The 64141-nt window shown below is 43.1% G+C and overlaps 2 protein-coding genes and 1 pseudogene across 3 annotated transcripts; all 3 read right to left on the bottom strand.

The window, feature by feature from the left end:
• Positions 1 to 13582: 13582 nt before the first annotated feature.
• Positions 13583 to 14940, bottom strand: LOC308299872 (WD repeat-containing protein 44-like; annotated as a pseudogene). Its single transcript has 2 exons — positions 13843 to 14940; positions 13583 to 13665 (listed from the first exon to the last, which is right to left on the bottom strand). The product of its transcript is annotated as a WD repeat-containing protein 44-like (transcript).
• Positions 14941 to 19115: 4175 nt separating this feature from the next.
• LOC308299871 (WD repeat-containing protein 44-like) lies at positions 19116 to 31641 on the bottom strand (the record flags this gene model as incomplete). The annotated part of the gene is made up of 4 exons (XM_080743653.1): positions 19116 to 19313; positions 28999 to 29060; positions 29289 to 30696; positions 31033 to 31641. The coding sequence occupies 4 exons, from the start codon at positions 31639 to 31641 to the stop codon at positions 19116 to 19118; spliced, it is 2277 nt and encodes a 758-aa protein (XP_080599779.1).
• An 11298-nt stretch (positions 31642 to 42939) lies between these two features.
• Positions 42940 to 46590, bottom strand: LOC308299870 (glucosamine 6-phosphate N-acetyltransferase-like; the record flags this gene model as incomplete). The annotated part of the gene is made up of 3 exons (XM_080743652.1): positions 42940 to 43027; positions 44645 to 44723; positions 46026 to 46590. 3 exons carry the CDS (start codon positions 46588 to 46590, stop codon positions 42940 to 42942), a joined length of 732 nt encoding a protein of 243 aa, XP_080599778.1.
• Between the last annotated feature and the right edge of the window lie 17551 nt (positions 46591 to 64141).

Raw genomic sequence — 64141 nt, 5'->3', positions numbered from 1 at the left:
CCTAGTGCAAGAGTCATGACGTTAAAAACAAAACTGAAAAGACTAACTCGAAAGATGAATTCACTAAAAAGCCTGACGTCTGTCTCTGTCTCTTTCTCTCCCCATGGTGGCTGTTGTGTCCAGTCCTTCGTGGAGGTGTACAACCTGACATCTGTCTCTTTCTCTCCCCATGGTGGCTGTTGTGTCCAGTCCTTCGTGGAGGTGTACAACCTGACATCTGTCTCTTTCTCTCCCCATGGTGGCTGTTGTGTCCAGTCCTTCGTGGAGGTGTACAACCTGACGTCTGTCTCTTTCTCTCCCCATGGTGGCTGTTGTGTCCAGTCGTTTGTGGAGGTGTAATGGTGGCTGTTGTGTCCAGTCCTTCGTGGAGGTGTACAACCTGACCTCTGTCTCTTTCTCTCCCCATGGTGGCTGTTGTGTCCAGTCCTTCGTGGAGGTGTACAACCTGACGTCGGACCCTCACCAGCTGGAGAACATCGTGAAGAAGGTGGACCCGGCGCTGCTGCAGGCCATGAACCAACGGCTCATCAAGCTCCAGTCCTGTGTGGGCGACAGCTGCCGAAACGCCACCAAATAAACAGCCCAAAGCGACAACCTTTTTTAAAGGTTTTTAAGCTGTCGGCTGGAGGATTTCCACCTGACGTAAACTATGTCAGCGTGTGCGTGTAGATCAGTGGTTCCCAAACTGGGGGGGTCCCAGATGATTCGCTTAATGTGCAATGTTGTTTTCTCACTCATCGTCAAACAAACCTACATACATGTACATACAGGGAAACTGCACATTTCTAAAGTTACCTTTTTTTAACACCTTTTAATAATACCAAATTGGCCAAATTGTCAAATATGACATAAGAAATTGGCAAACATTATGAAAATAGCCGATCTACAAGCCCACAAGGCCTTGCAGTGCGAGGCCTTGTGAGCTTGTAGTTTGGCTATTTTCACAATGTATATCTGTGGAAACGAGTTAAACTAAATGTAAATGCCTACAATTCCAAGTGATTGTATGATTATTATAGGGGTGAGGATCGCGACTTGAAATGTTTCGAGAAGCCTCTTAAGGCGTCGTTTTAGTTTTTTCCAGAGACACTCCTGACCTTATTCATAAAGTTACGGAGTGTTTCCATCTGCCTCCCAAGCCAATCAATCCATGTGCTGTAGTTCTGAATGCTGATATATTTTGCACTTTTGTGCACATTTTCAGCAATATCTTTTACAAAGTACAGGGAATTACAAAAATAATAAATACTATAATATAGGATTGTAAAGAGGAATTGACAATGGAGGTGTTAAAATGGCTAAACACCATAGAGTTCATGACCAAAGATGTGTTAGTTGGCTGGCCAGTTTTGGGATAAAGCTGTTGGTTTAAAGCAAAAAAAAAAAAAAAAAAGGTTTGATAGAGGTTTGGGTTGTGTAGTTAACCTGTATAAGTTGACGAAGCACGAAGCACGCACACACGCCCTAACAATACAATCCCAGGTGTTGGACAGAAATAGAAGAGTCTGAAATAGAAAAACGTTAAGTCGGCACACTGGATCCCGTAGTGACTTTTCAAGATGAAACTCGAAATAATAGCAAGGTATCTTCAGTAGTCGCTCCCCCTTGATTAGAAACTGATATAAAAAAATTGTCTCCCTATTGACTTACGGTACATTGCACGGTGAAACTGGGCACATCATAGTACACTAAATGTATAAACACAGTGGATTCTGACAATTTATAACGTTACAGCCCAACATACAAATGTCAACTTCCGTTTGATTTTACTATTTTAATTAGGAAGAAGACCGAGACTGGGTCAAATTGTAAAATAAACAAGAAGTTGATACCACATTTTTGTTTTAACCCATTCAGAACGGGTACACTATATTATTTTATGCTTTAAAGTGATCCCTGACTAATACGACAAATATGCCTTAATACATTATAATTGTCCTCTATAACTACAATGTAAAATTAAAAACACCTTCAATATTTTATTTCTTCAAGAAATAGCTAATCTTTCACTCAATAGGGGAAATGCATGTCGCAAGTTGATGATGTCATAAATGTCATGTGTGATCTATCCCTATGGAATTTATGGAATGCATGTGCAAAAACACATTTGAAATATTGAGTTGATGCTCATATTAACCATATGAAGTATTAAGTTTGTTTTTATTTGCACATGCATGCCATAAATTCCATAGGGATAGATCACACATGACATTTATGACATCATCAACTTGCGACGGGCATTTCCCCTGTTGAGTGAAAGATTAGCTATTTCTAGAAGAAATAAAATAATTAAGGTGTTTTTAATTTTACATTGTAGTTATAGAGGACAATTATAATGTATTAAGGCATATTTGTCGTATTAGTCAGGGATCACTTTAACTATTGAAAAATACAAGCTCACAGCGCGGCACCGAGTGCCGCACTGCGAGCTTGTAGATCTGCTATTTTTTTTTAATCGTGAAAATTAGAATTTTGACCCGATTCTATAAGTGTCTTTTGAATCCTTCTAAGATTTAAAAAAAAAAACTGTTTCTATGTCAGCAATCTGGCCAGCCATCGTCCAAGAAAAGGTCCTTTTCACTTAAATGGAGCTCAGTTAGTCTGTTCTTGAGAGACTACTATGTCAGTGGGTTCTCAAACCTTTTCATGTGAAGGACCCCCAAAATAATATTTATTTGGCCACAGACCCCCATCTCAAAATATCTAGTTCCAGGGACCCCCCAGAAGCAAAATTTGAGTTACAAACGTTCGCTTTAAAAATACATATATTCAAAGATTTGCACACATTTTCACGACTTTTTTCAAAAATAACAGATCTACAAGCTCGCAGCGCGGCACCATGAGCTTGTATATCTGCTATTTTTCACGGGTTAAAGCATTCAATAATTTTAGGCATAAATGGGTAACAATATCGCAGCAATATTTGGAGTTGCATCAAAGCAAGGCAACAACACAACCCAGACCTCTAGCAAAACCAAAGTGTCATTTTCCTTGAGTGGAGCGTCTTAGAAGTGGACCTTCTCTGAATGTTTCTCTGCACAGCTCAAGTGGGGTTAGTTAAGGAAGTAAAGACCGCACACAGGTCTGTCTTGATTGTGAAGGTGTGCCTTCAACTTAAAGAGAATGGATGTCGCTGTAATTCTTAATTATTTTCTTTATTTTCTATCAAGATTTTTACATGAGTATTAATGTTTGCAGTTGCAATTGGCTTTCACAGAGGGAAATGTGATGTTTTTTTTTTCTGATTTCAATGTTTACTGTTCAATGTTTCCTGTTTTGTCAAATTAAGATTGTTACTTTTTTTTTTTATTCAAGGGGAGTTTACTTTAATAACTTTGTTTTGAATGAATGAATCAATCGTTGTGCCTTCTATCTTTGCACTGAAACGTACCTACCATGAATGTGAATGGGTCTTCACTGTGACTAAATCAATAATTATTAAATAAATGCATTCCAGTTCATTTGAGTACTCTTTTTCTTTTTAAAGGAATTTAAGCAACAAACGTGCCTCCTACAAAACATTGCTCTAGTGCTTTGACATTTTCAAGGTTAAAATGCAACAGAATACTCAACAAGAGATAGGGTCTAAAGATCAGACTCTCAGTGCAGAGGTTCCATGTTCAAATCTCAGTGCTCCTACATTGCTATAGAACTTTGATATTTTCAAGGTTAAAGGTGATACACCATGAAATTTCACTTTTCCTATTTTAAAACCTTTTTTTGGGGTCTCACTAGCACCTTCTATCCTCACAAAGTCCCATTTCTGACCGTTGTGTCTTTCTCTAGTTTTGAGAAGGCGAAGGTTAAAAGTATCCCACGGGTTCTCAAAACAGGCTATCCAGATTTGCTGCCGATTGTGACGTCATCATCGGCCGTTTTTGAAGAAAAAAAATATTTTTTTCCAAAAACAATTTTTTTTTTCAAAAATGATTTTCTTAAAAAAAAAAAAAAAAAAAATTCAAAAAGATTTTGGGGGGGGTGGCGCAGTTCAGGCCAAAGGTGGTACTGCAGCTGAAATGCTCTGAGAGCCATTCAAAAATGAGAGAGGCTCTCTATTCAGGAGTGGTAATTTAGCCTCAAACCTTTTGAAAAACGTTTTTGGGACATAAACAATATGACATAAATACTTTTTAAATGCATGGTGTATCACCTTTAAAATACAAATGAATTACATAAAAGCACCAGAAGACACTTGCAGTGAGAAATGTTGTATTGGTCTAAAGCTCAGACTCAGCGCAGTTTCCATGTTCAAATCTCAGTCCTTCAACGTTGTTCTAGTACTTTGACATTTTCAAGTTTAAAATACAAAAGAATTACTCGTCTATAGGGGCAGGACTTCCGTCGTATATGTGTTTCCCCCACTATATATATATATATATATATATATATATATTGTCAAATGGCAACAGGCATTTCATTCACAGAGCACATACATAGATTTGTAAAGCGTCAATGTAATTTATTTCCTCGGGCAGGACTTCCACCAAATTCCAGTCACTCACTTATTCCAGACACTAAACCAGCTAGGTCTTGCCCAGCTTATATACTGTAGATTTCATATGATTATGAATTCATTCTTTCTTTGTTCCCCTGCCAGACACTCCCGGTTTGGACGATCATATGTTGTTCAGGATCTCAAGTCCATCGGAGACAATGATGTCATCTACCACAGGGGTCTCCACAATGTGAGTAGTAGAAATTATCATATCGTTGTCGTGCCAAAACTTCTTATCTCCATATCTAACTCTTTTTTTCCCCTACTCATTGTTATCACATCATTTTGTAACGACGGGCGACGTTGAGTTGTATATTATTAGTGTGGTTTCCCAACAGGGCAACACACTGTAGACCTGGGGAATGTGTATTCTAGATAAACTTTATTTGTGAGTATTAAGTCCATTGAGTCAGAGGGGGAGAGGTGCTAGCTTGAGGATTGGTCAAGCTGCACATGACAATTTGGCTACTCAGACAATAAATAGGCAACACACTATAGGTCTGGGGAAACTTTATTCTGAATAAACGTTTCCGCTGCCATTGGAAATTGATGGAAACCATATTTTTTACAGTTGCAATTGGAATTCAGATTGAATTCGATTGGTATATAGAGATCTTTGTGATTCTGCGTCCATTTTATGCCCATATATGCCCATATATGGAGCTATCTGTCTATCTGTGTCCATTTTCTCTATGCCCATATATGGAGATATCTGTCTAATAAACCCCATTATACCTGTTGTCATAGGACCTGTTTTGACCATCTGTTTGCCTGTGTCCATTTATGGCCATATATGGAGATATGCCCATATATGGAGATATCTGTATCTGTCTGTGTCCCTTTTATGCCCCTATATGGAGATCTTTGTGATTCTGCGTCCATTTTATGCCCATATATGTCCATATACACTACAGTATGGAGGTATATGTCTATCTGTGCCCATTTGCTCTATGCCCATATATGGAGATATCTGTCTAAAGAAAACCCCATTATACCCGTTGTCATAGGACCCGTTTTGACCAACTGTTTGCCTGTGTCCATTTATGCCCATATATGGAGATATGCCCATATATGCCCATATATGGAGATATCTGTATATGTCTGTGTCCCTTTTATGCCCGTATATGGAGATCTTTGTGATTCTGTGTCCATTTTATGCCCATATACAGTATGGAGGTATATGTCTATCTGTGCCCATTTTCTCTATGCCCATATATGGAGATATCTGTCTAAAGCAAACCCAATTATACCTGTTGTCATAGGACCCGTTTTGACCATCTGTTTGCCTGTGTCCATTTATGCCCATATATGGAGATATGCACTTATATGCCTATATATGGAGATATCTGTATCTGTGTCCATTTTATGCCCCTATGTGGAGATCTCTGTATCTGTCTGTATGTGTCCCTTTTATGCACGTATGAGATATTTCTGATTCCTGTGTCCATTTATGCCCATGGAGATATCTGTATCTGTCTGTCTGTGTCCCTTTTATGCCCATATATGGAGATCCATAATACACACTCACTCATACATACATACATACATACATACATACATATGGGTCAGTGACGTGACGCCCCAAAAAATGTGTTTTTAAAAAAACTTTAAAATGCAGGCATAAAAGTGATTTACTTTTGTTCTACTCACTCTCAACCTTATGGAAATACATTTTGTTTTTAGATATTTTATTGGAATCAGACTTTATTCAGCAGTTTGTTGTACTTGTGCCTAAAATCGTCATATGGTGTGACATGAAAATAATTGTTTATAAAATGAAAATGGAGTACATCTTTCTTAAGTTACTCACTTTATCAAAGTCCTTTATCATAACTAACCAGTGATCCACTATAGTTTTTTGAAAATGAATTATATCTGTATATTTTTTTCATAATCGACACTCTGTGTGAGGCCCATGTTCATGATCTTACAACATATTTTAAATGTATTCTGTCAAAACTTTCTCTAAAATTACACAAATATTTGTGACTCTTCCTGATAATATTCTCTATGTAATCCATAAACATTTTTTTGGTTTAATCATTAATAAAGGTATGATTTTTCACTATTTGGAATGTCACACCAAATTATTTAGTGTCACACCGTATGATCATATCTTCATGTGTCAAAGCAAACTGTGTTTTAACCTACCTATTAGTGAGTACTGAACTTTACTGATTGATTAAACAATTACCCAGGATAACATGGCCTTAATATTTCTGAACAGGATATTATTGTAGGGCTTTAACATGGGATAAGAAAGAATTGTAGTAGTAGATGGATGATGAGGATGTGCACAGGAATGCTACGCACATAGTCTTCTGCCGGCCCACGGCAGAAGGATCCTAAAGAGACAATAAGGCGCATAGCCACACTTGGAGCCAAGGCAACATTTTATTAACACCAATTAGTGGAAACAGAACTCAGCATTCAGGTAAATTGCTTTTTTCCGAAGTCTCCTGAACTTGAACACAGCATTTTGTGTTGAACAAATGTAATTAGGAATCATGACATTACACCACATCTCCACTAGCTAAAGAGTGCTGGGTTGCGCAACTCCAAAAATAGCTGATCTACAAGCTCTCGCAGCACAACGTGTTGAGAGCTTGTAGATCAGCTATTTTCGCTAGTTTTGTCTCGGGTCCTACCTTAACACTGTCCACTGTCCAGTCCAGTGAGTGAAAGTACAAAAGTATTAGATCAGATTAGATTATACATTTAGACTGTATTGTACATCAGCCAGTCGTATTTGGTGAGGGTAGCAAACCGGCTGCCTTGTTGCGGTTCTGCTATGCCACAGACAACCTCCTGCTCTTCGTAGAAAATGCAGTCTCGCCCCTTTGGCTCCTCTCTCCTTGCTGGGTCATTGTTTAGTTTCTCCCTGTACTTTCTCGTTCTCTCAGCACTTGTCATTTTCCAGCTGACAAAAGAAAATGGAATGTATAGTTTAAGACAAAGAGAAAATATTGTTTAGATTGAAACAATATGTTAAGGTTTCTGTGAAGGGGTTTCTGCTCTGTCTGATGAATTTGAAGTATCACTGAATGAAGCTAAATTACATTTTATGTAGAAATGTTTAAAACAAATGTTTAAATGTACAAAAGAAACATGGAACTTTGTTATTTATTGTTATATCTGTAGTTAAATACAGTATAAATCATATGGTGTGACAATCAAGTCATATGGCGTGACAAGCAGATGTCACACCATTATGATTAAGTGTCACACCATATTACGTTTTTCTGCATTTAGGTTTACCTTGAGGCTACTATGTACACATTAGCATGCTAACAGCATGCTAGCTATAACAAAGCAACCTAGATCTACATGGAAATATGACCAAAACTTCAAATAACTTAAGCTTTTTTTAATGAAAAGGTGTCACACCAACAGACATCCAAAGTGGTGAGTTTGTCAAAGTTTCAACAAGATGGCATTTCATGAAAATGTTAAAATCATAACTCACCTCAGACACCTGTCTTGCAGTTGTGCTGGGAGTGCTGAATAGCCTTACAGAAGAAGGACCTCTCTAGCCAATAGGTGTCCAAATAATTGCCTGTTTAATTTGTTTACTAGTGTCACACCAAATGATTTTGGTTTGGGGGACAAAATGTTTTTGATCAGAAATGACTGAAAACATTATGCTTTGACTTTGAAAAGATATAGGCTCACAAATAGACATTTTTTTAGCCTAAATTCATTTTCAAATGATTTTTAGCAATTCTTTTTCTTAGTTTTATTCAAGTTCCCACTTTGAGAAACAAGGTCAGGACAGTCACACCATATGAGTTTTGCCATGTTTGGTTGAACATTCTGAAGAAATGAGGAATGAAATGCTTTAATCTTGAGTAAGTTCACATAAAGCTTAATGTCCTGCACAATATTCAGAAGGTTTTTGACAAATATATTGTTTATTTATACATGTTTGACACCGAGGACAGCGAAAACGTTACGTCACGTCACCCACCCATATATACATACATACATACATACATACATACATACATACATACATACATACATACATACATACATACATACTCACAGAGATTTGTCGCATTTATTGTAAGATGACATACTGTATGGATGCACTTTGACCTCTTGAGTAACCATGGCGATGTAATGTCCACAAACCTCACTTCATCTATTGTTTACATTAGATCACCATGGTTACTTGTGATGTCAGAGTGAGTCCAGACGTCATAGACACTATATTTGGACATGGTTGACCCAGGACTCCATATTTGGACATGCATGACTCACCGTGACATCATCACTATGTCAGAAGCAGACAGGGCCTATAAAGTCAAACGCATTCCTCTTCACTGTTACAGAGCGACTTCTCTTGTCAGGCAAACGCCACTGGTTAAGTCAAGCCCTTGTACTTCCGCCACTTCATACTTTTGTCTCCTGGTTCGTGTGCTTTCTTTTAGGATCATGGCAAACTGGGACTTTCTGTCCAACTTACTCGACAAGGTTGGGTCTCACGCCACTCCCATCGGGCAGATCTGGATGGCTGTCCTCCTCCTGTTCCGCATCATGGTGCTCTGTGGTCCAGCTGAGAGCATCTGGAGTGACGACAAGTCGAATTTCATGTGTAACATGCACGACGGTGCACGACAGTGTTCACTACTGTGTCACAACCACTTCTTCCCCATCTCGTACATCAACTACTGGACGATGCAGCTCATCTTAGTGGCGACGCCCACTCTGTTGTACCTGGGTCATGTGATGCTTGTCACCCACAATGAGAACAAGCTGCGAGAGAAGCTGGCCAACCCGCAGCTGGCCAACCCGCGCAAACGGCCCAGGTACACCGATGAGCAAGGCCACGTGAAGAAGATCAAAGGTAAACTATTGTGCTCATACATGATTCACCTCCTCGCGAAGATCCTCATCGAAGTGGCGTCAATCTGGGGACAGTACAAGCTGTTCCCTCACTTCCTTTCCATAGAGGAAGTGTACAGATGTCCGGCAAGGCGTCAATGCCACATGGATTCTGTGACTTGCACAATGTCCAGTGCCACAGAGAAAACCTACGCCATCCGCTACATGGCAGGAATCGCATGTCTCTCCGTGCTCCTCAACCTTCTTGAGATGGTGTACCTTCTGTGCAAGTGCTGCTTCAGAAACTGCAAGCAACGCAACCGCAGCAGAGTGGTGGTGGTGGACCTGGACAGGGTGCAGATTCACAGCCTCCCCACGGAAGACCCAGACAGCGTGCAGATTCACAGCCTCCCCACGGAAGACCCAGACAGCGTGCAGATTCACAGCCTCCCCACGGAAGACCCAGACAGTGTGCAGATTCACAGCCTCCCAATGGAAGACCCAGACAGCGTGCAGATTCACAGCCTCCCCAGCTACAACTCTCAAATGTTGCAGAACCTACCGAGCCAGCAGCTGCAGGAGAACAGACAGGCTGGGAGCCTCTCTGGGAGTCTGGATGGAGACCAGGGCGGAGAAGCAACAACAACAAGAGCTCTGGTTCATCATCAGGAGAGGACGCGCTCTAACCTGTTCCCCTAGTCCAGCTCCTCTCAACGTTCTACCACCAGCCTCCATCCGGAATCAAGAGCATGCAGATTGTCAGGCCACAAAGCTTGCCAGACCTCCAATCCACAGAGTGGATGGAAAGTCATGAGATCAGCTGATCTCCCCCCCAAAAAAGAAGAAATCTGAAAATCCCCATATATGGGCATAAAAGGGAACTTGTGGTCTCCGAGTAGACCTCTGCTCAGAGAGCATAAAACATTCTTTAAATGTTAAAAACTAAAATCAAATCAAAAACTGAGAAAAGAAAATCTAAGTTTAGAAAATTACAAAAATACAAACTTAAAATATTGCAAACTTAGAAAAAAAGTCACACGCAGCAATGTTATCTATTCTATAGCTATTGTATGTATTTTTGCACTGTTTATTTTATTTTTATCTACTTTTTTTTTTACTATATCTACTGCATAGTATGTGTTCTATCTGTCTGTCATATAATGTTATATGAGATACTTCAATGGTTTCCTATGGAAATAAGCTTGGTCTTTTTTAGTTGACCTTGTACCATTGAACTGTACCGTCATGAAACTGTACCTTTTTCTATGCAAACTTCTAATAAAGTCTTCAATCAATCAATCAATCAATCAATCTATGGGTTAATTTCATTAATAGTCCAGAGAAGCTTGGCCAATGTGAACCTGGGCATACAAACAGACACCAATTGACCAATTAGTTTAATGTTCCGTTCATGTCCATATATGGAGATATCTGGATCTATCAGTCCTTGTCCCTTGTATGCCCATATATGGAGATATCTGTATCTATCAGTCCTTGTCCCTTGTATGCCCATATATGGAGATCTCTGTATCTATCAGTCCTTGTCCCTTTTATGCCCATATATGGAGATCTCTGTACATATCAGTCCTTGTCCCTTGTATGCCCATATACTGTATGGAGATATCTGTATCTATCAGTCCTTGTCCCTTTTATGCCCATATATGGCGATATATGAAGAATGAAAAAGTCCTGTTATTTGCACCAAGAATTGTGTATACTTAATGTGATATATTCAAGTTATGAGTAAAGGGGAATATTGTAGACCTACACCAAAATGTTATTCAAATCATCATAACATTGTGAAAAGTGGACCAGCAGCCGAGCAATGGCCAACATACCATGTTGTTACGCTCATGTCACTATGACTCAGACATAAGACATAACCATATAAGGAGTAACTAAAGTAGGTACGCCTAAATATGTAATGTCTGGTCTGACCTCAATGTGTCATCTTGTCATGGCGTCAGACGTGAAGAAATCAGTCAGTCCCATATATGGCCATACAAGGGCATATGTATAATCTCCAAATATGGATGTAGGCCTATATGTTGTCTAACCTCAAAGTTTCTTCATGGCATCAGGCGCCAAATTAGTGACTTATATTCCACAAAAGGACATGGCCATATATGGAGATATGGGCATATGCTGATGACATCAGAGATCTCCATATATGGACGTAAAAAGTCAGAATTCAAGAAGGGAACTTTCTATTAAACCCACTTATTACAAGTGTGCAAATGGAGTGTATAATGTGCTTGGACATCCTCAGAGGCTCCCTCGAGACACCTACATCAGGGGTTCCCAAACTTTTTTGTCTCAGGGCACCCCATGAATATTATTGCAACCGTCAGGGAGCAGTTTACTATGAAAACCTCCACCGGCCGTCCGTCCGTCCGTCCGTCACACCTTTGTGACCATCAACAAACGTCACACCTTTGTTGATGTTTAAATCGAAGAGTCTTGGTCAAATACTTCTGTTGGTTTCTGCACTGATCATTTATACAATTCAGCTGTGTTTGCTCGTGTCATCATGATGAGGTCATAAATCAGCCATGCCCAAATATAGATTTTACGGGTTTACATGCTTACTCAGTTATTCGTTATGTGAAAGTCCTATGACGTCTATGATATCTGACATCATCATACATACATTCCCTTTTATGCCCATAAATGGAGATCCCCTCTGTAGAACCAGCCACTGACATCACTGTAATGTCAGGGGAACCCAATCCCTTTTATGCCCATATATGGAGATCCCTGTGATGCCAGGGGAACCAAATCCCTTTTATGCCCATATATGGAGATATGGAGATCCCCGTGTTGCCAGGGTAACCAAATCCATTTTATGCCCATATATGGAGATCCCTGTGATGCCAGGGGAACCAAATCCCTTTTACGCCCATATATGGAGATCCCTTATGTCATCAATATTAAGCCCATATCTGTGAATATCTTTGGGTACCAGATGTCTCCATATACTGTATGGTTAAATGGTCCGATATACATCACTGGCCAGAAGACCAAGAAATGGTGCAACCTCGCCCTTTGCTTTTCTCCCTATAGGCATCTTACTGGTAGGTAGTTTAATGAGGAATGCAGTATGGTGGTAGGTAGGTAGTTATGGCCTTTGATGTAAGATTTTCACTTTCTAGGATAACTATATTTGCTATTCCCAGATGATGCCCTTTTAGGGTACCCCTCATGCCCATATATGGAGATCCCCAGGCTTAACTAATTAACATAAGTTTTATGCCCATATATGGAGATCAGTGTCCCAATGTCATCAGATATATGGGCATAAATGGACACAGGCAAACTAGATGGGCTGTATGGATATCCAGATGTGTGATGTAAGTGTTTTATTCCAAATGTGGCACCCCACAGACATATTTCCAGAAACAAAATCCCTTTCATGCCCATATATGGAGATTTCATCAATCCCAGGCCCTGTAAAAAACATGGTTGCTATGGTATGAGCAATTTATGTCTCCATATATGGAGATTCAACTTCAATGAGTAACCATGGCAAACTGTCAACTGCCCGTATGTCTTGATAATTGGTAAAACAAACTTTTGGCCTATTTGTGGAGATAAGCGACCAACGGTCGCTTATCTCCCGATTAGGGAGTCTTACTGGTTTATTTTTCATCTGAGGCACCCCTACATTAAATCGTTGTTGTCGGGTGGAAACCCATATGTCCAAAACCTTCTCTTTTTGTTATTTTAACAACTATTTAAAATAGTGAAAACAGCCGATCTACAAGCACACAACGCCTCGCATCACGAGGCGTTGTGTGCTTGTAGATCTGCTATTTTCACTACTTGTGTGACACTTTTGTATGATGAAGTATCACGACTAGTGTTCGAACACTTTGAAGATATATTTTGCAATGTGACACTAAAAGGGCTCTGTATGTTCTCGTTGAGATTTAAATGCAATTTAGTCATTGCCAATTCCCCCTTGTGTACTACTGTATAGTGAGTGTCACTGCACTGTAAGGGTTGTAGATGACATGTGATCAATACTATGAGTTGCTAGTGCCGTGACAATGACACGACTGAACCGGTATAGGCCAGCCAGCCCAATTGTGCACTGACAACATGCTCTGGGATCTGGGTTTGAATCGAATCCCGGTCATATCACATGTCTGTCCTATAGGTTTACTGTTTTCCTATACCTTCTAAATAAAGATATATATATGTATTAAAAAAGACACCTGCAGTATCAGCTCAACAAATGCAGAAGATGGAGAGAGCCGATTAATCTAAAGCCCTGTGGTCTTTACGAAGGGTAAAGATGTCTCCACTCAGTGTTTGCAGCTCGTGAGCGCGTCGCTTTAACGCTGACCACAGAAAACATAAACCCCAAGGCACATCATTAGGAGCACTCCTCCTAGTACATCTTCGCCACCATAGAAATGCAAGGAAGAAAAGCGCTGGTAGCTCAAAAAATGCATTCTCTGGACACCACAGATAAGTTAGGAAGGTAGGTAGGTCCCCATACTCTACCTGGGAACTACCTTCCTGTGCTTCCATTTGACCACTTGAAGAGTCCTCCCCTCTTGTTCTGGCGCCTCTGTGTCTCTGCAGACCTGTGTCCGTTTTCAGTGCCATCTCCCTCCCCTTTACATTGATAAAAACCTTGATGGCGCCAGTGAAGTCGGCAGAGAGTAGAACCTCTGTGTGGTCCGCCTTTATGACCCCCGAGGGAATGGTTTCAGAGTTTTCGGAACCCATGCTCCTAGACTCATCTTCTGACTTCTCCGACTTGGTTTCCTGTGGAACAATGAGGCCAGGGTGTGGCGCAAAGATGGCCGACGTGACCACTGCATTGTGTGCTTTAAAACTTTCCCAGAAGTCATTGCGATCCCATCGCACGTAGGGGAATTTTCTTGAGTCATAATAAGTGTTCCAGACGTAAACAAATTTGTCCTCGGATCCGCTGACAATGAACGAGTAGTCGTGGCTAAAGCTGGCCTTGATTTGGCTCCTGCTGTTGGCGTAGCCCTTGTACTTCATCAACAGAGAGAGGTCCCGCAGGTCGTACAGGCGAATGCGCGAGTCATTGGACGTCACCAAAATCTTATTCTCTCCGGGGAGCGGCTCAATGCCAGTGATCTTATGGCCAACTGTATTTCTCCCCTTGGAAGACCTAACGAGAATCTGAGTGTGGTACTTGAGGTGCTCCGTGTCATAAAAGATACAGCGGCCATCGTAGGTGCCGACGATGGCGTATTTCCCGGTTTCACAGAAGCTGGCGGCGGTGATGAGCTGTGGCTTCGGGCCGTCCACCTCATTCCAGAGCACCAGCTTCTTGTCTATAATGTTCCAGAGGTGCAGCTTCCCGTCCAGAGAACCGCTCGGAAGGTGATGGCTGTGACAAAGTCAAAGTGCTGGAAGCAGCACAGACATTTGCTCCTGGATATGTGCCACAATCGAACCGTCTTATCCATGGAGGAGGAGAGCAGGAAAAAGTTCTCTGACCAGGACGGGTCCAGGAAGTCAGACATGTGGCCTTTGTACTTTGACCAGGACAGGTCCAAGAGTTCAGACGTGTGGCCTGAACTTGCAGAAGGGGACCTGGCAGAAGGGGGCGTTGGTGTCCTCTGCTTCGGCATGCTCTGGTGTACAGGCCGCAGTGTCCGAGTCAGATTTGGAGCAGCATGCGCTTTTAGGAGAGGGCAAAGGTGACACATAACCTTCTGCATTGTTTTGATTGATTGATTGAAGAATTTATTAGAAGTTTGCAATAGAAAAAAGTACAGTTTCATGACAGTACAAATCACTGGTACAAGGTCAACTAAAAGGAGATCCTAGAAAGCCGAGGCTTATTTCCACAGGAACCACACTTTAAGTATCTCATATAACATTGAAAGACAGACGGATAGAACATAGTACTTTATCTAGGATAATATCAGTTTCAAAAGCATAACATCAAATACAAAGGCAGAAAAAAGAAAAAAAGGGGGAGGGGGGGAGCATGGGGGCTTAATCTATTTACAAGTCACGGGTAGCAGCTGTCTGAAGGTGACTTTTCATACCGATTTTGAAGGAGGCTAGGGATTTGCTCTCCTTTAGGGCTTGAGGAAGGGCGTTCCACATGTTGATGGTGTAGCAGGAGAACGAGTTAGAGCCTTGTTTAGTGTTAAATCTACGTTGATGATGATTAGTGGAGCTGCCTCTGGTGTTGTGATCGTGAACATCCTTGACCTTTAAGAAGTAGTTTGTCAGGTACATGGGAATCTTGGAGGTGTAGTGTATCTTGTACACCAGGCCCATTGCAAGATGCTGTACTCTGTCAGCTACTTTGAGCCATCCCACGCTTTCGTTGTGATGATCGGTAAGGTGGGTCAGAGGAGGGAGACCAAGCACAACCCTAATTAGTTTGTTTTGGGCTGTTTGGAGCTTTAACTTTAAGGCAGCTGGGGCGTCGCGATACCAGACAAGGACTCCGTAATCAATGAGGGGCCCAATAAGAGCACCTCCTAGTGTCTTTCGGGATTTAATATTGATCAGCGGGGCAACCCTTTGCAAGAAGCGAATTCGTTGGTTGACTTTATTGATTACCTTGGTGGTCATTTTTTCACTGGATAGGTTAGCCTCCAGGATGCAACCCAGGTAGCAGATGTAGTTTTTTCTTTCTATCACAGTGTCACCTACTTTAATTGTGAAGTTCTCAACTAGGCTAAGTTTCTGACTAGATCCAAAGACGTAAGAGTGAGTAAGAGTGCATCCATCTCACTGCTGTGCTATCAAGACCAATAGCTTTGAGTTTTTCAATCAGAATAGAATGATCGACGGTGTCAAATGCCTTCTGGAGGTCCAGCATGACCATGCCTCAATATTTGCCATCGTGAATTTCACGTTTGATGTAATCATTCAAATAGATGAGGCATGTATCTGTGGAATGGGACTCTCTGAAGCCAGACTGGAACTCGTAGATCAGTTTATTCTCTTCAAGATATTTAGCCACCTGTTCATAGACAATTTTTTCCATTACCTTAGAAATGGAACTAAGGATTGAGATTGGCCTGTAGTTGCTAGGGTCGAGTTTACTGCCTTTTTTGTGCAGGGGGGTTACCTTAGCTAATTTGAAGTCCTGGGGGACATAACCCTGCATGATAGATAGATCAATAATATGGGTAATGATTGGGGCAATGGTGGCAGCTGAGTCTATGAGAAATTTGGGGGCGATTTTATCATGGCCAGTGGCCTTGAATTGAGGTAGGGTGCGCAGTTTTTTAAACACTTCATCAGTTGTCACCGTGGCAAGTTTAAAATTGTCTTTGCATACCCCAAGGTTCCTGTAGAATTTCAAGATGTGCCTAACACCAAACAGCCCAGATGGAGCGGGCAGTTTATTGACCAGATTTTTGGCCATGGAGGTGAAGTAGATGTTGAGATTTTTGGCTACATCAAGACTGTCAGTGAGGAGGGTTATGGGAGTTTGGATGGATATGTTGTTGGCTATGGATCTAAGTTTAGCACCACAGCCTAGCTGGGTTTTAAATAGCTTCCATAGGTCTCGTGGTTTGTGGATGTTTTCCTCAACTTTCTCATCCAAGTAGTGTTTTTTGGCAGAAAGGATTAAGGAGGTTGTCCGATTTCTCAGTTTATTAGCCTCTAAACTGACTATTTCTAATTTGGCTTCAAGGTGTTTATTGGGGCCTTTTTTGAGTTTGTGATTATATTTGCGCTTCTCAGAGTATTTTTTGTCTCTGAGTTTCATTGATTCACAGATTTCCGAATTCCACCATGGCTGTGAGCGGGCTTTAACCCTGACCCTACGCAAAGAAGCCACTTCGTCTAGGGTAGTGTTGAAAATGGATTTAAAGCCCAGCCAGGCTTCATCGACCTGAGTGCTAGCTAGTACTGGGGACCAGTCAGATTTCTCCAGTTTGTGATTAAAGGCTTCGCTAGAGTAGGTTTTGAGGTTTCTAGCTTCAACTGTTTTGTGGCCGTCAGCTTTGGACTTGTGTATTTTACGGGTGCAGTAAATGATATCATGGTCGCTTAGGCCACCACATTCAATAGTCCCACTCGCGGAGACTTTAGATTTGTCTGTGGTTACAATGAGATCTATGGTGGTTTGAGAATTATCTGTAACCCTAGTTGGCTTGGTGATGAGCTGAGTGAAACCCTGTTGATTACATAGCTTATTGAATTTTTTGAATAGAGGAGCTTCTTTACGAAGCATGTCTATGTTCCAATCTCCAATAATGTATTTTTCAACATTGTCCACAGGTGCAAGGCTCTCCTCCAGTAACTCACAGAAATCATTTTGGTCGGGCGGTCTATAGATGGCACCGATTAGTATGTTTTTAGCTTTCTTAAGAATCACTTCCACCCATACAGTTTCTAAAGAGCTGTGTTGTAGGTCAGGGCGGGGGATATACTTAATACTGTTATGAACATACATGCATACACCACCACCAAATCTCTTTCTATCATTTCTGATTACAGAGTAGTTGTCAATTTCGATCTGAGAGTCAGTGATAGAGGCATCAAGTTTAGTCTCTGAGAAGGTTAGAAAATGGACCTTACCTTCGAGAACCATATGCTTGATTTGTTCATATTTAGCAAACAAACTGTTAATGTTTAAGTGCATAATGTGAATTCCTCTTTTCACAAAGCGGCTGGCAAAATCCATGGCAAGGTCCATAGAAGTGGTGGCAAGGTCCATAGAAGTGGTGTTTGCATCGGCGTCGGTGGGGGAGGAGGGGGGGTTGGTTGTAGTCTCTGGTGGCTTCAGAGGGGGACAAAGGGACAAAGGGGTCTCCGTGTAAAGTTGGGGGATGGGGTGGTGGGGGGCCGTGGTCACCGATTTAACCCATGTTGTAAACAGCGCTCGGGCCTTCTCTGTTAACCAGCGTGGAGCAGAGTTAATGTAGACTCTGTTCTGGGGTGCTGGGTCCACGAGGGGGTCCGCCGGGTCCATGAAGGGGTCCGCCGGGTGCGTCTGCAGGTCGGGTGGGTCGGTGGGGCCGCCGGGGTCCGGTGTTGCGTGACTTGCGTCGATGATGCTGGTCTCGTGCTGAGCTAGTCATGCGGGGGCGATCGCCGAGGGTTCTCCGGGGGTCCGTGAGCCAGGGGGTCCTTCGACGATCCGTAAGTCCGCGGAGGCGACTGCCGTGTGATCGTCGGGGGTCGGCTGGTAAGGACAGCTGGAGTAGCCCGCTGTTGATCCTGCGGGATTCGCCCGTGACGAGCTAGCCAAGTTAGCAACATTAGCTTCGCTGATTACTGACAAAGGAGGGTTTGCCGTCGTCAAACCAACTGCAGTAGCGAGAGCAGCCAGTCTTCGGGTCATCTGTCGTGTAGCTACAGGCCCTGGATGTAATTCTACATCTCCTGATAGCAGCAGTAATAAGAAGATCAATGATCGACTCATACAACCATTCAGGGGTTTGTCTCTTTTGTTCCGGTTTGTAGCCAACAACAATTGAATAACAGAAGATCCAAAAGTCGGGTGCTTGGCTACCGTTTTTCCCATAAGGTAGAACTCACTGTGTTTTTCGTCCGTTACGTCCATTTCCCATAATTGTTTCTCGTATTCCAGTGGTGTTAGGATCTGTGGTGATTTATAGCATAAATCCGTGATCCAAAGTAGGAATAGTAGAAAGTGTGGGATGAACCAAGCCTTTGGTGTTTTGGTTCCGGAGCGTGAGCGAAAAACACGTCCTGCCATGGTGATGTCCGGAGAAGCATTGGCCTATAGCAGGAGTGTCCAAAGTGTGGCCCGGTGGTTCTTCATCCTCATGTTGTTGAAATAGTCAAAGGCATTCTTCAGGACCTAGATGCGTACCACTTTGTCTTGGCCAGCTGTCGCCAACAGCCTCCCACACGGAGAGAACTTCATAGTCCACACGGCCCCAACATGCTCTCCGCTCAGGTCCTGGATAACCTTGATCTGATCAAAGTCGAAGGGACCCTCAAAGCTGTGTGCTGCCTTGAACTTGACCAGCCCAGTGTATGGCTTTCCATCATCGTCCTGGTCAGTATAGAACACTTCGTCATGGACATACTTGGCCAGATGCCTGGCCCCTTTCACAGACTTCCCCAGTAACTGCTTCAGCTGCTGGCTTTTATAAGCTATTGCTTATATTTTTTGCACTGTTTATTTTATTATTATTTACTTTTTTTTTACTATATCTACTGCATAGTACTGTGTTCTATCCATCTGTCATTCAATGTTATATGAGATACTTCAATGGTTTCCTATGGAAATAAGCTTAGTCTTTTCTAGGATCTCCTTTTAGTTGACCTTGTACCAGTGAACTGTACCGTCATGAAACTGTACCTTTTTCTATGCAAACTTCTAATAAAGTCTTCAATCAATCAATCTATGGGTTAATTTCATTAAGTGTCCAGAGAAGCTTGGCCAATGTGAACCTGGGCATACAAACAGACACCAATTATTGACCAATTAGTCTAATGTTCCTTTCATGTCCATATATGGAGATATCTGGATATATCTGTCCTTGTCCCTTGTATGCCCATATATGGAGATATTTGTATCTATCAGTCCTTGTCCCTTTTATGCCCATATCTGGATCTATCAGTCCTTGTCCCTTGTATGCCCATATATGGAGATATCTGGATCTATCAGTCCTTGTCCCTTGTATGCCCATATATGGAGATATTTGTATCTATCAGTCCTTGTCCCCTTTATGCCCATATATGGAGATATCTGGATCTATCAGTCCTTGTCCCTTGTATGCCCATATATGGAGATATCTGGATCTATCAGTCCTTGTCCCTTTTATGCCCATATATGGAGATATCTCTATCTATCAGTCCTTGTCCCTTTTATGCCCATATATGGAGATATCTGTATCTATCAGGCCTTGTCCCTTTATGCCCATATATGGAGATATGAAGAATGAAAAAGTCCTGTTATTGACCCTCACTGCCCCAATAACTACCGGGCCATCTCAAACCTCCCATTTCGTACAAAAATCCTGCAACGAGTCCAAATCACTCCATACCTGGAAACAGATGACCTCTGAACACTTTCAATCCGTACCAAACACATCACAGAGACTGACAGTGTACCAAACACATCACAGAGACTGACAGTGGATGCAAACAAACTGTCTAAAACTCCACCCAATAACTCTGAAGTCTTCATCATTGGCCCAGACTCCACCAACTCCATGGCCCATACAGACTCCCTCAGGTCAGTTCACACCAAGCTGTGGCCTTCTCAGTGGCCCCGCCCCCTCACTGTGGAACAGGCACGTGCACACATCAAAGGAGGCTTGAGCCCCTCCCCTTTTATCCATCTGTAAAAAAGTGCCCTCTCCAGACCATGAATGCAGTTTTTACTATGGTGAAAGAAATGCAAATGCCCTCTTTCCATGCCATACCTGAAAGCAGTATTCAAGATTCCCTTGTCCAAACTCCCCTGAACTTGAATGCAGCATCTTATGTTGAAATCAAGAAATGTGCAAAAATCAAGCATGGGAAATAGAAGACCTCCAAGCTCACAACGTGTCCCACTTTCCCCCCTTGTGACACCCCTGAATGAGAGTGTAGAACATTTACAATAGATATACATGTTTTGCTCTCCAATGGTTCCTAAAGCACAAGATGCTGTGTAAAACAGCATTTGCACCAAGAATTGTGTATACTTAATGTGATATATTCAAGTTATGAGTAAAGGGGAATATTGTAGACCAGGGGTGGGCAACTTTGATGATGACGAGGGCCACTATATTTCCACCTTCACTCCAGATTTTGCTACGTCCTACTTTGTCATTCTAGTATCTCATGCAAAAGAAGCAAAAATAGCAGATCTACAAGCTCAAAACGCATCGCAGCGCGATGCGTTTTGAGCTTGTCGATCGGCTATTTTTGCTTCTTTTCAATTGGAATCCTGAATAATTCTTTTTGTATTTTTTTAATTGGAATCCCGAAATGTAACTTTTTGATTTAATTTCAAATGCATTTAGTTATATACTCATGTTAACTTTATGAACCTAAATAAAAATACATTGGACATAAAAATACATTTTAATACTACTATACTAGTCATTAAGCTACTAATATAGACTGATGGAATTAAAGCAGGTCATATTTGGAATTGTAACAGCTGAAATCAGTAATACTAGACCTTACCCGTTTGAAGATATGTGCTCCAATATATGTGCAGAGTGTGGGTTATGGAGAAAGTAACTGTAACTGGTGCGTGCGTGAGAATATGTGGGGGCATCATAATGTAAGGAGCAGCCCATGGAGGAGTGTATATTTTTTGATAGATACAAATAATGTAACAGCTAAATTAGGTGAATAGAAGTATGGGGATGTATGCGCTTGCTCTACATAATTTTGCCATACCCGTCGGAAGATAAGACACACATCAAATGCACCCGGTGCTTGAGTGACCCGTGCATGCAGGCAAACCACATATATAAGAGAGAGAGAGAGAGAGAGAGAGATAGAGAGAGAGAGAGAGAGAGACACTGCAACATTCCTAAGATTGGTGGGTGTGTGTGTGGGGCTACAGATCCCATGGCCTGGAGGAACGGACCGTAACCCTGACAACAGGGTGTAGTGTTGAACAGAAGTGGTAAAGAAACGCTAATAAATGGCTTGAATTTGGTTAAAATAGAAATCGGGCTCCGTCATCGTCTGTATAATGCTAATGGCCAATGCCATGTGAAATTTGGGATCAGTTGCTGAAGAGATAAAGGTGGAAATGCATTTGTGACCGACTGACTGACTGACTGACTGACCTCTCTCTAAAACTATAGTATAGATATCAGTATTCCAGTATTAACCTGCGGGCCGCATTAAGTGAAGGTGGGGGCCGCATGTGGCCCCTGGGCCGCCAGTTGCCCATGTATGTTGTAGACCTACACCAAAACATTGTGAATTACTAAAGCTAGGGTTGACCAGCCTCCGAGCAATGGCCAACAGACCATGTCATCACGCTCATGTCACTATGACTCAGACATAACCATATAAGGAGTTACTAAAGTAGCTACGCCTAAATATGTAATGTGTGGTCTGACCTCAATGTGTTGTCTTGTCATGGCATCAGACGTGAATAAATTAGTCAGTCCCATATATGGCCATACAAGGGCATATATTATGTTGTCTAACCTCAAAGTGTCTTCATGGCATCAGGCGCAAAATTAATGGCTTATATTCCACAAAAGGACATGCGAGATATGGAGGTATGGGCATATACTGATGACATCAGAGATCTCCATATATGGACATAAAAAATGCACAAGTCAGAATTCAAGAAGGGAACTTTCTATTAAACCCACTTATTACAAGTGTGCAAATGGAGTGTATAATGTGGTAAATGGTAAATGGTGCATTTATATAGCGCTTTTAATCCAAAGCGCTTTACATAGATTGTGCATTACATTCACCCATTCACACACACATTCATACACCAGTGGCGGAGGAAGCCATGCAAGGCACCAACCTACTCACCGGAGGCAATTAGGGGTTCAGAGTCTTGCCCAAGGACCCTTCGACATTAACTCAGGGGGAGCCCGGATTCGAACTGGGAACCCTTCGGGATTTATACCCTTCGTGCTCTAATACCAGTTTCTCTACCCCTGAGCTATGCCGCCCCTGTGCTTGGACATGTCCAATGTGCTTGGACATCCTCAGAAGCTCCCTCAAGACACCTACATCAGGGGTTCCCAAAGGTTTTTTCCATGAATATTATTTCTTTTTCATCCGAGGCACCCCTACATTAAATCGTCGTTGTCGGTTGGAAACCTTATACTGTATGTGGGTGGGTGACGTGACGTAACGTTTTCGCTGTCCTCGGTGTCAAACATGTATAAATAAAAAATATATTTGTCAAAAACCTTCTGAATATTGTGCAGGACATTAAGCTTTATGTGAACTTACTCAAGATTAAAACATTTCATTCCTCATTTCTTCTGAATTTTCAACCAAACATGGCAAAACTCATATGGTGTGACTGTCCTGACCTTGTTTCTCAAAGTGGGAACTTAAATAAAACTAAGAAAAAGAATTGCTAAAAATCATTTGAAAATGAATTTAGGCTAAAAAAAAATGTCTATTTGTGAGCCTATATCTTTTCAAAGTCAAAGCATAATGTTTTCAGTCATTTCTGATCAAAAACATTTTGTCCCCCAAACCAAAATCATTTGGTGTGACACTAGACAAATTAAACAGGCAATTATTTGGACACCTATTGGCTAGAGAGGTCCTTCTTCTGTAAGGCTATTCAGCACTCCCAGCACAACTGCAAGACAGGTGTCTGAGGTGAGTTATGATTTTAACATTTTCATGAAATGCCATCTTGTTGAAACTTTGACAAACTCACCACTTTGGATGTCTGTTGGTGTGACACCTTTTCATTAAAAAAAGCTTAAGTTATTTGAAGTTTTGGTCATATTTCCATGTAGATCTAGGTTGCTTCGTTATAGCTAGCATGCTGTTAGCATGCTAATGTGTACATAGTAGCCTCAAGGTAAACCTAAATGCAGAAAACGTAATATGGTGTGACACTTAATCATAATGGTGTGACATGTCTGCTTGTCACGCCATATGACTTGATTGTCACACCATATGATTTATACTGTATTTAACTACAGATATAACAATAAATAACAAAGTTCCACATTTGTTTTAAACATTTTTACATAAAATGTAATTTAGCTTCATTCAGTGATACTTCAAATTCATCAGACAGAGCAGAAACCCCTTCACAGAAACCTTAACATATTGTTTCAATCTAAACAATATTTTCTCTTTGTCTTCAACGTTTTCAGGCCGGGGACCCCCAAACTGATGGGGAGATGGAGCAGGGTCCCCCTACCACCTCGTAGGGTGGGGGAGTCGGGGCTACGACATATTTTTTATTTTAAACGTACAAGTTAAAGCGAGCAGGGTGGGCCGTAGCCTACCACTACCATTTCTATACTAGGCCTACTTATTAACTGAGAACCAATGTCAATAATATCAACAATCTGTCAATTGCATAGTAATCATGTACTCAAGCTATTCAAAATGGATAGAATCATGATTTATTTTTTTACATAAATGTGAAAAAAAAAAAAAAATCTTTTTTTTTTTCTTTTCTTAAACCAATAATTTCGCGGACCCCCTGCAGTACCTCCGCGGACCCCCTGGGGGTCGCGGACCCCCTGTTGAAGACCCCTGTCTTAAACTATACATTCCATTTTCTTTTGTCAGCTGGAAAGTGACAAGTGCTGAGAGAACGAGAAAGTACAGGGAGAAACTAAACAATGACCCAGCAAGGAGAGAGGAGCCAAAGGGGCGAGACTGCATTTTCTACGAAGAGCAGGAGGTTGTCTGTGGCATAGCAGAACCGCAACAAGGCAGCCGGTTTGCTACCCTCACCAAATACGACTGGCTGATGTACAATACAGTCTAAATGTATAATCTAATCTGATCTAATACTTTTGTACTTTCACTCACTGGACTGGACAGTGGACAGTGTTAAGGTAGGACCCGAGACAAAACTAGCGAAAATAGCTGATCTACAAGCTCTCAACACGTTGTGCTGCGAGAGCTTGTAGATCAGCTATTTTCGGAGTTGCGCAACCCAGCACTCTTTAGCTAGTGGAGATGTGGTGTAATGTCATGATTCCTAATTACATTTGTTCAACACAAAATGATGTGTTCAAGTTCAGGAGACTTCGGAAAAAAGCAATTTACCTGAATGCTGAGTTCTGTTTCCACTAATTGGTGTTAATAAAATGTTGCCTTGGCTCCAAGTGTGGCTATGCGCCTTATTGTCTCTTTAGGATCCTTCTGCCGTGGGCCGGCAGAAGACTTAGGTGTGCGTAGCATTCCTGTGCACATCCTCATCATCCATCGACTACTACAATTCTTTCTTATCCCATGTTAAAGCCCTACAATAATATCCTGTTCAGAAATATTAAGGCCATGTTATCCTGGGTAATTGTTTAATCAATCAGTAAAGTTCAGTACTCACTAATAGGTAGGTTAAAACACAGTTTGCTTTGACACATGAAGATATGATCATACGGTGTGACACTAAATCATTTGGTGTGACATTCCAAATAGTGAAAAATCATACCTTTATTAATGATTAAACCAATTAAAAAAATGTTTATGGATTACATAGAGAATAGTATCAGGAAGAGTCACAAATATTTGTGTAATTTTAGAGAAAGTTTTGACAGAATACATTTAAAATATGTTGTAAGATCATGAACATGGGCCTCACACAGAGTGTCGATTATGAAAAAAATATACAGATATAATTCATTTTCAAAAAACTATAGTGGATCACTGGTTAGTTATGATAAAGGACTTTGATAAAGTGAGTAACTTAAGAAAGATGTACTCCATTTTCATTTTATGAACAATTATTTTCATGTCACACCATATGACGATTTTAGGCACAAGTACAACAAACTGCTGAATAAAGTCTGATTCCAATAAAATATCTAAAAACAAAATGTATTTCCATAAGGTTGAGAGTGAGTAGAACAAAAGTAAATAACTTTTATGCCTGCAATTTAAAGTTTTTTTAAAAACACATTTTTTGGGGCGTCACGTCACTGACCCATGTCCAAAACCTTCTCTTTTTGTGTTATTTTAAAAACTATTTAAAATAGTGAAAATAGCCGATCTACAAGCACACAACGCCTCGCATTGCGAGGTGTTGTGTGTTTGTAGATCTGCTATTTTCACAACTTGTGTGACACTTTTGTATGATGAAGTAGGGCTTTTATTTTACCAAAAAACATACACATTTGAAACTTGGAGACACAAGGTTGTTTTGCCTGACAGTGACGATATTCATCATTTTCACTCCCAGCACCTTATAGTTATAGCATATTTTAGCGATTATGTTGTGAGGAAAACATTTAGATAACAGCTATTTGACATTAATTTTGGTTAGAAATAACTTACGTTTAAAATGATACTAAATATTTTTTTAAGTGTCCAAATAAATTCCAAATATTATCAAATTATCTCGCAGCGCCCCTGGTCTGCCATCGCGGCACCCCAGTGTGCCCCGTCACCCACTTTGAAAACCCCTGACCTACATGTTTGCATAAGGAGAATCTCTCTGAGGCAGCGAGTGAAGTTACTGTATAGCACTTTTCCAGGAAGACAACAAATTTACCAACTGTTGGATGCACAACGTGTCATTGAGCTAGAGATGCCCGGATGCCATTATCAGGGGCGTCACAAGGGGGCTGAGTTACTAGGGCCCAAGGTGGAGGGGCCCTAGTATGTTATATTTCTATTGAAAAAAAGAAATAGCAGATCTACTATTGTAGATGTGCTATTTTTGAAAAGTCCTGAAAATGTGTGCAAATCTTTGAATATATGTATTTATTAAGCAAACATTTGTAAAACTTTTGCTTTGGTCTGTGACCAAATACAAATCATTTTGGGGGTCCTTCACATGAAAAGGTTTGAGCACCACTGACATCTATACTATAATTTTGCGAATGTCTGAGTGAGTGTCTGTCTGTCTGTCTGTCTGTCTGAGTGAGTGTCTGTCTGTCTGTCTGTCTGTCTGAAACAGCGTTTCTCCTCAGTGGCTGGAGCAATTGATCTGAAATCGCATCACCATTAGCATATGAACACACCTGACAGAACTGTGAAGCCCGTTTGTCACTTTCACAAATCGTATGCTGTAGATTAGCATTTTAATGGTGTATCTACTATCTATTCTGCATCTAGCATGAGGCATATCTATTCTGCATCTAGCATGAGGCAACATATGTAACCAGCTCTGTGTGTGTGTGTGTGTGTGTGTGTGTGTGTGTGTGTGTGTGTGTGTGTGTGTGTGTGTGTGTGTGTGTGTGTGTGTGTGTGTGTGTGTGTGCGCAGGCAGGCAGGCGGGTCGGGTGTGTGTGCAGGCGGGCGGGCGGGCGGGCGGGGGCGGGTGGGGTTGGGGGGGGTGGTGGTGGGGTGGAACACAGTATCTCTGTAGCCATTAAACAAAACGGGTATTTTCTTACATTGATGCTCCTACATTATTATCATGCAAGCACCAGTTAAAGTTACTTTCCATCCCTCATCCCTCATCCCACATCCCATAACCCACACACTGCACATCATTTCGGAGCTCATATCTTTGAACGGGTAAGGGCTAGTAGAAACAAAAATAGCAAATCTACAAGCTCGCAGCGCGGCACTCGGTGCTGCGCTGTGAGCTTGAATATCTCCTATTTTTCAATAGTTTAAGCACAAAATAATGCGTAATAATGCGTTCCCAGTCTTGATGGGTTAAAAACCCCCATGAAGATCATTCATGGGAGGCCCGCAGTGAATCCTTGTACCCAGGGCCCAGAATTTGGTGCGACACCCCTGGCCATTATTGATGTGATTGGGGTATGGAGGAGAGCTGATCGAGGCAGAGACTAGTGGTTTGAGACACGGGTTCACTTTGCTGGCAAAGTGTTTTGTAAACCTTTTGAGTGATGTTATCAGGGTTGTATTAGGCTGGATATCTCATTGTTTGTTTTCCATCAAAGTGAACCTGTGTTTTGTAAAGGTTTTGAGTGATCTTATCCGGGTTGTAAGGCTGAAATGCATGGACTTTGTAACATCCAGTTTAATGTCCAATTATACACGTTTGGTCATGCTACGCTTGTAGGGGTGTAACGATACATATAATAGCGATACGATACGCATCACGATACATGGTTGACGATACATGGACGATATTGGTTCATTCGTGGCGATACGATTTGATTCAATGATTTAAAATCAATACTATTTAGCAAAGAAATTAAATCTGTGGTACGATATTTAGAAGTTTCTATATTGTTACACCCCTATTCACTTGACATCACAATATATGATTCGTTGTTAACCTTTTTCTGATCTCTGACTGGACAATATAACGTCAAATTAGACAGGAGTGACATCACAAGTAATCCATGCAATACATACAAGACATTCCTTGTGACTTGCATCACCCCACCACACTTGAATTGCATCTTTCTAGCATTGCTACACTATATAGTGTTCGAACACTTTGAAAATATATTTTGCAATGTGGCTCTAAAAGGGCTCTGTATGTTCTCGTTGAGATTTAAATGCAATTTAGTCATTGCCAATTCCCCCTTGTGTACTACTGTATAGTGAGTGTCACTGCACTGTAAGGGTTGTAGATGACATGTGATCAATCACTATGAGTTGATAGTGCCGTGACAATGACACAACTGAATTGGTACAGGCCAGCCAGCCCAATTGTGCACTGACAACATGCTCTGGGATCTGGGTTTGAATCGAATCCCGGTCATATCACATGTCTCCCCTCTCTCTGTCCTATAGGTTTCCTGTTTTCCTACACACTCTAAATAAAGAAATATATATGTATTAAAAAAGACACACCTACAGTATCAGCTCAACAAATGCAGAAGATGGAGAGAGCAGATTAATCTAAAGCCCTGTGGTCTTTACGAAGGGTTTGGACAGGATGTCGGCCACTCCTTGTTTTCGGTCTTTCTCTGTCTTTCTCCTCGTTAGCAGAGTCTTAAGCCTCGAACAGAGTCGCTTCCACCGCGGTGTAGTCTTTTTGAGCGTTAACGTTGTAGTTTTATGATTCAAAAAGACTACACCGCACTACCCGACTCTGTTCGAGGCTTAAGGGCCATGCCCACAGAAAGTGTTTTTTTCAACAGAGCGCTTTAGTCGGGATGTCATGTCCAAAGCACTACGTATGCATTGAGCAAGATGTCTCCGCTCAGTGTTTGCAGCTCGTGGGCGCTTCGCTTTAACGCTGACCACAGAAAACATAAACCCCAAGGCACATCATTAGGAGCACTCCTCCTAGTTCATCTTCGCCACCATAGAAATGCAAGGACGAAAAGCGCTGGTAGCTCAAAAAATGCATTCTCTGGACACCACAGATAAGTTAGGAAGGTAGGTCCCCATTCTCTACCTGGGAACTACCTTCCTGTGCTTCCATTTGAACCACTTGAAGAGTCCTCCCCTCTTGTTCTGGCACCTCTGTGTCTCTGCGGACCTGTGTCCGTTTTCAGTGCCATCTCCCTCCCCTTTACATTGATAAAAACCTTGATGGCGCCAGTGAAGTCGGCAGAGAGTAGAACCTCTGTGTGGTCCGCCTTTATGACCCCTGAGGGAATGGTTTCAGAGTTTTCGGAACCCATGCTCCTAGACTCAGCTTCTGACTTCTCCGACTTGGTTTCCTGTGGAACAATGAGGCCAGGGTGTGGCGCAAAGATAGCTGACGTGACCACTGCATTGTGTGCTTTAAAACTTTCCCAGAAGTCATTGCGATCCCGTCGCACAGAGGGGAATTTGCTTGAGTCATGATAAGTGTTCCATACGTAAACAAATTTGTCCTCGGATCCGCTGACAATGAACGAGTAGTCGTGGCTAAAGGTGGCCTTGATTTGGCTCCTGCTGTTGGCGTAGCCCTTGTACTTCATCAACAGAGAGAGGTCCCGCAGGTCGTACAGGCGAATGCGCGAGTCGTTAGACGTCACCAAAATCTTATTCTCTCCGGGGAGAGGCTCAATTCCAGTGATCTTATGGCCAACTGTATTTCTCCCCTTCGAAGACCTAACGAGAATCTGAGTGTGGTACTTGAGGTGCTCCGTGTCATAAAAGATACAGCGGCCATCGTAGGTGCCGACGATGGCGTATTTCCCGGTTTCACAGAAGCTGGCGGCGGTGATGAGCTGTGGCTTCGGGCCGTCCACCTCATTCCAGAGCACCAGCTTCTTGTCTATAATGTTCCAGAGGTGCAGCTTCCCGTCCAGAGAACCGCTCAGGAAGAACCAGTTCTTCCTGGGATGGAAGGTGATGGCTGTGACAAAGTCAAAGTGCTGGAAGCAGCACAGACATTTGCTCCTGGATATGTGCCACAATCGAACCGTCTTATCCATGGAGGAGGAGAGCAGGAAAAAGTTCTCTGACCAGGACGGGTCCAGGAAGTCAGACATGTGGCCTTTGTACTTTGACCAGGACAGGTCCAGGAGTTCAGACGTGTGACCTTTGAACTTGCAGAAGGGGACCTGGCAGAAGGGGGCGTTGGTGTCCTCTGCTTCTGCATGCTCTGGTGTACAGGCCGCAGTGTCCGAGTCAGATTTGGAGCAGCATGCACTTTTAGGAGAGGGCGAAGGTGACACATAACCTTCTGCGTTTTTCTTCATCCTCATATTGTTGAAATAGTCAAAGGCATTCTTCAGGACCCAGATGCGTACCACTTTGTCTTGGCCGGCTGTCGCCAACAGCCTCCCACACGGAGAGAACTTCATAGTCCACACGGCCCCAACGTGCTCTCCGCTCAGGTCCTGGATAACCTTGATCTGATCAAAGTCGAAGGGACCCTCAAAGCTGTGCGCTGCCTTGAACTTGACCGGTCCAGTGTATGGCTTTCCCTCATCGTCCTGGTCAGTATAGAACACTTCGTCATGGACATACTTGGCCAGATGCCTGGCCCCTTTCACAGACTTCCCCAGTAAATGCTTCAGCTGCTGGCTTTTCTGTTTGAGTTCGACTTCATCCGTGTCTGCCTGCGGCGCTTCTGCCCCGTCATCATCATCATCATCTGATTGTTGCTGTTGGGTTGATTGGGCTGGATCTTTGTGAACACTCCTCACCTTACTGGCGACCTTCTCTCCGAACTTCTCAATCATATGCTTGGATTTCTTAACAGACTTCCCCATGAACTCCTTCAGCTGGTCTGTTCTCTGTTTCAGTTTCCCTCCATCTGCGTTTGTCACTGGAGCTTCTGCTTTATCATCATCATCATCATCTGATTGTTGTTGTTGGGTTGATTGGGCCGTATCATCTTGGACACTCTTCACTTTTTTGATGGCCTTCTCTCCATACTTCTCAGCCAGATGCTTGGCCTTCTTTGCAGACTTCCCAATCAGCTTCTTCAGGTGGATCGTCTTCTGTTTCAGTGTTCCTCTATCCGCTGCCTTGTCGTCATCTAACTGGTCCATATCGTTGTGTACTCCCGTGGTGTACTCCTTGGTCCTGGTCATGATGTGCCGGGTGAGCGGGTAGACTCCCGGCGGAAGATTCTGAACTGCCTGGATCAGTGGGAGCTCCTCTCCAATGTCCAGATTCTTGATCATCACATTGGACAGAATCTCCTCGTCCGTCTGCTCTCTGACAGCATCGGAGCACGGAAGGTGAGGGCCCAGCATGTCAGCGCCGCTGGGATATGAAGCCTGCTCCTCATTGTTCTGTGCCATAACCACCTTGTCCCCGTTGATGGCATTGGCGAGATCCAGCGAGTGCTGGAGATACTCTGTGCTGCTGCTGCTGCTGCTACTAACAGTACCCGTGGAGGACAGCAGGCCAGGCGGCTCCGGTGACTCCATGTCAGCGTTTCCGGACGCAGTCCTTTGTTCGCCCTCATCAGTGCTCCCTCCGATGAGACCTTCAGTCCGAATGTGTTCTGGGAATAATACAGGATCTATTTGTCCGGAATAGCGGTTTGTCATCATCACATTGTATCAGTGCAGCTTAGCTTGTCTTCAATGAGCCTGGGAGACGGTAATTATGAGGGTTTTATGCGTGATGCGTCATGTGACGCGATGCCCGGGGCCCCATATAAGGGATGGCACTACATGGCAGTATTCCAGATGTACGATAATTATCATATTTTTGTTCTATAATTTTACCCTCTGTATGTATAAATGCCCAAATGTACATACAATACCTTCAAAAAAGTGTACGTGAACTTATTGTTCACTGGCTGCTGATTAGGGATCCAATTTGGCACATTTTCAGAATAAGTCAGTAAATCAGTAAATCAGTAATCAGTAAATCAGTAAATCTAACCCCAGATGAGGCATTAACAATTTTGCTGCCATTTTAAACATAGCTGTATTAAGCAGCTGCCAAATTGTCCTTACCTTTTAACGTGGGCACGCGCACGCATCGTGCACGATCTGTGCGCGACTCATCTAGTAGACGTGTAGACTCGGTGACAGCTTTCGAATAAAAAAAAACCCCCCATTGAAATAGACATATCCGTTGCGAGACTGTATCCATGCTTATCCGCCAGTGTTTACATGAAAAAAAACATTGGAGGCAGCCAGCTGTGCGCTATGGTAACACGTGGGCACGTTCGCGCACATAGCAGACGATATGTGCGCGGATCATATGCCAGGCGGGTAGAGGAATCAAACAGCTACAAAATAAAACAAAACGCGTGGAAAACAGACCATTCTATGGCCCTGCAGTCAGCTCACTTGTTTACAATGAAAAGCTATGCGAACGGAGCTGCGATTGGACGTCAGACCGGATATGGAAACTTAGATCCGGTCCAAACGGGAAATACGACAAGGATACAGTTAGGGGGCGGGCCTAAAGTCTCCGAAGCGGCTATATACAGCGACCATACTTTTAATCGTTTCATAATGATTAAAGCTGATTAAATCTTCGGGCTCCTCGGGCATCGCAGAGAGGTACAGCAGGAAATCTTCGGTTTCGACGGGGATCACAGGAAATGAGTTAAAAAGACATGTAAAGGTCATGTATTTCTAATCCTAGTTTTAGGCTTTCATTTGTGTAAGGTCGAGGAAGTTGCCTGCTTCCACGCAGCATGTACTCTGATCAAACGTGGACAGTTACTGTTGGCAGATGGGCGGACCCGGAGAATCTCTGCGGGAGTCTCCGGCCAATAGCATGTGTTCTCCTCCCCCCACCCCCCTCTGCTCCTCTGCTCAGCGCAGAGAACGCTGCAGCGTCACGTTAACAAATTTGATGCGACGCCCCTCTGCATTCTGATTGGTTAGGGAAATTCTACACTTCCTCCAACAGTGATTTGGACGCGATCGCCCAGGCTTATTTTTCTTCCGATCGCCAAAATAAGCCTGGGTTTCCGAGGCTACGCAGCATGTGATGCATGTGATGAGTCTCAAACAATGTATTTCTTTTGTGAAGTTACATAAATTATATGTGATGACTTACGTATCTTTTTTGAGTGGTGCTCCTGGAAGGAGCTAAGCTTCAACATCTAAGATGGCTTCGTCCGTTTCCCAAAAAAATTCCGGGCCCTGAAGTAAACTGAAGCGTGGCCTACATCTGGCCTAGATATGGCCTACATCTGGCCTAGATATGGCCGACATCTGGCCTACATCTTGGCACAAACGGTTCAAAGTTTGTTGTAGGCCTACCCCCCAGTGGCGTCAGTTCAGCAAAAGCTAGGGTATGGCAAAGATGGGAGTCCTCATGGAAAAGAGGCATTATATTTTGTATAACACGTTCTATTGTGAAAATAGCAGATCTACATGCATGTAGATCGGCTATTTTCACAATGTCTGAAAAAAACTAGTATTTTCATTTTTTTACCCAGGTTTCTACAGTTTCTTGGGCTGGATATGGCAGCCTGGAATGGTTGCAGCTTGGCATGATAGTAAACGTGCCACAATTAACAATAATAATGCATTGCACCTGTGCAGCTGACCTGCGGAACCTAGGAATATACCATGTTGTCAAGATGGGGAGAATACAAGTGTGGAGAATATCATTATAATACCTTGTTAAAGTGACCATTTTTGTTAAATTTTGCATTTGTAGTTATTTTACTGTAATTTAACAACATAATAACCAGAACAGATATACAAAGAGACATTCATGGATTTATAATTAAAAGTAACTTTTATTTCCCCCTCTGGACCCAGGGTATGGCAGCTGCATACCCCTGCCATAGCTCTGGTCCATCGCGTCTCCTCCCGGAGACGCTCTGACAGACCCGTCGGGAAACGGCTGGACTCGAGATTGTCGGCCCCTCCGAACGCTCAACATCAGTCAAAATAAACTAAACTACTTCACTACTCACCAAACCAAAGGTAGTTTTGCGTTGTTGAAAGTCTATTCTCCGCGGTGGTAAACCTCTCAGCACCCCACCTACTCTGTAAAATACATTATTTTTGTCATGAAATAAAACGCACACACCTCAGGCCACCTAGCGGCCACCGCAGATACAATGGTTCACAACCCGGAAATAAGCGGCGGTCGAGTTGGATGCACTTTATTTCATGCCAAAAATAATGTATTTTACAGAGTAGGTGGGGTGCTGAGGGGTTCACCACCGCGGAGAATAGACTTTCAACAACGCAAAACGACCTTTGGTTTGGTGAGTAGTGAAACGGTTTTGTTTATTTTGACTGATGTTGAGCGCTCGGAGGGGGCGACAATCTCGAGTCCAGCCGTTTCCCGACGGGTCTGTCAGAGCGTCTCCGGGAGGAGACGCGATGGACCAGAGCTACCCCTGCCATACCCAATTGACGCCCCTGCTACCCCCAGGGTCTCATTGGCAAAGCTTCGCAGGACGCGCTGTGCAAGGTTGTATTCACACACTGATCCGTTCCAGTGATTCCCAGTTTAATTTAAATTTCAAGGACCCCCAGTTTGATATGAATACACCAGTGCCCGCTGGGCACCAGCCTACTCTGTAGCGAATAGCGATACACATTGTACCTGTTGTACCTGTCTGTGTCCCATTTATACCCATATATGGAGAGCTCAGTATATGTCTGTCCATGTCTCTTTTATGCCCATCACAGAGATTCCTGATGTTATCACTATATGCCCATATATGGAATGCAATCCTTTGTCTATCTGTTCTGTTCACCTAACCCTCATCGGAAATAACCCTGACCCTATTCATAAAGGTTTGCTGATGTTATCACAAAGTATTTTTGGCTTTATGTGTCCCGTTCATGTCCATATATGGTCATTTCAGTCCAGAGTGAACAGGTGTTATCTGTCCCGTACATGTGTGTCCCATTCATGTCCATATACGGTCATTTCAGTCCAGAATGAACAGGTTTTATCCGTCCCGTACATCCAGGATATGTGTGTAATGTCCGTCCCGGTCTGATGATTGGATGATTAAAAATGTCCAATGAGACCATACTTTGAGGATTGGTCAAGCGTCACATGACAATTCGGCCCTCCAGATAAAATCATTCATTCATTCAGAATTGGAAGAATGTATAGATCACAGAGTTCATAGCTCTAGAACACATAGAATAAAGGTTTGATTTTTCATTTGACATGTAGTATTTAAGATTGGACTTTTAGGGACTTTTGACGCCTTACGAGAAATGCAGAACTTCCACGGTGCCGCGGGTCATTTCAGCCAATAAATAATAGATCACGTAGTTGTTCAACATTGATCAGCTGGAGCGATAAATGAGCAAAGCAAATTACTTTATCAATAAATGAGCATAATAAAACAACTTAACGTCAACAATGTTGCTATAACTAAGATATTTGAGGAGTAATATCATTTTTATACACACAGATTTAGTAAGTAAAAGTCATGTTCATGTATTTTAGTGCAAGGAAGCTGCTGCAAGCGAGAGTAGACTGACTGACTGACAGTACAATACCCATGTATTGTACTGTCCGTCATCTCCGTGACGTCATCAATAATCATATTAGCTAATCATATACCATTTTGTGCGCGTTATGGCCCGTTAAAGGTTTGAAACAATTTTTTTCCATTTCATTATTAGGTCTTGAAAATCTAGTAGCACGCAGCACTATGTCACACAAAGCTTGTCCAATCAAATCTGGACGTTACGAGGCCTTGTGTGCTTGTAGATGTGCTATTTTCACTAGTTTTGTAAGACAAGACTGTCTTACAAAACTAGTGAAAATAGCACTAAAATAGCTTTAGGCCTACTTCACGAAAAAACATACTGTACAAATTTTAAACACGGAGATACAAGGTTTCTGCCCGACAGTGACGATTTGTGACATATGTTGGCCAAACAAAACCGGATGTTACGTTTGTGACGCCCCACCCACCCATGCCACCGTCCACCCATAAGCCAATTGTTTAACCAGTGACCTATTCAAGTGGTGAGCACGGGCCCTGTCAGACAACTGGCAGGGTATTAAACAAGTCATTTAAAAGTTGATATGGTCGGTATTCAGGACTTTTAATGTAACATTTTCATTGTCACCTCACACACAGGAGACACATGAAGCTATAAAAAAGCTGAAAATAAATGAATGCTCGCACAATGAGGGCTCCAGTGCGACAGATGCTTTATTGCGCCACAAAAAGCTGTGGCGTTTCCCTTCCTCAGACGCATCTGTCGCATTGAAGCCCTCAGTATGTGAGGGTTTATACACTTGTTCGGGCTGGGGATGTGCATGTCGTTTTCCACACACAAAGGCTTTCTGGCCTGGCAAAATATTTTTAAACTGTCATGTATACCAAATTGATGCATGGGGTTTTAACATAATTCAGCAATGTTTCTTAAGTTTCAATATTATTGCCCAATTAGTGGCCCTTCAGCTTCAGTCACTTTATCACACTTTATCAAAGTCAGTATGGCCCTCTGGAAAAAAACTGTGCCCGTGCCTTCTCTATACACTCCTAACTAAATAAAAATATATATTAAAAAAGGACATGCGTACCAGCTGACCAACTGCCAAAGAAAAATGTTAGGACAGGAGTCATTGAAGGTCCTGTTGTCTTTATGGGCAGAAGGTCAAACATCTGTTTGACAAAGCACTTAATAGTCTTATTTAATTTGTCCTCCTAGTTAGCAGAACATGCCGTCTTACGCTTCTGGAACTCCTTTCTGTTCATACACTTGACACACTACTTGGAGAAGAGTCCTCCCCTCTTACTCTGTGTACCTGCATATCGGTTGTGTCCGATTTCGGTGCCACCTCCTTCCCTTTCACATTGGCAAAGACTTTGATGGCGCCAGTGAAGTCGGCAGAGACTAGAACCTCTCTCTTTAGGGTCCCTGAGGGAATGGTTTCAAAGTCTTCTTCGGAAGCAATGCTCTTAGACTCAGCTTCCGACCTCTCCACCCTGGTTTCCTGAGGGACAAGGAGGCCAGGTTGTGGTGCAAAGATGGCCGACGTGACCACTGCATTGTGTGCTTTAAAACCTTCCCAGAAGTCATGGCGATCCCGTCGCACAGAGGGGAATTTGCTAGAGTCATAATAGGTGCTCCAGACGTAAACATATTTGTCCTCGGATCCGCTGACAATGAACGAGTAGTCGTGGCTAAAGCTGGCCTTGATTTGGCTCCTGCTGTTGGCGTAGCCCTTGTACTTCATCAACAGAGAGAGGTCCCGCAGGTCGTACAGGCGAATGCGCGAGTCGTTGGACGTCACCAAAATCTTATTCTCTCCGGGGAGAGGCTCAATTCCAGTGATCTTATGGCCAAGTGCATTTCTCCCCTTGGAGGACCTAACGAGAATCTGAGTGTGGTACTTGAGGTGCTCCGTGTCATAAAAGATACAGCGGCCATCGTAGGTGCCTACAATGGCGTATTTCCCGGTATCACAGAAGCTGGCGGCGGTGATGAGCTGTGGCTTCGGGCCTTCCACCTCATTCCAGAGCACCACCTTTTTGTCCGTAATGCTCCAGAGGCGGAGCCTCCCATCCATAGAGCCACTCAGGAAGAACAGTTGCTTCCTGGGATGGAAAGTGATGGCTGTGACGAAGTCCTTGTGAGGGAAATAGTAAAGACAATCTCTCCTGGATATGTGCCACAGTCGAACTGTCTTATCCATGGAGGAGGAGAGCAGCAAATAGTCCTTTGACCAGCACAGGTCCAGCAGCTCAGACTTGTGACCATGGTACTCGCAGAAGGGGACCGGGAAGAAGGGGGCATTGTCCGTGTCAGAGGAGCATAGACTCTTCTGAGAGGGCGAAGGTGACGCACAACCTTCAGGGTTATTCCTCATATTGTTGAAATAGTCATAGGCATTCTTTAGGACCCAGACTCGTACCACTTTGTCTTGCCCGGCTGTCGCCAACAGCCTCCCACAATGAGAGAACCTCATAGTCCACACGGCCCCAACGTGCTCTCCACTCAGGTCCTGGACGAGGTTCATCTGATCAAAGCTGAAGGGACCCTCAAAGCTGTGCGCAGACTTGAACTTGACCGGCCCAGTGTATGGCTTTCCCCCATCGTCCTGGTCGGCATAAACACTCTTAATCTTACTCATGGCCTTCCTCACCTTCTTCCTCAGCTCGTCTGCTGTCTGTCTAAATCCTCCTCCATCTGTGTCTGTCACCGACGCTTCTGCCATGCCATCATCAGATCGTTGTTGTCGGGGTGATCGGGCTGCATCTCCGCGAACACCCTTCACCTTATTGACAATATTCCCAGCCAGATGCTTGGCCCTCTGCACAGACTTCCCCATGAACTTCTTCAGTGGGCCTTTTCTTTGTTGCTGCTTAGATCGGTCTACGTCGTCTACGTCGTCCACGTCGTCTACGTCGGTCACCGGAGATTCCGATTGCTGTTGGGATGGATCATCCCGAGGTCTGTCATACTTCTTAACAAAATCCATGGGCTTCTTCTCAGAACTCATGAACTTCTTCCAATCGGCTTTTCTCTCTTTCTTCCGTTTTCCTTTTTCTTTGGCTGTGTCTGCCATTGGAGTTACCGCCGTGCCATCACCTGACAATGCTGCATCATCGTGAACACTCTTCGCCTCATCGGTGGCCTCCTCTCCATAGTCCACCCCGTCCACTGCCATTCCATAGTCCTCGAGTATAGTATCGTCCAGCTGCACAGACATCCCCATGAACTCCAGCTGGATCTTCTGTTCCGGTAATTCTTCGACTGCATCGGTCACTGGAACTACCTCCTTGTCATCTTCTTCGTCATCTGATTGTTGTTCTTGTTCCATGTCTGTCACCAGAGACTCTGCCCTGTCTGCCCTGTCTTCACCATCTGATTGTTGTTGTTCTGTGTCGGTCCCCAGAGACTCTTCCTTATCTTCCTCATCTGAATGTTGTTGTTTTTGTTGTTGCTGTTCTATGTCTGTCACCAGAACTTCTGCATTGTCACCATCATCTGATTGTTGCTCTATGTCTGTCACCAGAACTTCTGCCGTGTCACCATCATCTGGCTGTTGTAGTTGGGATGATTGGGCTGCGTCGACGTGAACACTCTTCACCTTATGGATGGCCACCTCTGCAAACTTCCCAGCCTGATGCTTGGCCTCCATTATAGACTTTGCCACAATGTTCTTCAGCTGGATCGTTCTCTGCATCAGTTGGATCGTTTTCTGTTTTACTTTTCCTCCATCTTCAATAGCCGTGTCTGTCGCCCTGCAAGCATCGTCATCACCCGACTTGTCTGCATCGCTAGTGCTGTATTCCTGGGCCCTCATCATGATGTGCTGGGCAAGCGGGTTGAATCCCGACGGAAGATCCTCTACTGCCTGGATCAGCGGGATCTCCTCTCCAGTGTCCAGATTCTTGATCATTAAGTCGGCCGGAATCGCCTCTTCCGGGCGATCTCCGTCTTTCGGGTGATCTCTGTCAGAGTCGGGGCATGGAAGCTGAGGGCCCAGCGCGTCAGCACCACCGGGAAGTGAAGCCTGCTCCTCATTATCCTCCACTGACTCCACCTCGTCTCCGCTGATGGCACTGGCGGCAGGATCCAGAGAGTGTTGGAGATGCTCAGGGCTGCTACTAATAGGGGAGTGCTGGATATCCTGGGTGCTACTACCAATAGGGGATTGTTGGTCATCCTGGGTGCTACTACCAGTTGGGGATGGTTGGCCATCCGGGGTGGTACTACTGATTGGGGAGTGCTGGATATCCTGGGTGCTGCTACCAATAGTGGATCGTTGGCCATCCTGGGTTCTGATACTACTAACAGGGGATTGTTGGAGGTCCTGTGTGCTACTACTACTAATGGGGGATTGTTGGAGATCCGGGGTGTTACCATTAATAGGGGAGTGTTGGCGAGACTGGGTTCCACTACTTATAGTACTGGTGGGCGACAGCAGGCTAGACGTCTCCGGAGACGCCACGCCAGCATCTCTAATGGGCCCGACGGTCCTTCTTCTCCCTCCATCAGGGCTCCGTCTGTAGACACCTTCTGGTTGTCTCTCTTCTGGAAACAACTGACTAATGAGAGATTTGATCTTTTCGGACCTAACGTGTGACATTATTACCGATCAGTGGGGCTCGGCTAAGTTGTCTTAGCGATAAATGAGCTAGCAGGCCGTGTACACAATTATAGGGGGTTTTGAGGGTGATGTGTCTGATGACGTGTTGCCCACAACAGCAACACGTCACTGCCATTCATCCACTCAGAATTACCCGTAAATCCCCAATTATCGCCCGGTGGCAAACTGCCGCCGGGTCCCATATATCCGCCCGGGGTCTGACCCCATTTTGCGCAATAAACGCCTGTTTCAAATAAGCGCACGGTCCGTATAAGCGCCTGGGCCGTTATTTGCAATTAATATTATCCTTATTATGTTTTATGTAAGAGCCCGGGCTATTATTTGTTTGGTTGTTTGGTATTATTTGCTATTTATTCAACTTAACTGGTCATTTATGTTGCATGGCAGTGGTGCGCTGAAAACAGCAAATCTGCAAGCTCACAGCAGTGCTGTGACAGCACGTTGCAACGCACCGCACTCGCTGTGCGTCGCTACGGGTCATATGTTGCATGACGGTAATGCGCTGAAAACAGCAAATCTACAAGCTCACAGCCCTGTGAACAGACACTTCTACTTCTAAGCCAAATGTATATGGTGCCCAGCCCAGCCCAGCCCAGTGCTGCGCTACCATATGACGCGCACGCAGGACGCACTGTCTGTCTGTGCGTCGGGGAACAGATTGCCAAAGGACACAAAAAAAAGAGAGGAAAAAAGGACTAGGAGTCTGCTGCTCTCTGCTCACTGACCACCATTCATTACTGTCTAAAACGTTGCTACAATGCAAAGTTTGCGTGAGTAGGCTACTTTAATGGCAAAACGTTGTGATGGAGAAAGACTGGACAATAACACCAGCTGGATCAGAATAACTCATTACCTGTTGCTGCCTCTTGTTATCCGCATTTTGAAGAAGTAATCTGGCTTGGCAGAGTTTAATGAGAAGGGACAGCAATGTGTTCAGTTGTGGCTGAACCACATCTAGCCAAGCCTTGTAACTGACTGTCTTGTGGACACGACAAGAAAGAAGAAGAAGTAATCCATTATTTTGAGGTTCAAGGGGAATGCAGAAGGCTTAATCATAATGCAATACCATAATGGTTTAATGTCAGGATAGTGGAGCTGTTCAGTGGTCATGTCAGAGTCCAGTCAGAGCACCAGCTGCAGGACTTCTACGCTAATTGGGTCGTTGAGTCGACTCGTTGACTACAGAGTCAGACCTAGATGCGTCTTTGCTGGTATGCGGTAATTGATTATTTTGGAGAAAGATTCCCTTAGTATAAATAATAGTATATATTTTTTTTTTAAAGGCATTCATACACTCTTGATATTTTTTAAATGAGGTTTGGTCTAATAGATCGCAATGTGCTATTTTCTGGGTGTTCATAACAATTAAAATAATAATAATTCTAACATTTATTATAACATTTTGATTATTATTACTATTATATAGTTTGAGAAAGAAAAAATTACCAAATAATGGCCCAGTGCTGGCCAGTGCCAAAATAAATAAAAGCCTGTTACCAATAGCCGCCTGGTCCCTTTTAAGCGTCCGGGGTCCGACCCCATTTTGCGAAATAAACGCCCGGGCTACTAATTGGGGATTTACGGTATACAAATATATTATATATACATATTGGACCATTCGCTACAGTCAGCATGGAGAGGAACATACTTTCATTATTCATGGACAGCTTGACCACCTCACCTGATGACTTGGTTTCACGTGCTATCAGAAGTGCCTATAAACATCATATTTGTGTGGTTTTTTTGAAGCGGTGAAAGCTGTTCCAAGGAGTGGTACAGTGTCCCCTACATGTCCTGTGCATGCAGAATTGAGGATTGGTCAAGCTTCACATGACAATTTGGCCCTCCAGACAAAATCATTCATTCATTCAGAATTCATAAAAATATATTATATATACTTATTGGACCCTTTGCTACAGTCAGCATGGAGAGGAACATCTATATTATTCATGGACAGCTTGACCACCTCACCTGATGACTTGGTTTCATGTGCTATCAGAAGTGCCTATAAACATCATAATATGAAAAAAAAAAAAAAAAAAAGAAGCGGTGAAAGCTGCTTCCAAGGAGTGGCTTTGTGTGTCCCGTACATGTCCAGTGCATGCAGAATTGAGGATTGGTCAAGCTTCACATGACAATTTGGCCCTCCAGACAAAATCATTCAGAATTCATAAAAATATAGAATCAAAGCACATAGAAAGTATAGATCTAGAACACAGAATGTATAGATCTAGAACACAGATTTCATAGCTCTAGAACACATAGAATAGAATTTCACCGCTTCACTTCGAACCGAGAAGAGAATCTGCAGTTGAATGGGTGTCGCAAGTTGCAGAGAATTGTTGAATGATGGGCAGGCCTGTTGTTGAAAAAGACAAGACATCAAGCCCTAGGCTATTTTTGAGTACTGCTAACAGCTCCTATAGGCCTACGTGGCTTTGCGATTTTTGCTCTGTGTTTTTCCAAGGGTTTTCCCATTGTAATCGTAGGTTTGACATAAGCTTTCCAAGGGTTTTCCCATGGGATTATAACTACACATGACAGGACGCCACAGGATCAGTATATATAGTACGAAATGAGCACCGCTCACTTCACACCGGTGTGATTTTAGCCCTCTGTTAATGTCTGCTCTCAGGTTCTTTTTGAGCGGTGGTAAACCGCTGTGGAAACCATGCAAGACACCAAAACCTGAGCAATTACGGGTCCAGAGTCTTGCTCAAGGACACTTCGACACCAACACTGGGGGAGCCCTCGAGGTTCCCATCCGGCCGCTTTGTGGAGCACCTGACCAGAAGAATAAGAGAACAGATTGGTTTCCACTACAGAAACAGGTCTTTTCTCTGTAATAATGTCTGTGTTTGATTATGATGATGTACTGTACATGCAAATGCATGTACACTGAGCACTAGTCTAAAATCGGTATTTTTAGATGTCTAAGCTTAGATTAGACATTTAGACATCTATATATAGAACATCTAAAGCCGTTGAAATAATATAAACCAGTAAGACTCCCTAAATCGGGAGATAAGCGAACATCAGGTTGCATACACAAACTTTAGAAGGCAATGGTAGGCAATCAGGGGGGAATATGGGAAATGGGACAGATGTTGATGACATGACTTTAGAGATACTGTGTACCGCTTTGCGTGATTTTAGGGCAAAATCTGTAGGAGCAGTGTCCAAAAATGTGTTTTTAAAAAATCTGCCAGATGGTGGCGCTAGATGGGACAGATGCATTTTGATGATATGACTGTAGAGATACTGTGTACCGCTTTGTGTGATTTTAGGGCCAAATCTGTAGGAGCAGTGTCAAAAAATGTGTTTTGCAAGAATCGGCCTCATGGTGGCGCTAGAAGAGGGCCATTTGAGAATTGAGGGGTTGTGGTTTGGCAGCCAAGGAGTGTGTGTGCAAAGTTTTACATGGATAGGGGCAACGGTGGCGGAGATATGAGTAGGGCAAAAGTGGGACGTGTGACAGACTGACAGACTGACAGACAGACTGAGAGACAGCTGAAGCCTCTTGATGCTACCACGGTGCTCTAGATTTATTACTCCCTTATTGTTTTTTATAATGATTAAATGGGTTGGCCATCTTTCACAGTTCATAGATGGCAACACTGTATTTTATTTATTTATAAGGTCTTGTCTGGTAAGCTTCATTTGTACCTATCCTCGTTTTTAAAACCAAAGGTTACTGGACATTCAACACCTTGGCTTCACAGACACACATAAGACAAGTCCACTTAAGAACAGTGAGGAAGAAGGAAAGACTATTTGTATCTATGACGTTGTAATGTGGTTCAAATGTTTGTTTTCGTTTTTGCTGTACATGAGATCAGGGCATCCTTGAAAAAGAGAGCTTGCTATCAACGGGTTTCCCTGAATAAATATAGTAAAAATCACACCCGTGTGAACTGAGCGGTGGTCGATGTGTGTGTGTGTGTGTGTGTGTGTGTGTGTGTGTGTGTGTGTGTGTGTGTGGGTGTGTGTGTGTGGGTGTGTGTGTGTGTGTGTGTGTGTGTGTGTGTCTGGCCTGAACAACAGCGCCCCTCCCTTAACATGTGTGGTCAGAAAAGGTACTGCAGGCTCTGCAGGCTACATACAGACACGCACACACACACGCACGCATACACACACGGCCACGTATAGGAGACGGTGTAACCACCGCTCAAAAAGAAGAAAGAACAGGGTTGATTTAGACTGTGTGGTGAATAACATTAAAAACAGTTGACGCCCCCTCCCTTTTAAAAGCATAACCCTCACCTCTTTTCCTCCAACTTCTGGGAACTCAGATTGGTGATCACCCACCCACTCCTATAAATATTGAACGGTCACGTATGGTGGTGTGCCGTGTCGCACCAGAAAAACATCCCGATACAACATAGCATCATGGAAACTGACCTGTTCAGAGTCAGAGGCTCAATCTCCTGAGAAAGGGACGCGTAATGACTCAACATTGTAACGATGTTGTCGAAAATTCCTGGTTTTGCGAAGAGGATTTAAGTTGTTTTTGATTATTCCCCCCTCCTTGCCTATAATTATGTTAAGAAATGTGACCCCCTGTAACGAAATACTTGTTGAGTTGTCGGAACTCAGCCTCTCTGCCTCTTGGTCAGCACTTGCTCACAGATATTACAGTCCAGGCGCTTATTAAATGCCAGTTCTAAATTCTGATCTATACAACACACACACACAGGTGAAAGTTGTCCTCTTCATTTACCTATCCTATAACAACTAGGAGCAGTGAGCAACCATTCGATTCTATGGCGCAGCTCGCGAGCAACAGGCTGTATGCATAGCAGCATTTTTGGAGAGAAGTTTGTTCTCTTCTCACTTCCTTCACAGGTGTTACCACTGGTTACGAATAATACTAATGAAGGCTCTGTTCCAGTTTGTTAAACAGAGTCAGGTTGCTGATATTGTGCATGTTGACTCACTGGAAATACACCAGTGGGTCTCAAAGTGTGGACCCTCATGGTTCCTTGTGGGGTTCCCCTTAAAAGGTGTGAACAGAGCTTCCGTTCGTATATCATTGGTAACACCTTTGAAGGAAGTGAGAACAAGACCCAACTTCTCTCCGATATGGCCGCTGTCCATATAGCCTATCATAGTGGTTAAGAGTATTGCTCAGGGACAGGCATCGACATTGCTGGCCTGGGGCTCGTACCTGGGACAACCGGGGTCTCTGGCCAGGGACGTGCTGGCCATTGGGAAAAGCGGGACAACTCCCGAATGGCCGGGTTCATTCCCGGCCGGACCAGGCCGGCCATTAGGAAAAAAATATTGGGGGCTGGGCGGCCAACACAGTAAATCGTCACTGTCGGGCAGAAACCACGTATCTCCAAGTTTCAAATTTGTAAATATTCTCGCAAAGCTAAGCCCTGCTTCATCATACTAGGCCGTCGCACAAAAGTAGCCGATCTACAAGCACACAGCGCCCCGCACCGCAAGGAGTTGTGTGCTTGTAGATCTGCTGTTTTCACTAGTTTAAATCATTTTTAAGATGATAAATACAAAACAAACAGTTTTGGACATACAAGGTTTACACCCAACATCGACGAAATATAACTCATGTAATTGGCCCACTGGCTTGTCACTTGTCATGATCTGAAATGGCAAAGTAGCAGCAGCGCTATAGACAGAGATCTCTCTCTATAGCGCGCAATGAGGGCCTCTCCAAATCTTTTTCCCGGGCTGAATCAGGGGCCCAGCATGTCCCTGTCTCTGGCACCCTATAGGCAGGCTCCCTCACTAACCACTCCCTCAGCTACTGTATGGTCACCTCCCTCGTGGAACCGACACTGCATGTACGTCTCGTCCGAGGCGGCGTAGCCGGCCTTCTGGTAGAAAGCCACGTTGCCGGGGGCGCACTCCAGCGTGACCTTGTAGCAGCCCAGCTTACTGGCGAGGAGGGTGAGGGTGGACACCAGCAGCTTCCCCAGCTGCTTCCCCCTCCAGGCCTCGCCGACCACCACGTCCTCCACGCGGCCCCTCCTGGCGCAGGAGCGGATGAACTTGCGCTCCGTCACCAGGGTGGCCGTGGCCACGACCTGCCCCAGGTCGGCGTCCTCCTCCACCACCACCACCACGTAGTAGTCGCCCGTCTTTCTCATGTGCTCGAAGCTGTCGATGAACTGGTCGGGCGCGACGTCGCCCGCCCGGGTGAGCTGGGACAGGACCTGGAGGAAGCCCCTGCGGAGGTCGGCGGTGCAGAGGGGCCGGAGCAGCAGGCCCGGCCCCGGGTCCGAGGGCGAGAGGGGCACGGAGAAGGAGGGGCCGGAGCGGCCGCTCCAGTCCAGCTCTCGGAGCAGGGCGGGATCGAACAGCGGCGTCTCGTCTAGTGGCATTCCACGTGCTCAGGCGACAACACGACGTACATGAGACACGTGAAGCGCGGGACTGAAATTCAACATGTAATTCACGTCTGCATATTAAATATATAATAAATGTGGCATATGCATATGACATATAATGACATTTGCATATGACATGACATATGGCATGACATATGCATATGATATATGACATATGATGAGACGTGCATATGACATGACATATGGCATGACATATGCATATGATATATGACATGCATAGGACATGATACATGCCATGAGCATATGACATGATACATGACATTATGCTCTTTGGAATGAGCTGCCTCTGGCTGTTAGGCAAAATCTTAAACAGTGAATAAATCACACCTGTCTGAATGGTATCAAACATGACACACTGCATCATCTCCTTGTATGGGCCATTCCACCCGTCACATAAGCTGTGGTGATGTCGGTCTCTCCGTACTTCCTGACTTCTTCTTTCGTGTAACATCGTCCTTGATGATTGGCTGGCAAACTTGGCAAGATTTCTTGTTACTTAGGGGAAGCCATGGGACTAGCTGTCGTCTTCTCCCCCTTGCTGACATCAACTTTGGCAGGGTTTGAACCACCCACCTTCCTCATGAAGGGCATATGCACTAACCACTACACCAACGTAGTAACGTCCATACCTCCTGATACTGTGATGTTAGTCTCGTACTGCATACATAGGGAACTACACACAAATCCAGATGTAGGAACGGTCTCTCAAACTAAGACATGTAGCCAGGATGTAATGCCTGTTAATGATGATGATGCTCACTCTAAAACAAAATAAGTCGAGGAAGGTAAGAGATACAGAATCCTCCATCTTAAACCAAAGAACTGTGTGTACCAAAAACGTCCCTTAAGCTGAATGTGATGCTGGTAGTATAGCCTTGGGTGAGACACAACGCAATATTGTTAACACAGCTTCTTCACCAAAGATGTACAGTACTTCTATGCAAGCTTCATGCCCTGATCGTAAAAAAAAAGGTTGCCTGTGCCATCAGTCTGATTTGTAACCACAGCCCCAGTTTTATTGGCAATCGGCTGAATACAAGAACGAGACCATTCCTAACAAAAAGGGTTAGGTTTAGGCACTTAAAACCAGACTCAGAACCCACTTATTCAGACTCACATTCCCTACACAAATACACAATGTTTTCCTTGCCTTTCTTTTAGCTTTTCAACCTTTTAAACAAGTAGACAGGAAACCACTCTCAACCATCAGCATCATGATCTGAATCTGTGTGCCATTTTGTTTTAATCATTGTATTGTGATTATCTAAACATCCTAGATCCCGATCAACATCACGTTATCTACTAGCCTGTGTACGCTATTCCTTTATAGTGCACTTTGGGCTTAAGAATATAGAGGAACAGGAAACAGAGGGCAATTTTCTACAAAGTTAAAAAATTGGTTTTATTTGTTTAAAACAAAAGGTAAAAATCAAACCTCGGTTCGAAGTGAAGCGGTGGATCTTAGTATTAGTAGTAAGGCCAAATTATCATGTGAAGCTTGACCAATCCTCAAAGTATCCATTCATCTGACCGGGAGGGACACCGCACACATATTCTGGACGTACAGGACAGATAAAGCCTATTCATTCTGAACTGAAATGACCATATATGGACATGGGACTCACATTTTGCTTTTTGAAAAAGCCTATTCATTCTGGACTGATATTTTACACGTACGGGACAGGAAAAACAGGTTCATTCTGGCCTATAGTGACCATATATGGACATGAGGTACCGGACATTGTGTTTTTGAAAAACCCTGTTCATTCTGGACTGTGATCACCATATATGGTAATTAAACGGACATTGTGTTTTTGAAAAACCCTGTTCATTCTGGACTGTGATCACCATATATGGTAATTAAACGGACATTCTGTTTTTGAAAAAGCCTGTTCATTCTGGACTGGATTGACCATATATGGGCGTAATACACACAAAGCCATTCATTGGAAGCGGTTTCCACCGCTTCAAAAATGGGACTTATACCAACTTATCCTGAACATTCAATATTATCCACATAGCCTTGCATAGCATGACAATATCACACTGCATGGATCTAGTCTTATTCGATGCGCTGCCATTCAAAAAATATTATATTCCTTGATGCTGAAAAACGTATCCGTTGCTGACATACCATTAAATATAAGTCCCTTAAAAGTACAGTAATGTGATTTCTGGTATTCACTTAGAGATTGATTGTAAAGTTACTTATCCAAACCTTGATAGAAGGATCATAATACACGATGTGTTACTCTTGTCACACTGTACCCAATGATAGGGTGTCTCTTTCATACAGTATGTGTGTGCTGACTGTGCTCATGACGTCGTAGGGTGCTTGACTGAGTAAAGCCCCTTCCACACTGACTACATTGAAAGGGCTTTAATACTTTGTGTACAAGCATGTGAGCTTGCAAACCGCTTGAGATTCTGAAAGCCTTTTCACACAGATCACACTTAAAGTTTTTCTCCCCTGTGTGAATACTCCGGTGCGTCACTAAGGTGGATGATTGAGAGAAGCTTTTCCCACATTGGTCACATTGGAATGGTTTATCTCCTGTGTGAACTCTCTTGTGTTTTCTCAAGTGGGAGGATATAGTGAAACTCTTCCCACAATCATTGCAATGATAAGGTTTGTGTCCTGTGTGGATTCTCTGGTGTATTATTAAGCTGAATGATTCAGAGAAGCTCTTGCCACATAACTCACAAAGGAAAGCTTTATGTCCTGTGTGAACACTCTGGTGTCTTATTAAGTTGGATGGTTTACTAAAACCCTTCCCACATTGTTCACAATGGAAAGTTTTATGTCCTGAGTGAATTAACTGGTGTATTTTAAGGACGGCCAAGGAAGAGAAGCGTCTGTCGCACTGGTCACAGCGGTGGGGTTTTGGATCAGCCAAGCTTCTTTGTTCAGCTACTGCTGGTAGGACAGGGAATCCAGATGGACGATGCAACGCTGGAATGAAAACAATGTGGAACATAGTTTAGAGGTAGAAAGAGACCTGTACAACACTAAAGGTCCTTACACATGGGAGAGGGGCAAAATCATGATCCCAAAATACATCAGCTAATATTTTACATCATACTATGAATTTGGTGATGCCTCACTCATACAAGATGCCTTTATTCACTCAAAAATCAAACCTGTTATGGATATAAATTATGTCACTTTACTGCCATATTAATATTTGTGGGCGTACTCATAACACAAACAGCAGTCTAAATGAATTACAATTGCACACATTACACTCTCCCCGGGTGTAAGGAGCTTTAAGGAACACTCATTTCCAACCTCATCTTCATATACAGTAATTACTCCTCAAATTTGTACCAAGATTGAAATCTTGTTTGAAATGATCAATAGGGCCTTTCTGTGTGGAGTTTGCATGTTCTCCCCGTGTCTTCTAGGGTCAGTGTTGTTTTTGACAGCAACATTTGATTTTGTTTTAGTCAGTCTTTTGAAAAAAAATGTCATTTAGTTTTAGTCATAATTTAGTCACCTGCAAAGTTTTAGTTTTAGTCTAATTTTAGTCGACAAAATATAAGATTTTAGGTGACTAAATCTACAGTTGATTTAGTCAACTAAAATATATTTTGGCAGGCCTTGATGTCATCGTAATGATTTTACACTTGGTTGCGTGCTGAAAATAGCCAATCTACAAGCTTGTAGATCGGCTATTTTCAGCATGCAACACCTGAGAGCAACCAAACATAAAATGACTCTCTTCTCCACCCCAAGTCCCACCCTAACATTTTAGTCTAGTTTTTATTTTGTTGACGAAATTTTCAATATATTTAGTCTTAGTTTTAGTCATCACAGCTTACTTTAAAAAAAAAAAAAAATGTTGTCATAGTTTTAGTCGACAAAATCAACACTGCCTAGGGTAGATGCCCTCACAAAAACATGCAATAGTCCTGGTTTCTTTACTACCTCCCCCTAGCCAGCCAGGTGCTCCCCTATTCCCCTGGCGCGGCAGGGGGAGAGTGGAAACCAGGACTACAGGTTAGGTAGTTGGCACTGGGTGAGAAAATGGGTTGAAAAAAACGTGGGATACTTTTTTTTTTTTTTAAGTTTGCGACCACTATGCAAATTAGTGTTTCGCCTTTGTTTTCGAGTATTTGTCGTTTCACTGATGGGGCCGGGGGGCCTGCGTGATGGGGCTCGGCCCCAGCCGTCCCCCTCCTACCGCCGGGCCTGTCAGAACATAGACCTATTTTGTTATTATTTGAATTAAATGAAATCACTTAATACAGTATTAGCCTGGTTAATAAACCAGACCGCACAACACCACCCCGTGGTGTAGTATGGTCTGGAGCCTCACAATTGAGAATCCATTTCCAACAGCCACCAGAAAGGGTTAGCCAATCAGGGCTGTAGGCTGTGTGGATATAAAAACATTTCCCCTTCCCCCTCCCCTCTATGACAGGCATCAAACAGTTAGTTTTCTTTGATGTTTCATTGATTAGAGAGAACACCAACGAGGTCACAGGCATCAAACAGGTAGTTGTATTTGATGCTTTCATTGACACTAACAAGGTCTTGACACGTGTATGGCCCAATCAATTACCTTAGTGTGCAACCTCTTTGAAGTTCAAAAGGAGCAATTAAGAGCTCACCAGGCTTTAGCCCGCCCCCCAGAAATGGAATCTCTCCCTGCAATCCCAGACTCTCTTCCCAAAACAAAGTGAGTGTGCTGGCACTGCCAGGCAAATACAGTATACCTTTAAATAACTTACTGAGGTGTTCATGGTCTTTGGGCTCCTCCTGTTCAGCAGAACTGCTGGGGTTCAGAGAGTCCATCTTCACCTCAAGGCTGGAGTCCACAGTCACTTCTGATTGAAATGATTGACATGAGGAGGATTTGTGAGAAATTACAACTACAATATCTTTCTATGGTTGGTCTCGGCCAGCGGACAACCGGCCCATGACCATGACTCAGACATGACCACAATTATATAAAATTCACTATTCACTAGTCTAAAACCCATTCTAAAACGGCTAGTTCCATTCCTTGATTCTGATTGGCTGGGTGCCATGGTATACCTGAGACTGTAACCCATACCTTGAATCAGTTTATATCAAAGCCAGGTGCGTTATTTCTTTCCACTGTGCCGTGAGGCTGAACTAGAGAAGCGAGCGTTTGATTTCCTTTCAAATCCTGCCGTGTGGGTGCTTCTAAGCACGCCCACATGCATAGGACAGTGACTGAATGGCTCCGGGCGGGGCTTGTAAAGGCAACAAGCGCCCTCTATTCTCCAGGCACCACTCGGCTGTTTAGCTTAAGGTTGCTATGCTAGCGTTTTTGATGTGATACATAGCTGCTGAATCTGGATGAAAATAAACATGTGTATGGATCGAATATGGTTCTTAACTTCTTAACATGAGACGGATCTAACACAAGTGTTGTTTCCCTATTTGTTTGGCAAAAAGAATGACGTGACTTTGTAAACACACACTGGCTTCCGTAAGTCCCGTTCCTGCTGGTAAACGCAAGGAAATGTCTCTTCCTGGTGGCGGAGAAGTGTACTTTTTTCTTTAAATAATGCAATGCTATGATATTCATGTTGCAATATTGTGACCGTTTTAGAAAAGCAATAAGCCACGCGAGGCTTGTGGTTACCGGGGGAGTATACACCGGCTGAGAGGGTCGGAAACACTCGGCTGACGCCTCGTGTTTCCCAACGCCTCTCAGCCGGTGTATACTCCACCGGTAACCACTCGCCTCTTGTGGCTTATTGCTTTAATAAAGTACAAATAACCTCAGACCCAATACATTAACATGTTAAGTGGATATAATCATTCTAATAACCAGTCAAACAATTCATGTGAGCACAATTGATTTGATTTGAACCATAGTTTGAGTCCTCTGTTAAACACATTACCATCCGTCTCTAGTTTTAGATCCATAGCCCTACTGAACAATGCTCAAAATTGGGACTCCATGGATAACCTGATAACTGAGTGATCCCGGGAAAATCAGGAAGAAACACTGAAAAACTGTGGCAGAGGCAGATTAATTAAGTAATTAAGTACCTGGCAGTCGATGTGTTAAGAGCTGTATAGGCTGGAGACAATAGATAATGGTTGTAGGATGATGTGGAATGCCTTGGCAAGATGAATCTTCTCTTCTCTGTTCAGTGTGTGACACCGTTCTGTGACAAAGATCACATCGAGTTGTGAATGTAGACTACATAAAGTAAATACATTTCTTTTATCACAAAAGGGTTCAAACGACAATTATAAATAATGAAGCACACAACAACAGTAAACAGTAAACTCACGATGTGAACTGAACGCTTTTGGGACAACTGAGTTCTGGTCCCACCGTTGCCATCTCTGGTTCTGGCTCTGGTTCAACCATTGCCTCCTCTGGTTCTGGCTCTGGTTCCACCATCGCCTCCTCTGGCTCTGGTTCAACCATTGCCTCCTCTGGTTCTGGTTCTGGCTCTGGTTCCACCATCGCCTCCTCTGGCTCTGGTTCCACCATTGCCTCCTCTGGTTCTGGCTCTGGTTTCACCATTGCCTCCAGTGGTTCTGGCTCTGGTCCCTCCTCTAGCACCACTTCCACCTCAGCCTCTGGTTCTGGTTCCAGCTCCGTCTGTCGAGCTGCTGCTGCTACTGCTGCTTTACTTCTCCTCCGTCTCACCTGACCTGACCCGTCCAGATACAATGACGGTGCCCAGTCAGGGTCACTTACATTCATTTCACAGGCTGGTTTACCTGCAAAGAATAAAGTGTTGTTGCTTAGTTGTGTAACCGACATAAAACAGTCATCTTTAGTACTGATTATTTATTTATACATTATTCATTGACCACGTTACATGTGCAGCAGCAACAACAGCAACATCTTATTTCCGTACTTTTGCTTCCAGGTTGGAAATTTGAACATTTAAACTCCAACGTCAGAACACTTGCTATATAGCCCCGAATAGTAACTTGCGCGTCCCCACACCAGCTGCCTGGCTACTGCTGCTAATAACAACAATGGATACTGAGCTATGGGTGTGGCCTTGCAAAAAACAAAGGAACAAAAAAAACACTCTGGCTGCCATCTTGATTGTTAGAATCTACACAGATAACAAGGAAGCAATAATCGGACAACAACACTGAAGGTTCGCTGGTTAGTAAAGGCATAGATGGATAGGGCTTTTTTTTTGGGGGGGGGGGGGCTTTTGCCTTTATTATTATTTATAGGTACAGGAAACGGGGGAGCGACAGGCAGTGACACACGGCAAAGCTCGCCCGGATCGGGAATCGAACCGGCGACGCCGAAGGCATTGATGCCAAAATTGCAATGCCTATATGGTACACGCCTAGTCCAGTAGGCCACTAGGCACCCCGGGATTGGACATTTATCAGTACCTTGTTTGTGGAATGAACTATTGGCTTGAATCAAGGCATGATGACTTTAACAGCCGTAGAGAGAGGGTGAGTGGCTGGAGAGGTAGATCCATGGCATTCTAATGCTGATGCTGAGTGCTAAGTACCACACTGATCACCTGTTCAAGGCATTCCTTTGTCAGTCAAGCATTTGACCCCTTGTCAATTCAAAGTATCAGAGTGTGGCCACACTCAACCTTTTGTGATGCTGAGTATTTGAAAATAGCCACAATAGCTCACAATGCGAATCAGATTGAGGTTAAATAACTCATGGCCTGTTTTATCAATTGAAAAACATGAGAGGTTTATGATAGCGGACAGTGTAAAAGGATCTCTGGATAAAAAAGAAACTAGAAAAACATTACAATCGTGCAGGTTCTCCCCTACTTTTTATTTATATATTATTCATTCCTTAAAGGTAGAGTAAGTGATTTCACTTAAGTTTCAGTTTTCATGTAGGTGATATGCAGGGGCCTTCCTCCAATCATGATCAAGTGGGGAGGGCCTTGGTGCGCATAACACCCCACTCAACCATGTTTCGAGGAAGGCCCCACTCTATCAAGCTGTCACCCAACAGTTTTGATGGACCAACAAAAAATGTTTTTTTTTTCTTCTCACAGGGGATAAGGCCAACTGATCCAAAATGCTGCGGCACGACGGGTCTTCAACCAGCCTAAGTTCTCACATGTCTCTCCCCTTCTCCGCAGCCTCCACTGGCTCCCGGTTGCGGCCCGCATGGAATACAAAACACTGATGCTGACCTTCAAAGCAGCCAAAGGGATGGCTCCTCCATACCTCCAAAACCTGATCAACCCCTACACCCCCACCCGTGCACTTAGATCAGGCAACACAGGGATGCTGACAGAACCCTCGCTAAAAACCCCAGGGCAAAAATCCACTCGTCCGAGACAGTTTGCCCTCCAGGTCCCCAAGCTGTGGAATAAACTCCCTGTCGCACTTAGAACAACGGACTCACTCGCTAGCTTTCGCCATGGACTGAAGACTCACCTTTTCAGACTCCACCAAAACCCTTAGCACTACTGGAAAATCAATGTCCATACATGAAGCTAGTTAGCATTTGTTTTTTAGGTTTTTTCAGAAACCTTTTTTATCATTTTATTTTTCTTTACAGATTATATTGTTTTTCTAGATAGATATTCATTTGCATTTGTTATATTGCTGTTGATGTACTGACAATTGTTTATTATTGTGATATTTTATCTGCTTATTGTAAATCGCTTTGGATTAAAAGCGTCTGCTAAATGCCTAAACTGTAAACTGTAAACTGTAAGTCCAAATATGGACCAAACACACTATAGTAACTAGAACTGCACTCAAGTTGCCAACTTGCGTCTTGCGCACAAGTAGGCCATGTAGGCCACGTAGGGCCTACTTGTGCGCCAGCATAGCACGCCATGAGGTGTGCTCACCACTGGCATCACTGGCATCACCAGGAATGCTGGTCCCTCAGTGGCTGTTAATGATGGCATTGCCAGAAATGCTGGTCCCTGATTAGGCTACAGGCGTAAACAAACACAGTCAGACACCGACATACGCAGCTGAACTTGCGTAAGTTGCGTTCTCTGCTGGCGCAAGTAACTAGTACTATCAGAACATAGACCCATTTTGTTATTATTTGAATTAACAAGACTTAACAACACTGCTGAGCATAGTTATGTGTGACAAAATAGTGGCATATAGCGTCGCCGTGTTGTGATTGTTACATACCTCTATGGAAGTGCCGTGGACACACAACCAAGTGTTTGGGAATATTGTCAAAGGTTATGTCATATCTTTTTACAGCGGACACCCAAGCCATACGACGTCTCTTCGTTATCTCCATCATCTGTTCGCCAAAGGTTCTCTTCCAAGCTGGAAATGTGAACATTTTAACTCTGCCCTTTTTATCGCTGACTTCACATCCCACAACGCAGCACTTACGTACCATTGCTAGACAGAGATAGAATAGATGGAAGATACACTGCCTCTACACACCACCTTCACAAGTACATTGTTGCTTGCTCAACAAGTAGAACTACTGACTGAAGTCCGATCTTGATGCGCAAGAAAGATGGTGCTGAAAGTGGGCAGAGTTAAGCCACTAATCTGTGTCGTCACTCTTCTCGGAACCCATAGGCTAGTGTTAAAATGACACTACCACTACATTTATTCTCGTTTCAGTGTTTTCTAAACGGGCCTCATTTAAAATGAATTAGGTGCATGCATAGTGCTTTCATAGTGGAGAAAGCGTTGTATGTAAACGTAAGGGTGATGCCATGGCTACTAGTGCACTCTGAACCCGTGACGTCATGCGTTGCCCTGCTCGAGCATTGTGGGAGCTGTAGTCCTTAGCCTCCGGCGCTCCTGTTTGTATGTGTTTGTCCCATGGTTTGTGGTTCTAGTTTAGAGTTTAATCACATGAAAAGCAGCTTGGATATTTTTGCATAATTTGCTTTGCTTCAGTTGTAGAAGAAATTCGTTATCCTGCTTCTTCTAAACAGGTTAGTAGTAACCTGTTACTGTTTCAGCTGAGGCAGCAGGCACCCTTGACTGGGAAAGAATACCAGTAGAGTCGCCGAAATGAAGGTCGCCCGGAATGGTCGCCGACAAGTGTCGCCGACGTGTTTGGAATAGTCGCCTGGCGCTATAGAAAACTCATCCAGGCAGTGAGAAATCTCATCGAGAATGGTCGCCGACGTGTTTGGAATAGTCGCCTATATAAACCATTATAGACAACAAAGGTATAAAGGGAGTGAGTGAGTGAGTGAGTGGGGTATATATTTATAAACCATTATAGCCTACTTACTTACCTACTACTGCATTTAAAACTCTGATGCCCAAAATAGACAACAAAGGGAGCGAGTGTAGGCTACCCTACCCATATGTCACCCATTCACACGTTACAGTATAGGCCTACTACATGTTTTGTACCTGTGCTATTTAGAGAAACTATAGGGTCTTCTAAGATTTATAACTGTAGACCTACAAGCTGGCTGCTGGCAACTTTGTCTCTGACCAACGACTACAACGCGTCTGACTGCACAGATCGCTTCGTTGGGATTAAACCCGCTCGTAGTCCTACCACCGTGGTGCGGTGGTGCGTGGCTTTGGAAATAAACGTCATGAAACTTTACCTTTTTCTATGCAAACTTCTAATAAAGTCTTCAATCAATCCATTTCATCCTCCATGACACAAACTACTTTAACCGAGCATATGCTCGCGCCACCGACCAAGACGACACGAGGAAAACAGTGTGCGTGCACTCCATGCAGCTGTCAGTGTGTGCCAGGGACGTGCAGAGAATGTTAGAGAGGCAGGGGCTGACACTTCTAAAAGAGGTCAATTCTTTCAACATAAGATGTTGCATTCAAGTTCAGGAGCTGCATTCAGGTATGGCACGGAAAAGGGTGTTTGCATTTCTTTCACCATAGTAAAAAAAACGCATTCATGGCAGCGGCGTCAGTTCAGAAAAAGCTAAGGTATGGCAACATGACTGGTGTCATCAGTCATGTTGCCATACCTTAGCAACAGGCATGATTATTTTAAGAAGTACATTTTATTTTTATTTCCCCCATTTCTACGGTTTCTTGGGCTGGATATGGCAGCCTGGAACAGTTGTTTAAGTGCAGCTAAACATGGCATGTTAGTAACGCATTGCACCTGTGCAGCTGACCTGCAGAACCTGGGAATATACCATTTTGTCAAGATGGGGAGAATACAAGTGTGGAGAATATAATTATAATAACTTGTTAAAGTGACCATTTTGTAAAATGTTGCTTTTGTAGTTATTTTACTGTAATTTAACATCATAATAACCAGCACAGATAGACAAAGAGACATTCATGGATTTATATTTAAAATTGACTTATTTTCTCCCCTGGACCCAGGGTATGGCAGCTGCATACCCCTGCCATACCCAATTGACGCCCCTGATTCATGGTCTAGACTGGAGAGGGCACTTTTTACAGGTGGATAAAAGGGCAGGGGCTCAAGCCCCCTTTGATGTCTAATGTGTGCACGTGCCACTATGTGCTGAGTCGCGGCTCGCAACATGATGCTGTCAGACAGTAAAATAAAACTTTGTGGATATAGTTTGATATAATTAGGCCTACATTTCTGTTGATGTTTCAACCAAGGGACGAGTTTATTTTATTTGTGATTCCCCCAAAACACTCATGATAGCTGATAGGCCTACAACAGAAGTAAATGACATTTCACAGAAGATCTTTTTAATTAAAATGGAATGCTCAAAACGCACGATGCTGTGACTGTGATCTTGTAGATCGGCTATTTTCACTACTTCATAATTATATATATTTTTTTTATTTATGGAATTTCTTGTGATGTGATGAAATAATAATAGGCCTACATAATCAAGCGGTCGATCGGTGAACTGATGCACAGAGGAGGCATATAGCCTACACACTGGACCCATTGTACTATAGGCCTAGCTATAGCCTAGCTTTTGTCTTGAAATAAAAGATAATTTGACAGCCTGCATACTGACCATAATGGAATGTTATTGCAGTCGGGGTTAGTTAGGCTATATTTCTTGCAAAAGATTTTAAGACAACGGGTGTGTCCGCATAACCTTATATAACGAAGTTGCTTTCATACTAGCTTTTTATTAGTGAACTAAAACAATATTTGACAGATATGACTATCTTATACATTTTACTTATGAATTGGAATGTTATATTATAGCAATTGATGCAACAATGATGTATGGAACACTAATGGAGAGACATGGCACGCATTACGCGCCGTGCGTAATGCCAGCCCATTTAATTGCGTTTTGCCATTGCCATATGGACAGAGAGATTTCTCTATACGGGGCCATGTAGAAGTAATCAAAGCCATCAGCTGTAAATGATCAGTCAATCAATTAAAAGGGTAGCCACGTCTGTTTAGTTTACTGTGCAGGCTGAGTTTGAATCGTTTTTTACCGTCATATCAGACAGCGCACAAATTGCCTATAGGCCTAGGCCTATTGTAATAGCCTACAATAATTGGCTGGGATGTAGGCCTAATATTACAATTAGTGTGATGATGTGAACTCCAAACGTTCCCAATCCCTAACTCTTGACGCAAAGCTATAAGATTCATGTGATATCCTACTCTATAATGTCAGGTCTAAGTTGTGGCATTTAGTACATTATTTCTATTTGATACCAGTGACATGCAGATGCAGTGACATGCATTCTGAGACTCTCTCAGAATGCATTGATTTAATCGAATCTTAGAAAAAAGAAAGACATTTTTTTTGCGCCTATTCTCATTTAATACTATTTCATACTGGCCTGGGATTGTTTTCTTAATAGGCCTATGATTGTTGAATGTCCATACAAAATGCACTTTGTATTTAGGCCTACTTTGAATTTCAAAGTGGGCTATTAATCTTTCTGTTTGGTGAAACAGATAATTGACTGTGCACATTTCAATAGGCCTATGTAAAATGCCACTTTGCTGCTTTGTCCATATGCGCTTATGAAGCAAAGTAAGAGTAAGACACCAGTTTCATTCGAACATGGCTCGGTCAATTATGAAGCGATTTAAAAACATAAAACGTCACCTCATTCATTGGAAAGCCCCACTTCCATGACTAATGACTGTAGCCTATATAGTAGTGTTCCTATTAAATCTAAATATTTAAACGTTGGCTGATCTACCAGCTTTCCAGACTCCTGTCCCAAAACTGACATTTCCATTCTCAAAGCTCTGAGCTTTGATTGGCTTCACATTGATAGATATAACTAGCCTACTTCACTCCCTTGTGATGGGATGCTGAGACGATAAAGCTACTGATTAGTACAAAGCTGGCTGGCTGCTGCTGCGTCTCTGATGTGTTTAAAGCAACACGTTGAGGGGCCTGGATGTTTAACAGAAGACAGGTACAGCTACAGTTATAAGCTTATGTAACGTGTGAATGGGTGACATATGAACACTCACTTGAATACCCCACTCACTCACTCCCTTTGTTGTCTATTTTGGGCATCAGAGTTTTAAATGCTAAGTAGGCTATAATGGTTTATAAATATATGGGTAGGGTAGCCTACACTCACTTGAATACCCCACTCACTCACTCACTCACTCACTCCCTTTATACCTTATACCTTTGTTGTCTATATAATGGTATAAATATAGGCGACTATTCCAAAAACGTCGGCGACACTGTCGGCGACATGTAAAAGCTGTCGGCGACAATTCCAAATCCGGCAGGCGAGAATTCCACCGAAATTGGTGAGCCTTCCTCGGCGACTCTTCCACGTTTTCCGGCGACCTTCATTTCGGCGAGTCTACCTGTTACCCTGGGGAACCTTCAACGCCAACGGTGCACCGCCATCTAGTGGTTTTTGTGAGAACCTATTTTCCACTGGCTGCATAGAACGTTATCTGTCGAGTGTCGAGGATTCAGATTTACTTGAGTATCCAATAATAATAATAGCTACTCAGAAGTATCACTGTAAAGAACAATTTATTCTTTTTGTACCGTGAATATGTCAGCTGTTCGGTGACTCCAAACCGAATTAAACTGCTCTAAAAGTGGAGTAGGCAAAGGCCTATACTATAGCCTATACATCAGCCCTATTAGGGCCTAAAATGTAACCAACTTTAAGTTTGTTACATTGTTTTGGACTGAAAATCAAACCACCATCATGCCGATCATGGACTGAATTTGTGTGCCATTTCCGTTGTTGTATTAGTATTGTGATGTAAAAGCTTCTTTTTTTCATTTTTTTTTTGGGGGGGGGGGGGGGGGGGGGGGGGGGGATATAGGCCTATTTTTTTGGATCTAGTCTTTCTAGATGCCAATCAGCATCATGTTATCTATCCTGTGCGCACAGAGTGTGCTTAGGATCAAAGATATAGAGGAACAGGCAGGAAACAGAGAGCAATATTCCACAAAGTTAAAAGATTGCTTTATTTATTTAAAAACAAAAGTTAAAATTGTTGTTGCAATTCAGATAGACTAATCCCAACTTATCCTGAACCTACAGTATTGTCCACACATCTTTTAATCATCACATAAGTAAGTGCATCTGTAATAAACATGCTTACATACATTTAGCGTTGTAACAGCTGAGCAGTTTTGGTAAATAATAATACTGCATTATGGAGGATAACAATAGAAATCATGTTAGCCGATTGTTTCTAATGTAATTCTTGTGACACTGTTCCCAATGATAGGGTTCCTCTTTTGTACAGTATATTTGTGCTATGATGTTGTAAGGTTCTTCACCGAGTAAAACCCCTTCCTCACTGACTACAATAAGTAGGCTACTGCAAGCAGGCGCGTCACACCAAATTCTGGGCCCTGGGTACAAGGATTCACTGCGGGCCCCCCATGAATGTTAACTATTGAAAAATAGCAGATATACAAGCTCACAGCGCGGCACTCGTGAGCTTGTAGATCTGCTATTTTTGAAAAATCATGAAAATGTGTGCAAGAAACTTATGTTTCTATGTCAGTGGTGCTCAAACGTTTTCATGTGAAGGACCCCCAAGATGATATATGTATTTGTCCACAGCTAGACCCCCATCTCAAAATACTTAGTTCCAGGGACCCCTCCCCAGAAGCAAAATTTGAGTTACAAATGTTCACTTAAAAAATACATATATTCAAAGATTTGCGCACATTTTCACGACTTTTCAAAAATAGCAGATCTACAAGCTCGCAGGTGCCGCGCTGTGAGCTTGTATATCTGCTATTTTTCAATAGCTAAAGTTACTAGGGCCCCTCCACCTTGGGCCCTAGTAACTCAGTCCCACTTTCCTACCCCTTGTGACGCCCCTGCTATGATGTTGTAAGGTTCTTCACCGAGTAAAACCCCTTCCTCACTGACTACAATGATAAGTAGGCTACTGCAAGTCTAAAATCCTTTTCACACAAATAACACCAAAAGTGCTTCTACGTTGTGTGAATACTCTGGTGTCTCCTTAAATTGGAAGATCGAGCGAAGCTTTTCTCACATTGATCGCAATGGAAAGCTTTATGTCCAGTGTGAACTCTCTGGTGTGATATTAAGTTGGATGATCTAGCGAAACTTTTCTCACATTGATCGCAATGGAAAGCTTTATGTCCAGTGTGAACTATCTGGTGTGCTATTAAGCCGGATGATTGAGTGAAACACTTCCCACATTGATCACAGTGGAACGGTTTGTGTCCTGTATGAATTCTCTGGTGTTGTGTTAAGATATCTGCTCTAGTAAAACTCTTCCTGCATTGATCACAGTGGAAAGGTTTGTGTCCTGTGTGAATTCGCTGGTGTCTTATTAAGTCAGATGATACAGTGAAACTCTTTCCACATTGATCACAGTTTAACGGTTTGTGTCCTGTGTGAATTCGCTGGTGTCTTATTAAGTCAGATGATACAGTGAAACTCTTTCCACATTGATCACAGTGGAAAGGTTTGTGTCCTGTGTGAATTCTCTGGTGTCTTATTAAGTCAGATGATGTAGAGAAACTCTTTCCACATTGATCACAGTGGAAAGGTTTGTGTCCTGTGTGAATTCTCTGGTGTCTTATTAAGTCAGATGATGTAGAGAAACTCTTTCCACATTGCTCACAGTGGAACGGTTTGTGTCCTGTGTGAATTCTCTGGTGTACGGTTAAATTGGATGATGTAGTGAAACTCATCCCACATTGCTCACAGTGGAAAGGTTTGTGTCCTGTGTGAATTCTCTGGTGTACGGTTAAATTGGATGATGTAGTGAAACTCATCCCACATTGCTCACAGTGGAAAGGTTTGTGTCCTGTGTGAATTCTCTGGTGTACTTTCAGGTTGGACATTCTAGTGAAGCGTTTTCCACACTGGTCACAGTGGAGTGGGGGGGGGGGGGGATATAGGCCTATTTTTTGGATCTAGTCTTTCTAGATGCCAATCAGCATCATGTTATCTATCCTGTGCGCACAGAGTGTGCTTAGGATCAAAGATATAGAGGAACAGGAAACAGAGAGCAATATTCCACAAAGTTAAAAGATTGCTTTATTTATTTAAAAACAAAAGTTAAAATTGTTGTTGCAATTCAGATAGACTAATCCCAACTTATCCTGAACCTACAGTATTGTCCACACATCTTTTAATCATCACATAAGTAAGTGCATCTGTAATAAACATGCTTACATACATTTAGCGTTGTAACAGCTGAGCAGTTTTGGTAAATAATAATACTGCGTTATGGAGGATAACAATAGAAATCATGTTAGCCGATTGTTTCTAATGTAATTCTTGTGACACTGTTCCCAATGATAGGGTTCCTCTTTTGTACAGTATATTTGTGCTATGATGTTGTAAGGTTCTTCACCGAGTAAAACCCCTTCCTCACTGACTACAATAAGTAGGCTACTGCAAGCAGGGGCGTCACACCAAATTCTGGGCCCTGGGTACAAGGATTCACTGCGGGCCCCCCATGAATGTTAACTATTGAAAAATAGCAGATATACAAGCTCACAGCGCGGCACTCGTGAGCTTGTAGATCTGCTATTTTTGAAAAATCATGAAAATGTGTGCAAGAAACTTATGTTTCTATGTCAGTGGTGCTCAAACGTTTTCATGTGAAGGACCCCCAAGATGATATATGTATTTGTCCACAGCTAGACCCCCATCTCAAAATACTTAGTTCCAGGGACCCCTCCCCAGAAGCAAAATTTGAGTTACAAATGTTCACTTAAAAAATACATATATTCAAAGATTTGCGCACATTTTCACGACTTTTCAAAAATAGCAGATCTACAAGCTCGCAGGTGCCGCGCTGTGAGCTTGTATATCTGCTATTTTTCAATAGCTAAAGTTACTAGGGCCCCTCCACCTTGGGCCCTAGTAACTCAGTCCCACTTTCCTACCCCTTGTGACGCCCCTGCTATGATGTTGTAAGGTTCTTCACCGAGTAAAACCCCTTCCTCACTGACTACAATGATAAGTAGGCTACTGCAAGTCTAAAATCCTTTTCACACAAATAACACCAAAAGTGCTTCTACGTTGTGTGAATACTCTGGTGTCTCCTTAAATTGGAAGATCGAGCGAAGCTTTTCTCACATTGATCGCAATGGAAAGCTTTATGTCCAGTGTGAACTCTCTGGTGTGATATTAAGTTGGATGATCTAGCGAAACTTTTCTCACATTGATCGCAATGGAAAGCTTTAT

The sequence above is a fragment of the Nannobrachium achirus genome, assembly GCF_963921795.1.
Source record: "Nannobrachium achirus genome assembly, chromosome: 15".
Taxonomy (NCBI): domain Eukaryota; kingdom Metazoa; phylum Chordata; class Actinopteri; order Myctophiformes; family Myctophidae; genus Nannobrachium; species Nannobrachium achirus.
Note: the sequence above shows the minus strand (reverse complement) of the source record. Positions and strands in the feature narration are given on the sequence as shown.